The 72,089-nt window shown below is 46.0% G+C and overlaps 1 long non-coding RNA gene and 1 pseudogene across 1 annotated transcript; both read left to right on the forward strand.

Moving 5' to 3' along the window:
- The first annotated feature begins 31,728 nt into the window (after positions 1-31,728).
- LOC149361467 (uncharacterized) lies at positions 31,729-33,137 on the forward strand (annotated as a pseudogene).
- A 2,978-nt stretch (positions 33,138-36,115) lies between these two features.
- Positions 36,116-46,342, forward strand: LOC149361468 (uncharacterized). Its single transcript, XR_016288419.1, has 4 exons — positions 36,116-36,152; positions 37,017-37,110; positions 37,657-37,732; positions 46,037-46,342. It is a non-coding gene; the product is annotated as an uncharacterized LOC149361468 (long non-coding RNA).
- The last annotated feature ends 25,747 nt before the right edge of the window (positions 46,343-72,089 follow it).

A 72,089-nucleotide genomic window follows, 5' to 3' on the forward strand; every position in this document is an offset into this window, starting at 1 on the left:
ACGTGATTGTGATGTATATATGTTTTCGTTTTTCAAAAAAAAATTCTGTTTCGAGTCGGCGCTCGTCTTTGTGTCCTGTTGCTTTGTCTGTCGTTTTGTTTCGCGCTGTTCCCTCCCACTATGTATCAGTACAAACTCGCCCAGTTATCCAGCCTTCTTAAAATGGGCACCATTACGATAAATATGAATGCGTTATTGCAGCACAGCTAATAAAAACTTCACCGTGCGATTTCCCCACTCTCTAAGAACAATAAGACGCGCCGCCCGAGTGGAGCACAACGAGTGTGCAGCCAAGATGCAGGTGTGAAAACTCCCGAAACAGAAGCACGCCACCGGCGTCCCCGAGATCTAGCTGTGCGAGCCGGTTAAGCACAGCAGTTAGCATAAAAACAAAGAAATAATGGCTGAACATCTTCAGATATTCGCAGAACTAATCCGGAATATCTTTTCTGTAATAATCTTTCAGCGAGTGGGGTAACTGCGCTGTTACTGTTTTTTTTTCTCAAAGTAACAAGGCAACCTTGGCGCCATCGTAACGCCAATCTTAAAGGAGAAAATGTGGTAAGTATTCGAAGTTGCCACTACTCTCATTATTCCAAAAGACGCCCCAAATTTTACATGTAGCCGCACCCCAGAAAACAACAATTAGAGTGCAATAGGGGGATTTAGTGAATAGATTAAGGTGGATTAGTGAAGATTAGTGGGTAAATTAGGTTGGTTTGGCAGAGATTGTTGGTAAATTAAGGTCGAAGAGTGGGTCGAGTTGGTGTTCTATTGTGTTCTAATATTGTATTCGGAAGAAAGATTCCCGAACAACGTCACGACCCTCTCGATCAGTCAGAAATTTTGTTATGGAGAAACCGGATGTTTTTTACAAACCTACAAGCTAAATTTATTTATTTATTTATTATTATTATTATTATTATTTATTTATTATCAGTACCTCAAATGCCCCAGGAATGGGGTATTACATGAGGGATGGGCTGAATGTGTCACTAATGGGAGATTGGATGGCAGCCTTGAAGTGCAGTGGATCGGAGTGGTGTACGGAGTCGATTGGCAGGCCGTTCCAGTCTCGAGCAGTTCGCACGAAGAATGAGCGAAGATGAGCTGTAGTCTGTGCAGGGGGAGGGTAAACTGCTTTGGGATGGTTGGTACGGCTTGATAAGCGATGAGCTGGCAGGATAGCTGAAACATCAAGTTGGCTGTGATAAAATTTATGAAAGAGGCAGAGCCGAAAGATGCAACGTCTGGACTCGAGATTAGTAAGATTAGCCTCAGATTTAAGTGCAGTGACGCTAGTGTGATACGAGTACTCGGAAAAAATAAATCTAGCTGCGCGATTCTGAACTAATTTCAGGGTGTTCGAAAGGTTAGATTGATGAGGGTCCCAGAATGAGCATGCATACTCCAACTTCAGCCAGAGAAATGTGAGGTATGTTAATGTTTTAATTGAAGCAGAAGCGAGTCGCAAGTTCCTACGGAGGAATCAAGAGTGCGATTGGCTTCGTTTGTTATGTTTGTTATGTGCGCTGACCAATTAAGTGTGTTAGAAAATGTGATGTCGAGATATTTATACGATCGAACAGATGCTATTTCAGATGCACTTATTTCATACTTGAAGCGTTGATAGTTTTGGCGCCGATGGAAAGAAAGCAATGACGTTTTATTAGTGTTTAAGGACGTTAACCAAGGTTGCACCAGGCTTCAACACGTTTAATGTCGTCTTCAAGTAAGCGAGAGTCAGAGGTGTTATGGATGGGGCGGTAGATTACACACTCGTCTGCAAATAGGCGGATATGAGAAGTGATATTATTAGGCAGGTCGTTAACATAGATTAGAAAAAGCAAAGGCCCAAGCACAGTGCCTTCGGGGACACCGGAAAGGACCGGGGAGCAAGATGACGAAAGTTTATTAGCATGCACAAATTGTTTCCGGTTAGTGAGAAAATTGCGTATCTAATCTAATACAAGGGGGTTAATGTGTAAGCTTGAAAGTTTAAGTAGAAGTCTTTGATAGGGAACCTTGTCGAATGCCTTTTCAAAATCCAAAAAGAGAGCGCCGACCGGAATGTTTAAATCGAGATTAGAGCTTATGTCGTTAATGAATAAAGCTAGTTGAGTATCACATGATAGCCCTTTGCGAAACCCATGGTGATTAGGATGAAAAAAGTGATAGATATCAGGAATTTTAGTATGTGAGAGTAAAGCACATGCTTCATTAGTTTTGAACAAACGCTAGTTAGTGAAATGGGACGATAACTAGAACATAAATATGGAGGACCTTTTTTCGGGACTGGAACAACCTTGCCTACTTTCCAGTCTTCCGGCACCATTCCTGATGACAATGATTGCTGGAAAATATGGCATAAAATCACACTGACAGTGTTTTTTGTATGTTTTACTACCTTGGTGTTAATGCCATCGACACCTGCAGAAGATGAAAGCCTTAATGAGTCAATGATTTTCACAATACCGGGAGGATTAAAAGTGATCTCAGGCATAACAGTGTGATCGTAATGGGGAAAATCTGGTAAATTGTTAGCAGGTTCTTGCGTGAAAACAGAACTGAATGCACGGTTTAGTTCTTCGGCTGTTTGTCTTTCAGGAATCGCGCGATTGCAGTGATCGTGTAATTGAAATGGTTGCGAGCGTTTAGGGTTTACAGCACTCCAAAGTTTTTAGGGTCATTTTTTAACATGGTTGGCAAAACTGATGAATAGAAAATACGCTTTGTTTTGTTAGCAAGTGACTCAAGCTCCTTTTAGGCAGTGTAATACTTTTTCCATGAGCATCCGTTGTTAATTCGTTTAGCAGAGCGAAAGAGTCTTTTCTTTTTGTTGTTGAGACGTGTCAGCGTGCGCTTGAACCATGGCGATGATTGTTTTTCGGTTACAGTGATAGTGGGTATGTACGTCTTTATCAGCTCATGCATTTTATCCTTGAAAAGTAACCAGTTAGTCTCAGTGGAACATTTAGAAAAGTCCCAAGAAGCCAGGCGGAAAATTCCTGAAGTGCAGTGTTGATTGCGGAATAGTTTCCTTTGTCATATAATGTTATCGTTTTCATTATTGTTGGTGTACCCGGTAGATGGCAATGAAAGGAACAGCGAACGATGGAATGGTCACTAAGACCTGGTAAATATGTGAGCGAAGAGAGCTTATCGGAGTCCGAGGTAAGGATCAGATCGAGTGTATTAGACGAATTGCTGCTATGACGTGTTGGTTGGGCGACTACTTGCGTTAGTCCAAAGGTTAGACAAGTGTTTACGAAGTCACTTTCAGTGTTATTCTTTGATAGTGTTTTGAAGAGATTAGACCAGGTAATAGCAGGAAAGTTAAAGTCTCCGAACAGTAGAATAGGTGACTGACGGTGCGTTGCAGTTACGCATTGAAGAACTGCGTGGAATTCGGCGACAAAGGAAGCGTTGGCGTCGGGGGGGGGGGGGGGGGGGGGGGGATAACAGGCGCCGATTATTATAGGCGGGTAAGAGGCATTGGAAATAAATATAATTTCTAGGGGCGATGATATTTTTAATTCGATGCATTGGAGTTTTCGGTGGGCTGCTATCAGTACGCCACCCCCGCGCTTGTCGATTCGATCCCGCCGGAAAATATTTAAATCGGAAGAAAGCGAGGAGAGTCGGTGATTGATGATGTGAGCCATGTCTCGGTAAGAACAACACGGTTAGACTCTGTTGTGTGAATTATATTGCTGAGGGGATCATGTTTAGGCAAAAGGCTTCTGATATTAGTATATATAAAGGATACGTAAGAACGGCTAGGTTTAAGACAAGTGTTTCCTACGTGCGTAAAGGGTGGGGGACGGCCATCTGATTACTGCGGTCAAAAGTATAAGTTTTCTTTCCGATGGTTAGTTTGTCGTGTCTGAGTTTGAATTTAGTTTCTTCCTGTGCCTTTGCGAATTCCACAAGGCGCTTTCTAGCGGCAAGAGTACTTGGGCAGTAGTCCTGAGATATACTGTAACTTGTACCTTTGAGTTTTTTGAAACAGGAAAGAACTTTTTCTTTTACCTTAAAATGCGCAAATTTAACAATTATTGGTCGGTTTCGGTCCGCCCCAAACTTTCGGAGCCTGTGAGCTCTTTCGATATCTAGGGGAGCAAGAGTGGTGTCTAACTGCTCGCTTCAGTGTTGGATAATAAGGGCCTCTCTCTGACTGCGCCTGTGTTTCCCGTTCGTCATCTTTATGCCCCCCCCCCCCAAAAAAAAAACAGGTTTGATCTGCGCGACCTGTCGTCCGAATCATCAAGTCTGCTTTTAATAGCAGCAATCTGCTCAGAGTTCTCTTCGGAGAGCGCCTGTACATCGTTCACTTGTTTCTTTACAGCTGTTATCGATGAATAGTCGGCTTCAATTTTTGCCAGTCGATTTTTAATTTCTTCAAATGCTTCGTCACTTTGGGAAAGCTTGAGGCGGATAGCCTTCATTTCTGTGAGAAGTGAGGCTTGGCCGGCTCGGATTTCGTCGAGTGCTTCGAAAATGCCACTTTCACCGGAACGAAGGGTGGGGGGAGCGGGGTTTAGCTCAATATCGCCTGACAAGATTAGTAACTGCTTTATGACATGGTAACAATCAGAGGCAATATGAATGCAACACATTGGGCTTGGCAGCACCAGTAAACCAGCATACCGCGTGCGTCGCGCAATAAAGCAGTATTCAGAATTTACCTGCAGCAAGAACAAGCGTCGCAGGTGAGAAGCGGTCGTCATGGTTGGGGTGCTGCCAAGCCCATAGAGCGCGGCGGTGGCTGGTGTCGCGTTTATACATCGGTCAGGTGGGGAGGAGGTTGATCGCTGGTGAATCATCATCGGAAGTAGCGGTGATAGCCTCGGGGCGTTTCCATCCGACGGTGGTGCCGGGCACTGGCGCAACGCTGTCGCTGACGTGGGGGTGGCGGGCGTGATGAAGTGCTGCCGCACATGTTGGGCACCGCGCCGTTCCGGCGTCCAGGCCGGCATCCATGAGGGCCTTCCGGCATCTTTCCAGTCGTTGCAGTGGGCGTCGCACCTGAAAAGGCAGATGGACAGCTGCAGCAAGAACAAGCGTCGCAGGCGAGAAGCGGTCGTCGTGGTTGGGGTGCTGCCAAGCCCATCATACTATCGTTACAAGCTAAATACTATCAGATACGGTGTTTCGTTTTTTGTTTTTATTCGAGATGTTTGTCCTTAGGCATAATGAGCGAGGGAGAAAAAGCTAGAAGGACAGTAAACAAGCGTGGTTTAAAAAGTTACAAAAGTTCTCGAAAAAGCGAATATCATGTATCAACTTTCGGTATACGCGTGCAACGGCCCATTGCAGGCCTATCTTCCTTAGGTATCGTCGCCTGACGGAGGCTGTAGGGAGGTCAGCCCACACCAACAGTTTTCGTCACACTGGTCGGGAGCAGCACCACAATGGGAACACTTGTTAGTCACTTCTAAACGTTTGTCACGCTACCGATGACGCACAGGAAGAGACATAATCGCCCCTGTCCGATTCCGGCGCACATATACGTCCTCCTCCCGAGTGAGACTAAAGGGGAGAGGGTACGAACACGGAGCAATTAGAGTGCGTCTTCTCAGGAGCAAAGCCTGTTTTTCGGAAACATGGGACACGAACATATCTGGTGGAAGAGGGGAAGGCAGCACGATGTCTGAGGTGTCAAGGTGTGCAATTTTATCCCCATGATTATACTGCGGATCATGAGCATGGTCTCGAACCCAGTTGATACGCACAGGACAGGGGTAATTTGTGCAAAATTGGTGAATGAATTGTGTAATATGTGATGTGTGTCAGACAACCTTAAGCTACCTAAGGGCAGCAAGGTAGTCAGTGTGGGTGTGAACAATATCGAAATTCGGTACGAGTGGAAGGGAAACATCTCCACTGTGTATCGCTTGAAGCTCCAAGGCAAGGGAGAGAAAGTATCCGCGCTATATGTAGCGCGGGAGTTAACATGAGGATGGGAGGGATTCCAAACTGCGGTAACTCCCTGCAAAGGTGTGTGTGATGCATTGGAGTATAGTACGAACCACGAAGGTAGATGCGAGGTTGATATACGCGGCGAAGCAGAGGAGCGATTGTCTTTGTGTTGACACCATGACCATGAAGGAAGAGTTTGTAAACGATTTAGTTTAAGCGGCACCTTGTGTAGTCTGGTTGCCTCACGCTGGTAGACAATTTCACTTAACGTATTAAATTGAGCGTTCTCTTGCAGAATGGGTATTGGCGGGATGCGAGGAAGATATGTTATGGCGCGCATATCCTCACGATTGATTGATTCAAGGGAGTCCCACTGTCGACGGGTGAGGGAGAGGCAATGAAATTGAGCCTGGTACGGTATCTGCGACTTGAGGATGGAGCGCACGAGCTGAGGGGCAGTATCAAAACGCGCTCGGCCAGAGCGCATAGCTACGCGTCGAATCAGAACGAGAGCAGCGTGAGCCGATTTACTGGTCACGTTTATACACGGAGTTCCAGTCCCAGAAGTATGAAGTAGGAAACTTAGAACACGCACAATTTCTACTTGAGGAATTTGAGAATTATCTACCGTGAATGTAAGAGGGGTTGCTTACCGTAAGCGACATCTGTTTAAAATGCTAATAAAACGTGGTTTATTACACGAAAGGGTCAGATTCAAAGGGGGCAGCCGGGATGTTAAGGCATCCAGCGCTTGATGGAGCGCCCGCTGCTCCGACGGATCTGTATGACAGGACCTCGAGGTTACGTCGTCGGCATACGCAAGAGCGCGTTAATAAGTCATTTACTCTAGGGCTCGGGCAAGAGATATTAAAGTTATTAAAGTTACGTTAAATAATAAGGGGGTGAGGACGGAGCGCTGGGGTACGCCGCGGTTGGAGGTAAAGTGACCAAAACGCTCCCCACGGACTTGTACACTGAACGTTCTGTTTCTTAACAATAAGTCGAATTGTGAGGAGAAACCGATGCGGGAGACCGAGATCTTGAAGGGTGCCAAGAATTGCAGAGCGAAGGACGTTGTCATATGCCTTTGTGATGCCAGCAGCGATCACCGTGCGAACAAGATGACTATGGGAGATTAGTGATGTACGTCCGATAAATCGATAATATGGGAGATGGGGTAGGAACGCTGCACTGATGTGAGAAAAAGTGACCGGCTGCCTGTTGTGCAAATGAAACTTCGATCATATGCAGAGCCGAGTGAATCCTATCGGTATATTCAGCAACTTGAGAATTTCGTTCTATGGCTTGAAATACCCGCCAAAGCGGTCGATTACCATGTGTAGAGGAGAGGCGGGCACACCATGCAGCCCAGCGCTGTCTGCTAAGCAGCTTTGAATAGCGCCGGGCACGTGCAGTAACGCGTTGAAGAGCTGAAAGGGCTGAAGGGTGATCAGGATTACGGGAAGCCTAGTGATTCGCCCGGCGACGATGAGCCCAGAGATGAAGAAGGTGCGTGTCCGGGGTTCAAATCATCTTCATTTACAGTAGTGGAGAATGTGTGAGTCGACAAAAGAGCCAAGAGTGCAGACAGAATAGTAGATGGGTTGAAAGTGGACAACCGATTATCTGCGCGTACGGAAACACATGATGTAAAGGGCACGCTGCGCTGTATTTGCCGGAGACGCGAAGGTGTGATAGAGATTAAAATACCACTGTGATCAATGCACCAAGTGTCTGGTTAAACCGTCTAACGAGGGTTGCCGGGGCCTAAACAGCAGGACAAATCAGGGGAATACGGACGACACTGTGGGCGCGTTCAATTTTGCTGTTGATTTAGCAGTTTAAATGAATTATCTCGAAAGGTGCCATTAATGTGTGCACCCCGGCAGGAATTCAAACGGTAGCTCCACGAAGTGTGAGCGCGTTGAAGTCTCCGCCAGCCAAAATAGTGGTGGCCTAGTAGTTATTCCGTGGGAAACGAAACCAACCCAGGTTGGGAGATGCTGTTCCCGGACGGTCATAGAAAGATGGAGTATCCGCGGTGTATGTGCAGGTTTTACGAGAAGGCTAAGGAACTCTTGGCGAGTATTACACCACCGTGAAAGACATACCGGTGTACGGGGAACAGAACGATGAACATGAATTGCAGATTTGCCGGGTTGGACGGTGAAAGTGATAGAGCGGCGATGAAGGATGGAAGGAAAATGGTACGCGCCGAAACCAGAGAGTCGAGGAGGGGATGTGTGCTTTTGAAAAAGCAAGGTCCAGGTCTTGAGTTTCCGCCGCAGAGGCGGTTGTTCACTTCAGATGAATTATTAGCAAATCCTCAGCACTTGCACTTCACTACCAGAGGTGAGGTCGAAGAGCTTCAATGATCAGGGCGGTCAACTGCTTCATGCGCGCCAATATTTTATCCACTGCCGGGGTGTGCTCATTTAAAAGGACGTCGCGGCCTGTATGTGGCTCAGTGCTGTTTGGAGACGCTTTATGAGGAGGTAGCTCGTTTGTTGTGTTTCTCCGAGATGACTGCGGCCTCGGCTGTTCTCGGAGCTTTTTGAGTTCCTCTAAACGGCTACGAGCCTCTGCGATGGCATTCTCGAGAGTAGTGTCATCATCTGTGATGATGTCCGTGGCCTTATGTGTTCATGCAGGCTTGCTTTCTCGACGGTGTACAGCTTGTATGTAAGAAAGTTGTTGAGCAGGCAGGTTGAGAGTTGGGGGGTCAGGTGTAGGAAGCACGGTGAAGTCGCCTTCAACACACGCTAGAGCAGCGAAGCGATTGCTTGTGCTGATACCAATGCTCCCAGATGCCTTATTCAACTTCTTTGCCTTCTTCTTCGGACAAGCAGGAGAACGAATGTCGACACCTGGCAGTTTGCAAAGGGCGTAAAGGCCTGCTGTCTCGTCCATATCGGCCACTGCTGCACGATTGGGAGAGGTGTTTTGCATATACCCTTCTTTATGACAATGAGAACAGAAGATAGGGCGTGGACGAAAGTACCGCGGCTTGACAATCGCGGCGTAGTAGGTCATGTAGTCTGGTAGAGTATATGGGCCTTGAAGGGTGAGGAAGTACGCGCCCCTGCACCCTATAGGCCGGACTTGGAGTACTGAGCGTGTTCAACAGCTGATAATTGTTGTCACTTCCTCAGGAGGGGTACAGCTGTCCACGTGGTAGGCGACGCATCAGAGGGTGTTAAGCGCGGATGCGTAATTTATTTGTACGGGGACATGTTTACTGAGTCCACGGGATCTGCGTAACAGTGCATACTTTCTTAGCGGCCTCTGAGGATGGTAGGTTCACCGCGATAGTGTTGGAAGGGCAATGAACGACAAATTCACAGCAGTTAGACGAGCCCAGAACGTGATCAATAGCGGCTTGAACATAACGGGGCGGGATGGCAGTTATGTCAAAGTGCAATGTAGGGTTGATGGAGTCGGTAGAAGTGCACCTGAGGCGCTACTCACAAGGGGTTTCTGTTGACGTGGCCGGGGCACAGTCAGTTCAGTCAGTACCGGTATCCTTGGTAAAGAAACCACGGCTGGTTCCACAGGCGCAGTTTCTTGAGGCATCTGACGATGTGTCAAGGGCTCAGCCGGCACAGTTGACTTTAGACGGGGAGACGCAACTGCAGCCACGCGCACAGTTCATTGAGGCAGTTCGAGAGGCACGGAGGAGATTGAGCAGTCCATGTCACAAGCCGTGGAGCGCGAGGACGGGCAAGTGCGTAGCCGCGAAAGCTTGCTTTGACGTGGAAGCAGCAGAAGGCTGTGTGCCTGCCACTGATGAAGGCGAATCCATGCAGAAGGCGCGTAGCGCGGCCTCGCTGAGCAACGGCGAACTTAGGTTAGTTTGCGCCTAGTGTTGGCAGTTATGTTTTGTTACTTGAGATTTCGGCCACTTTGCTGGAAATCTGTCCAGAGGGGTGTCCTTGTACCCTGTTTGCCCAGAAGGCATTTTGTAGCTCGCGCATAATGACCGTCAACAGGAGAAACAAGAATAAAACACAGAGTTTAGAACCAACACGCGTCAGCTCAAAGGCTTATTCCTTTCCCCCTTCAGTGTTTCTGGTGCCCTGAATTCTTGCTGATACATGTCCAACGTTCTGGGCCAAAAATTTTGAAAATCGGAGATAATATACTCTAAAGGAAATCTTGGACGTTATGTTCCATTAATCTGATATCTACAGAATCTTTGTTTTAAAGTGCTTCCATCGATCACATCGAACAATTAAGACCGCCTTAGAAAACCAAATGGGAACGATTTTGTCGAAACCAAAAACGTTATTGGAGAATAAAATGTAAGAGTGCCATCGTGTAATCTGCGGATATTAATTTTTATTGTGAAATCTTACATTACATGAAAAAAATTGCGTTCATAAGCTGTTTCCCGCTTAAGAATGCTTTTGTCCAGAATGGCTCGGTATGAGGAATAAACCAGCGCAAACTAGACTGAGGACAAGGCATAGAAGAGCCACGCTCGCCACTGCTAATCCTAATTCTATAGTCGGCTCCGTGGTAGTTCAGTTGTTATAGCACTCGGCGACTGACCCGAACGACGTGGGTTCGATGCTGAGCTGAGCTACCGCATTTCGATGCAGGCCGAATGCAAGAAATCCATGTACTGTGCGATGTCAGTGCACGTTAAAGAAACCCAAGTGGTGTTGATTATCCGGATCTCTCCACAAGGCGTCCCTCATGACAAAATTCGTGGTTCGACGTTAAGCCGCATCAAACCAGAAATATTCTAACGATTCTGCGGTGTCCTTATGTCTACTTTGCGCTCGTTCTTTCAACTACAGCCTTGCACTAGCGTGCATGGCATTTCGCATTGCATAGAAGCTTTATTAATTAACAGAGGCTGAATATGATCAGTTCTACCCTTATCAACCATTTTTCATGCGACGACTCATAGCAGGCTTTGGCTATTTCTTTCTCGTTCTTAATCTGCTACGGAATTTATCGCTGCGTACACTTCACATACATCGGCTTCGTAGTGTGCCTACTTCGTATATTTACGTTCTAAGCCTGCAACATTAGCGGAGGTGCCGCATACTTTCGTATCCCATAGTGATCCTCTGCAAAATATGCGAGGCAAATAGCAGACAGAGCGGCAAAATGTTTAGAGGCGTCTAGTACGCATATATTATGAACAGCGGTGAACATTTTCTCAAACAGTTCAGCCAATGAAAGCAGTATTCAAAGCTCAGCTGTAAAGGCTCTAAAGGCTCTAAAACGTGTCGAAACAGTGAAACTTCAAGGTAAAGCATGCGAAATCTTTTTCGCGATGCTCTGTTTGGAGGCGCATGATAACTTCATCGCATGTATGTGTACATTTCCAACGCATGGGCGCATGTTTTGAAGGAGCTAAAAACCAACGCCACCAAAGGCAAAGAACACCGGGTTTTCTTTCGCAGCATCTAACAATGCACATCAATGCTTGATCGACGGCAGCGGAAATACAAACTGTATCCTGTATGAGATCACACTGACCTTCTTTGGACTTGTCTGGTGGAGCGAGACGAAGCTGCAAAATTAATCGTCCATTACGTCACAGTCTAGGATGTCAGCGCAAAAAAATTTGCGCGTTTAGCCTACAGCTCACATAGTATTCAATCGTTAAAAATTTCCGAATGATCAAACCGTGGTGCAGCTTCCCTTTAAAGGTCTCTTGCCAGAAAGCACTGAGCGAAAAACTAAGAACTGGGACAATATATATATATATATATATATATATATATATATATATATAGCGCTAAAAACTGCTACTTAACTCCGTTTTTTGGCGATTTATGTTAAGACGTGAAGCTTATATATGTGTGTTCATCCCAATAAAACTTCAGTTGAGAGTTTGCGCACGAGAGTTTTTGTCGTCCCAGTTTTTTCCCGTCTTTTCAAAAGCGCTATTATGTTTGACCATGTTAACTACTAACTAGCCCATTTTGAAACCCTCTTAATGTTTATTTCGGACAGAGCCTGTCTTTTTTCAAGACTGATGTTACTTGGTTCTTAATTCTCTTCATAAAGGGTCTTCATCTGCACAGGTGTTCGACACATGAGCCAAAACAAGCAGACGATGCAGGAGGAAGAACGGCCCAAGGAAGAGAAAATATTAACAAAAAACACAAAAGCAACAGGAGAGGGAAGGGTAATGTCGTCGCCCGCCACCGACATATGCGGGCGCTAACACAGCGGGCAGCTAGTAAAGTGTATGGCGACGAACAGTGGCCGAAGGAAAGCATACACTTGAGATGTACTGAAATGTTGTCCACGTAAACGAGTAAACAAAATACAACGAAGCAAAAGGAGGGGGGCAGGGGGACTTCCGCCATGTGCAACTCCTTTGGCAGGATGAGTCAAGGCGGGCAGAGTGGAATTCAACTAGACGCACGTCAGGTCTAGATGCGCTCACATGCACACTCTCCCGCAGAAGCAACAAACAAAAAAGCAAAAGAAAAGGCCGGAAGCGCAGGCGACTTTGGGGTAGAATCGTCGCGCGGGGCCACTATGAATGGCGGGCGTGCTTACGGTTCTTTGATTGCGCCGCTCTCGTCAAGATGGCTGAACGGGGTCAGGTAAGAGCGCGGTGTCCGATGTAGACATCGGTGTACGCGTATGGGAGAAAGCTTGCGAAGGAGGAGGAACGGCCCAGGCTTGTCAAGCCGGCACTCGAAGGTCAGTTCTGGAATGGAAAGGGGCGTATATAAAACAAAGCGCCTAAGTTCTCATTAATGTCTTGGCAACTGTTCCAAAATTATAAATAAAGTACGACTCGCGTTGCTCCCGTTCCAGGGTGTTGTTGAACCCACCCTGTAAGACTGTTAATTTAAATGCTTCAAGTGGGTGTTTTTTGTCATTAATGTGCTTTGACAAGGGGAGGTTAGGTAGAGACAGGGCATGAGCGCGGTAGTAATTAAAGTGAATTCGTAGAGGGTTCACCGTCTGCCTAATGTACTGCATACTGCACACACCGCATTCTAGGAGGTAGATAACGTTGTAGGAGTCCAAATTAAAGACGCCATTGATTTTCGATTTAAAGGCTGATGCTGTGCTTATTGCACAGCTTGTTGTTTGCATATGTTTGCAGACCTGGCATCTAGTTTTGGTGCAGGGTCGGCAACCCAACCCCAGGTGGTTAATGTGTTGTTGAGTGTACGAGAATGTTTTGAATGTTTTTCGGTCGTCTGTAGAATACGTGAGGGGGAGTAGTGAACATTTTGGCGAGGCGCTCGCTTTGTTCGAGAATGCTGAAATGTTTTTTTAAGGATTTTGTTTACGTTGGGGGGATTACTTGTGAAGGTGCGTACAAAGTTTGCGTGGTGATCTGTTTCTTCACTGCGTCGACGTCCATCTAGTATGTACTCTCGTTTGAATTTAGATACCCTTTTAATTGCATCGTGGACAATGGCGGGGGGATATCTTTGCTCGGTGAGGGCTTCTCGCATGCGATTGCAATTCCTCACGAAATCTTGGTATTGTGAACAGATTCTTTTAAATCGATGTGCCGAGAGTACGGGATGCTTGTTTTGGAATGACGAGGATGAAAACATTGAAAGTATAAGTATTGACAGTCGTTCGGTTTTCTATATACGCTGGTGTTAAGTGAGCCTTCCTTTACCGAAAATCTCGACATCTAGGAAGTTAATTGTGGTGTGGGAGTACGCATGAGTGAACGACATGCTGGCGTAGACAAGGTTGAACTTTTCAATAAAATCTAGGAGTTCCTGCTCTGTGTCAGTTCAAATTTAAAAAAAAAATGTCATCCAAATAGCGTTTGTTTAGGATGGGCTTCATGAGAGAATCTAGCAAAACTTGATTCAATACTATGCATGAAGATGAGGGCGCAGGTGGGGGCCATCCTTGTACCCATGGCTGTGCCATTAATTTTTAAGTAGTGTTGATCGTTGAATTCAAAGTTGTTGTGCTCGAGTACGATTTTTGCAAGTATTTCTAGGGGCTGGGGACTCCTTTTTCTATCTTGCTTCTACGCTTCGGTCAGAGATCTGATGCCATCGAAAAGAGGAATGTTAGTGTAGAGTGAGATTAGATCTAATGCTACCAGAAAGGCTCCTTCCGGAAGTTTAAGGTCTGCTATTTCGCGAAGGGAATGGTTTGTGTCTGGTATGTAGGATGAGTGTGTTGTTGGAAAATGCTGATTAATGGATCAATGTAACTGTAAATTGGTTCCGTAATCGTGCCAATGCCAGATACTATAGGGCGGCCAGGATTATCATTTTTGTTGATTTTCGGTAGTAAGTAGAATCGCCCTGGCGACGGGTTTGGTGCAGTGAGGGCTTTGGATAACCTTACGGCTATGTTCCCCTTTTGCGCAAGCTGATCCAGAGTCTCTGCTATACATTGTTGGTATTGTGTAGTTGGGTGTTTTTCAAGAAGTTGATAAAAGCAAGTGCTAGAGAGCTGTTTCAAGCCTTCCTCAATGTATGCTTCACTATCGATGACTACTACACCACCTCCTTTATCTGCTGGCTGTATAGTTAAATCTGTCCGTCTGCTGAGAACCTTCAATGCATCCCGTTGTTTTTTGGACAGGTTCGGTGTCCCTGGAGTGTGGCTTTTGTAAGCGCGAATTATGTCGTTCTGTACCGAATTAATACAGATGTCAAAGTGTTTGTCTCTTCCCGTGTAAGGAGTCCAGTGTTGGTTTGTAACGCAGAGTTCTCTGCTGTCCGCACTAAGTTGGGGCCTATCACAAAATTATTCTTTTAGTCGCAAAATTCGTGCGAAATTGTCAAAATCTTTTAAAACTGAGAATACATTGTATTTACTTGGGGTGGGGCAGAACGTAAGGCCTCGAGAAAGAACTGATCTCTCGTCAGTCGTTAGGGTGCTGGATGATAGGTTAATAATGCTATCCTGGAAACAAGATCCAGAGCTTGTCGCAGCGGGTTTATAATTAGTGGCTGCTCCCGTTCCAGAGCGTTCTGCTTCTGTAGTCGGTATTAATGTCGTTTGTGTCGTTGCGTTAAATTTGTTTCTGTGGCTTGCCGTAACAATGGGGTGATTATTAGTAGCTACCTCGGTTTCGGATTCTTCGCGTTCAGCTGGGTTTGTCCACGCGAGGTGTGGAATCCTGTTACTAAAGAATTTTTTGCGTTTTATCTCGCGTACCTCGCTTGTTCTCCTTTGCTCACAGAGCGTAAGTTCGGTGGTCTCAGGCGCGGTTAGGGGAATGTTTTGACGAGCAGGACTCTGTCCTTTTCGCAGAGCCCCCAAAACCCTCTCTTCGAGTGCCGGCTTGACAAGCCTGGGCGGTTCCTCCTCCTTCGCAAGCTTTCTACCAAACGCTTACACCGATGTCTGCATCGCACACCACGCTCTTACCTTCCCCCGTTCGACCATCTTGACGAGAGCGGTGCAATCAAAGAACCTTAAGCACTCCCGCTATTCATAGTGGCCCCACGCGAGAATTCTTCCCCAAAGCCGCCTCTGTTTCCGGCCTTTTCTTTTCCTTTTTATTGTTGCTGCTGCGGGTGTGTGCATGCGAGCGCATCAACACCCCGCGTTTGTCTAGTTAAATTCCACTCTGCCCGCCTTGACTCATCCTGCTAAAGGAGTTGCATATGGCGGAAGTCCCCCCCCCCCCCCCCCCCCCCGCAACTCCTTTTGCTTCGTTGCATTTTGTTTACTCGTTTAAGCGGACAACATTTTAGTGCATCTCATATCTAAGCTTTGTTTCGGCTACTGTCTGTCGCCCTACACTTTACTTGCTGCCAGCTGGGTTAGCACTCATGTTCGCCGTCCATTCTCCTATCCTGTTTTTTTTCTCTTGTCTCTTTTCATCGTCTTATCTCCTCGCGACCGCATATGTGGGTGGCGGGCGAGGACATTCACCTTCTTGCTCCTGTTCCGTTTGTGTGTTCTTGTTAATTTTTTTTTCTCTTCCTTGAGCAGTTCTTCCTCCTGCATCGTCTGCTTGTTTTGGCTCATGTGTCGAACACCTGTACAGATGAAGACCCTTTTTTAAGAAGAGAAGCACGAAATATGTAACTTCAGTCTTGAAAAAGTACAGGCTCTGTCCGAAACGTTGACTCCCAAGAAATGTTTACTTAAATTAAGCGTTTCTCAATTTCGGATATATATGTGTGTTTGTGTGTGTGTGTGTGTGTGTGTGCGTGCGTGCGTGTGTATCTGTGTGTGCGTGCGTGTGTGTGTGCGCGTGCGCGTGGGCGCGCGTGCGCGCATGTGTGCGTGCGCGCGCGTGTGTGTGCGTGCGTGTGTGCGCGTGCGGCGCGTGTGCGGCGCGTGTGCGTGCGCGTGTGTGAAGCCAACAGCCACAGAAACCAACTGACACAAGGGATTTTTAATTAATTTATTTATTTGGTGCTGTTCTATTTACAATATTCCTGAATATGTTATCGCTTAAGGCTAATTGATTAGAAAAGCAGAAGAAAAACAACCACTTGCCGCCGGTGGGATCCGAACCCACGACCTATGAATTATGCTTCTGGTGCTCTACCGCTGAGCTACGGCGACGGCTGTCAAACCTTCTGCTTTCGGTGATATTTATGTTCACAAATAGCCTAACCTTGAGAGTGTTCATCAGCGCCACCCACGTTCTTAAGCAGCCGACGTAGCATGCCCTGAGTTACCGCTGATGTGACGTAGAACGTCATCGAACGGCGACGTGGAAGCTGTGTGAGAACCCTCTTATGCTTCCTATGGCGTCAAGGCTGCCAGAACCGAGGCCCTCGCTAAGCAATTAAGCAAACAAGGGAAGGGGAATGAGGGGCTAGTTATAAATATGACAGAAGCCAACAGCCACAGAAACCAAAGGAGAGAGGGGATTATTTTTGTTCGGGCTTTAAAATAAGCCAGAACATCCAGCGTGTTCATGCGAAAACCGAAGAACACTCATTGAAAGACGGCTATTATACCATACCTCTTTTTGCATAGTATGAAAACGATCGAGTTACAGGCAAGTATTCGCATTTCCGAAAAAAAAAGATGACCACAGGAGGAAGACACCACATGGTGGAATCTCTGAAAATATATCCATAATTTATTCAATATACAACTCGCATCCCATTCACTGCTGTCAGCAAACCATTCGCAGTAAATGTATCATTCATGTTTTCTTCTTTATCTACATGGTGTGTCTTAACGAAAACAGGAAGAGGAAAGTATAGAGGGACTTCGTTAATGAGGGAGGTGGTTCCTGTGACCGGAAGCCTCTTGTGAAATAAAAAGTGTTCTGAACATCCGGCATCTGTTACGAGGACATTGTCTCGTGTCGACTTCGTTTGACTTTTTGCGCAACTTTTCTAATTCCCTGCGCGGGGCTGCTCTGGAATTTGTACAGTCCCCGTCAAAATATATATATAGCCCAGGGGGTTTGCTTGTAAACTTTTTAGTGCGGCTCCTTAGCACAGCTAGCAGTACAAAGCTTGGCAGGATTGGGGACTCGAGGCCATTTATGGTTCGAGAGATGACGGTCACTTAGGATGCATAGCTAGGCACGCTGAAGGCCCCGCAAGCAAACCCGTTGGCCTGTATACATTATTCATTATTTCTTGGTGCAGTTTCTTTTTACATAGTTCATTGCCTACATCGGAAGTTAACGCTAATCAGTAGAAAACGCATTTGTCTTTGATATTCACAGAGGTCATATAAAAGTCTTTAGGGAGAATCGAGGCTTTGTCTAGCTAATTAGGATTCAGGATTTTTCACCAGCGAACTTTTGTTCTGGTATCAAAGAAATAAACATTTGTATTGTAATCCTCGGTGATTATGAATAACGAAATGAAAAAAATGGCCTGGCTTAGCTTATGGTTATGCCTAGGATGCGAAGCATAGTAGCCAAAAAAATTAAACGTTGCTTCTTCCGGTAAGTACGCTCCTTTACAAGGCGCTGTTCCCGTTGTTCAGGAGTTTCTTCAGCACGCATTTTCCGTTTGGTAGCATTTCGCCGCTCGAACCGAGTAGACGTACTCGAAGCTTCATCCTTCACCTCGGCATCGGTTGTCGAACGCTGCCGTCTAGCTGCATACTGTGCACGTCTCTTTGCAAGCCGTACTTCTCGTTCTTCTCCCGTTCCCGTGGATCTTTGTAACTTGCGCTTTGCGGTCTGACGAGCCGCCCTCTCCCTGGCCGACATCTCGCTGCTCAACTGGCTGTTGTTGTTGTTGTGACTGAGAGAAGGATGAAAAGGAAATTGCACGGGCCTGCTACTGGCTCTAGCCAAGCCACCACCGCTGCCAACGTGCAGATAGAGGAGAGGTAAGAGATCAGAGGAAAGAGAAAAAGGCAAGAAAAGACGCGCGTCGCAGCAACAACTGCGTCCGCCGGAGCGGACGCTGCTGAAAAAATCAGATAAGCGGCCGAAGCCCCGCTCGCCGAAGCGAGATCAGATCTCTCAACTGGCTCAACGAGTGCGTCGCCTTTTATACAATTGCGTGACGTCAGTATCTCCTAGCGGTAGGAGCGGGAGTTAGGCCGCCGGCGGAGGCTGCGCGTCCGCAAGCGAGCGCACGAGGCCCCAGCTTTCACAGCTGTTTTGACGTCATATCACGTGGTGCGCCGATGAAGGTCAAGTGGTAGCTACGCGGCCGTGCGCGACGCAGCAAGGAAGAGCTCGGTTGTGCGGCTAGTATGCTTCGCATAAAAGTGTCTTTCCATGAACTGCAGCTCACATTCCAGGCAACCTGGTTGACAGGAAGTTCCCGCTGGTGACGTATTTTCATCCTCTCCCACACGGGGTCCACCGAGTCATTTTGTGCTTGCACGTCACAAATCTGATTGGGCGGCGGAAAAAGTTTAAATAACTCGGTTTCAGTAATACCTGTGTCTTTTCCTGACTGGAAAACATAAACATAAGCAGAATGAATAAGACAACAGGCTCTTACCAGGGACAGAAGTTTTCCACAGTTTCCCTTCGAGTTCGGGCACGGATGAAACTTCAACCGTACGTGTATGGCCGGCACTTGGAAGTGGTGAGTGACTGCCACTCGCTATGCTACAATACCAACTTGCGGGATCCCTCTGGTTGCCTTGCAAGTTGGAGCTTACGGAGCTTGGTATGACCATCGTGTACAGATCAGGCCGCCAGCAAAACGATGCCGACTGCTTTTGCAGGTCTCTAGTCAAGGGGACATGCCGCTCATTGCAGTAATAGACGCAGCAACTCTTTCCCAGCAGCAGCAGTATGTCCCGGCGCTGAAAACTGTCATCGATACCTAAAAGCGTGCCATAGATGTTCTCCAGCGCTTCGCATGGACGCAGGCTTTTTGTACGCGCCACGACGTGCTGTACAAAGCTAACTTTGCACTATTTATTTATTTACAGAATACTGCAGGCCCTTCTACGCCCTAGCAGGAGGGGCAATACAGTGCAAAATGAATATACAAAAATAAAACACTGAAAGAAAATTCGAAACACAAAGCAAATAATTTAGTAGGCGTCAATTTTCTATTTCTTCAATGGAGTCAATGTCACATAGTGCTGTTAAAGGTAAACCATTCCATTCAGTTACGGTGCGGGGGAAGAATGAGTATTTAAATAGGTTAGTTCTGGCGGTGAATGGAGTTAGTGAATCATAGTGGCGATGTCTTGTTGGTCGTGGAGCGGAAAATAGCTTGACGTAGGGATCCGGGCACATTGACAACTTATGTTTGAGAAGGAAAAGAAATTTTAATCTGAGAATTTTACGTCTTACCTGCAATGTTTGAATTCGGTTTGCTCGCATTATGGCAGTAGGTGAGTCGGTTCAAAGGTATTTTGAAAAGATGAATTGAATGGCCTTGCGCTGGATCATTTCAAGCGCTTGAATGTTAGTTTTAGTAAATGGGTCCCAGACAATGCAAGCGTATTCTAACTTGGGTCTGATTAATGATGAATAGGCTAGAAATTTGAAGTCCGCAGGAGCATTCTTCAGTTTGTGCTTGAGGGTACAAAGTTTACGAAACCCTGATGCACATACGTTACTTATGTGTTTGTTCCAGCTTAGATTATTAGTTATCGTCACGCCAAGATATTTATATTCAGTATCCTGCGAAAGTGGAAATGATGGAAGAGCGTAAGGGTATAAAAGGCTGTTTTTTTTTCTTGGTTAATCTCATAAATACGGTTTTCTGAGCATTAAGTTTCATGTCCCACTGGTTGCACCAATCCAGAATATTGTTTAGGTTTAAATTGAGTAATAGTTGGTCTTCACGACATGTAATTACATTAAACAAAACACAGTCATCTGCAAACAGCCGGATTTGAACGGGATGAGTAACTACTTTTACAATCTCATTCACATATATTAAAAATAACAGGGGCCCGAGGACACTTCCTTTGGGAACACCAGAAGAGACAGGCAGGCTGTGTCAATAATGGTCGTCAATACTAACAAACTGCTGTCGGTTAGATAAGTAAGCTGACACCCAGTTAACTATAAAGTTAGGAAGACCAACTTGTTTAAGCTTGTCAATTAATTTAGAATGGGAGACGAGGTCAAATGCTTTACTAAAATCCATGAAAATAATATCAGCCTGGCCGGCTTTATCAAGTACAGATGCGAAACTATAAACAACCGATGTTAGTTGAGTTACAGTAGAATAGCCCTTCCTAAACCCGTGTTGAACGTTAGAAAGGATATTGTTACTGTCAAGAAAACCGATGATGAACTTGGCTATTATGTGTTCTAGTAATTTGCAACATGTTGAAGTGAGAGAGATGGGACGATAATTTGATATCAGTGATGCGTCCCCTTTCTTTAGAACAGGAACAGTTTTCCACTCTGAAGGAATCACAGCTGATGACAAAGATGCGCGAAAAATAACAACCAGAAACTCGGAAAGCTTTTCGGCATACCGACGCAAGAAAGCGTTCGAAATTTTATCAGGGCCTGGCGACTCGTTAGTTTTCAGGTTTAGGAGCAATGCAACAATGCCAGGTCTTGATATCATAACAGAAGGCATAGTACAGGGCGTTTCAAAAGGACCGTGTTCACCACTTGCATTAGCAAAGAAACTGTGGAAGTAGCGGTTAAATTGCGTAACAATATCGTTTTTATCTGTGAGAGGCTTCCCGTCGTGCATTATTCGGTCAATAGGTTTTTCTTTTGACATAAGTGGTTCCAAAATTTATCAGGTGAAGTTCGAATGAAATTAGGCCGTCTGTATTCAAAGTAATGGCGTTTAGCGGTCCTCACAGCTGAATTAAGGGATAGTTGAAAAGACTGAATAATGGAACGACTGGCACCTCCACGTTTCAAACGTTTCACTTTTCTTTTCAATTGCAGGACTTCACATGTGATCCAGGGAGAGCCTTTGCGTGATTTTATTAGTTTGTTAGGGACAACGTTTTCAAGGCAGTGAGTGCATAGTGTTTTGAACTTATTCCATAGCTCATCAGCATTACTGCCTCGGAAACTGCTGAGGCAAAAATCTAAATAATCCAACACGCTCTCATCTTTCGCACGCGAGAAGTCCTTTACATAGCAGACTTTGGCCACAGGCTTTTTACAAACAATATGAACTGGGAAAGAACAATGGACCAAATCATGATCGGAAATTCCCTGCTCAATTGAAACATGGTAGTCACTAATAGATCGGCTTACACAGATAAGGTCAAGTACAGAAGAAGTACAACCATGTACACGTGTTGGCTGCCTCACTACTTGCTGCAAGTCATGTCTCAACATAATATTAAATATGTGCTCTTGATGAGCAGCATGATCGGGATCAAGAAAGGGCTTGTCCCAGTTAATTGATGGAAGGTTTAAATCACCAATTAATAAGATTCTGTCATGATGAAAATCATTCATGAAATCAGACAGTTCACGTAGAAACTGCGGGGGGGAATTGGGAGCTCTGTAAACTGAAATTACTAGAAAGGACCGTCCCCAACAAGAAAGTTTTAACGCGAGGCTTTCATGGTTTTCAATTTGAGTTAGGAAAGAAGTGTCGATGCCATGTTTTACGAGTACGGCAACACCACCTCCTCTGGTAGATCTGGTCCGACGGAACACCCGGTAAAGGGGAGGGAAAACATCTTCATCATCAATTCCTTCATGTAACCAAGTCTCTGTGATTACAACAATGTGTGGCTGATACCCTAGAATTATGGATTCAAGATGATCGCGTTCATTTGCCACGCTGCGCGCATTTATGTTTAGAAGCTTAAGTTCCTTGACAAGCGGTGATGCGAGTCACTCTTTACTCTACTCATTTGGTAACTTCATTCTGCAATTGTTGGCCTCATCCCACGGGAAAATCTGCCCGTCCATTTTTAGTTTATCATGCACCAGAATAGGCTTCTTGCCTTGATCCCTATCAATTTTTGTACTATCCCATAAAAGTTTTCTTATTCTAAGCGTGTCACGTGAATAGTCATTCTGTACCGAATATTTGGTTCCTTTAAGCTTACGGGCATTCCGCATTACTTCTTGTTTTTCATTAAAGTCCTGGAAGAACAATATGACGGGTCGCTTTTTCCCAGCTTTGCCAATACGGTGGATTCTGGCGACTGAGTTGCATGTCACACCAAGCTTCTCTTGAAAAACCTCAGAAATAACTTTCTCCCTGAGGACAGATTCTGTTTCATCGCTGTCTTCTTCTACCCCAAACACAACTAAGTTGGAACGCCTACTTCTGTCCCCCAAGTCAATAATTTTTTCGCGTAGGAAGGTGACTGTTCTTTCCAGGTTATCTACACGGGCTGATTGGTCTTTTAATAGATCGAGCTGTTGAGTGAATTCGCACAATATCTTTCCATCTTTGCGTTATGCGTCCTTAATGCTGCCATTTCGTCTGTCAATTTTTGCTGTCCCAGAATCAGTTGCTTCAACATCTCTTGCGTGCTCATACTGTCCGAGTCGGTCTCGGGGCCAGGATTAAGTTCGACGTCGCCACACAACATCAACTCGCACATTAGGTATACATCACATGCGAGACGAATGCAGTGCTCGGGGCAAGGCAGAACCAGAATACCACGGCAATCACTTGTAAATGTACAATAATAGGCACCAACCTGGGTTAGACAGAAGAAGGGTGCGTAAGGCCACATGCCGCTGCCTGGTCTGCCGAGCCCACTGAAGTGATATTCTTGCGGTCGGGTATTTAAAGGGATGTCCGGTGAGGTCACATGCTGATGCGGCGGCGCTGTAGGCGTGACGCACGTAGCCAGATTCGTGATGTCATCAGGCTCTTGATGGAAGTTGTGCTGATAGTCCGCTCCGGCATGACCAAGCAAGAAAACCTGGGTTAGACAGAAGAAGGGTGCGTAAGGCCACATGCCGCTGCCTGGTCTGCCGAGCCCACTGAAGTGAAATTCTTGCGGTCCGATATTTAAAGGGATGTCCGGTGAGGTCACATGCTGATGCGGCGGCGCTGTAGGCGTGACGCACGTAGCCAGATTCGTGATGTCATCAGGCTCTTGATGAAAGTTGTGCTGATAGTCCGCTCCGGCATGACCAAGCAGAAAAACCTAGGTTAGACAGAAGAAGGGTGCGTAAGGCCACATGCCGCTGTCTGGTCTGCCGAGTAATTCATAGGTTGTGGGTTCGGATCCCCGCGGCGGCAAGTGGTTGTTTTTTCTTCTGCTTTTCTAATCAGTTAGCTTTAACCGGTAATATATTCAGTAATATTCTAAATCGAACAACACCACAAAATAAATAAATTATTTAAAAACCCCCTATGTTCCCTGGTTTCTGTGGCTGTTGGCTTCACACACACACACACACACACACACACACACACACACACACACACACACACACACACACACACACACACACACACACACACACACACACACACACACACACACACACGCACGCACGCACGCACGCACGCACGCACACACACACACACACACACACACACACACATATATCCGAAATTAAGAAACGCTTCATTGAAGTGAACATTTCTTGCGAGTCAATGTTTCGGACAGAGCCTATCCTTTTTCAAGACTGAAGTTACATGTTTCTTGCTTCTCTTCTTAAAGGGTCTTCATCTGCAGAGGTGTTCGACACATGAGCCAAAACAAGCAGACGATGGCTCAAGGACGAGAAAAAAATACACAAATGGAACAAGAGGGGGGAGGGTCATGTCGTCACGCGCCACCCACATATGCGGTCGCGAAGAGAGAGGGCGAAAAAAAGAGACAAGAGAAAAAAAACGGGATAGGAGAATGGACGGCGAACATGAGTGCTAACACAGCTGGCAGCTAGTAAAGTGTATGGCGACAAACAGTAGCCGAAACAAAGCTTAGATTTGAGATGCACTCAGATGTTGTCCGCTTAAACGAGTAAACAAAATGCAACGAAGCAAGAGGAGGTGGGGGGGGGGGGGGACTTCCGCCACATACAACTCCTTTGGCAGGATGAGTCAAGGCGGGCAGAGTGTAATTTAACTAGACACACGTGGGGTGTTGACGCCCTCACATGCACACAGCCACAGAAGCAACAAAAAAAGGAAAAAAAACGCCGGGAACCGAGGCGACTTTGGGGAAGAATTGTCGCGTGGGGCCATTATGAATGGCGGGAGTGCTTAAGGTTCTTTGATTGCGCTGCTCTCGTCAAGATGGTCGAACGAGGGAAGGTAACAGCACGGTGTGCGATGAAGACATCGGTGTAAGCGTTTGGGAGAAAGCTTGCGAAGGAGGAGGACCGCCGAGGTTGGTCAAGCCGGCACTCGAAGAGAGGGTTTTGGGGACTCTGAGAAAAGAACATACTCGTGCTCGTGAACGCATTCCCCTAACCGCGCCTGAGACCACCGAACTTACGCTCTTTGAGCAAAGTAAAACCAGCGAGGTACGCGAGATAAAACGCAAACAAATTCATTAGGGACGGGATTCCACACCTCGCGTGTAAAAATACTGCTGCACGCGAAGAATCAGAAACGGGGGCAGCTGCTAATAATCACCCCATTGTTACGGCAAGCCCAAGCAACAAATTCAACGCAACCACACAAAACACCATTAATACCGACAACAGAAGCAGAACGCTCTGGAACTGGAGCAGCACTAATTATAAATCCGCTGCGACAAGCTCTGGCTCTGGTTTCCAGGATAACATTATTAATCTATCATCCAGCGCCCTAACGACTGACGAGAATCAGATCTTTCCCGAGGCCTTACGTTCTGCCCCACCACAAGTAAATACAATGTATTCTCAGTTTTAAAAGATTTGGACAATTTGGACAAACTGCAGTCTTACTTCCGAACAAATTTGTGAGAAATTAAGACTGCAGGTCGAATTTACGCATTCATGAGTTCAAGGAAAGAAATAAACGAGGCGGCATTAGTAGGAAAGGAAATTTTAATTTCGGTGTTGAAAAAAAAAGAGGAGAGAGACACGAGGAGGAAACAACAAGATGTAAAACAAACGGGAAAACTGAACAAAGCCCTCGCGAAAAGTACAGAGAGTAGTCAAAAAAGGCAAGGCACATTTGTCGCTTACACAAGCGTCGAGCGAGGAGGAGCGGCTGGGCGTCGGGCAGTCTTTAGGCAATCCTTGGGCGTCCCAGTTTCGACCCACCTCTGCCGGCGTTGTCCACGGCGGTCTCAACGCTGCCCTAGAAAATAGTCAGCGTCTCTGTGCTCCGGGCACGGCCCCCAGGTCAGGTAGCCCGGCTATGCAGCGGAGATCTCAGAGGCGGCCCGTGTCGAGAAGCTGTCGGCTGGGCGGGGAGAGTGGCGCCTGGGTCTGATGGCTGAGGCTCCCGACGACGGCTGTCCGGGTCTGGTCACCCGGACGTCTGCGGCTGAGGCCCAAGCCTGGGAACTTGGGGAGCCAGCAGAACACGTCCACCTCCGTCGCCGACCTCCGTCGCTCTCTTCTCCCCCGCACGTTCTATCTGCCACGTATTCCTTTGCTTTTCATCTTCGTTCGCCTCCCGTGCGTCTTCTGTCGCCGCAGTGTGGCGCTGGCTCCTTACAAATGCGTACTAGGCGCCTCAAAACATTTTGCCACTCTGTGTGCTATTTGCCTCGCATGTTTTGGAAAGGTTCACTACGGGATACGAAAGTATGCGGCACCTCCGCTAGTGTTGCAGGCTTAGAACACAAATATACGAAGTGGGCACACTACGAAGGCGATGTATGCGAAGCGTACGCAGCGATAAATTCCGTAGCGGATTTAGAACGATAGAGAAATGCCCAACGCCTGATATGAGTCGTCGCATGGAAAATGGTTGATAAGAGAAAGAACTGATCATATTCAGCCTCTGTTAATTAATAAAGCTTCTATGCAATGCGAAATGCCATGCCCGCTAGTGCAAGGGTGAAATTGAAAGAACGAGCGGAAAGAATACATAAGGACACCACAGAATCTTTAGAAGATTTCTGGTTTGATGCGGCTTGACGTCGAACCACGAATCCTGTCATGAGGGGCGCCTTGTGGAGGGCTCCGGATAATAAACACCATTCGGGGTTTTTTAACGTGCACTGACATCGCACAGTACATGGATTTCCTGCATTCGGCCTGCATCGAAATGCGGTAGCTGCGCTCAGCATTGAACGCGCGTCGTTCGGGTCACACGCCGAGTGCTATAAGGACTGCACTACCGCGGAGCCGACTATAGAATTAGGATTAGCAGTGGCGAGCGTCGCTCTTCTATGCCTTGTCCTCCGTCTTATTTTCTGTTATCATTGTCATAAAGAAGGGTATAAGCAAAATACCTCTCCAAATCTTGCAGCAGTACCCGATATGGACCAGACAGCAGGCCTTCACACCCTTTGCAAACTGCCAGGTGTCGACATTCGTTCTCCTGCTTGTCCGAAGAAGAAGGCAAAGAAGTTGAATAAGGCATCTGGGAGCATTGGTATCAGCACAAGCAATCGCTTCGCTGCTCTAGCGTGTGTTGAAGGCGGCTTCCCCAATATTCCTACACCTGACCCCCAACTCTCAACCTGCCTGCTCAACAACTTTCTTACACACAAGCTGTACACCGTCGAAGAAGCAAGCCCGCATGAACACATAAAGCCACGGACATCACAGATGATGACACTGCTCTCGAGAATGCCATCGCAGAGCCTCGTAGCCGTTTAGAGGAACTCAATAAGCTCCGAGAACAGCCGTGGCCGCAGTCATCTCGGAGAAACACAACAAACGAGCTACCTCCTCATAAAGCGTCTCCAAACAGCACTGAGCCACATACAGGCCGCGACGTCCTTTTAAATGAGCACACCCCGGCAGTGGATAAAATATTGGCGCGCATGAAGCAGTTGACCGCCCTGATCATTGAAGCTCTTCGACCTCGCCATTGATAGTGAATCATCTCTGGTAGTGAAGTGCAAGTGCTGACGATTTGCTAATAATTCATCTGAAGTGAACAACCCCCTCTGCGGCGGTAAACTCAAGACACGGACCTTGCTTCTTCAAGAGGACAAATCCCCTCCTCGTCTCTCTGGTTTCTGCGCTTACCATTTTCCTTCCATCCTTCATCCCCGCTCTGTCGCTTTCACCGTCCAACCCGGTAAATCTGCAATTTATGTTCATCGTTCTGTTCCCCGTACACCGGTAGGTCTCTCACGGTGGTGTAACACTCGCCAAGAGGTCCTTAGCCTTCTCGTAAAACCTGCCCATACACCACGGATCTTTCTATGGCCGTCCGGGAACGGCATCTCCCAACCTAGGTTGGATTCGTTTCCCACGCAATAACTACTAGGGCACCCCTATTTTGGATGGCGGAGACTTCAACGCGCTCACACTTCGTGGGGCTACCGTTGGGATTCCTGCCGGGGTGCACACATTAACGGCACCTTTCGAGATACTTCATTTAAACTTCTAAATAAACAGCAAAATTGAAGGCGCCCACAGTGTCGTCCGTATTCCCCGGATTTGTCCTGCTGTTTAGGCCCCGGCAACCCTCGTTAGACGGTTTAACCAGACATTTGGTGCAGTTATCACAGTGGTAATTTAATCTATATCACACCTTCGCGTCTCCGGCAAATACAGCGCAGAGTGCCCTTTACTTCATATGTTTCCGTACGCGCAGATAATCGGCTTTCTACTTTCAACCCATCTACTATTCTGTCTGCACTGTCGGCTCTTTTGTCGACTCACACATTCTCCACTACTGTAAATGAAGATGATCTGAACCCCGGACATGCAGCTTCCTCATCTCTGGGCTTTTGGTCGCCGGGCGAATATTTACGCTTCTCGTAATCCTGACCACCCTTCAGCCCTTCCAGCTCTTCAGCGGGTTACTGCACGTGCCCCGCGCTATTCAAAGCTGCTTAGCAGACAACGCTGGGGTGCATGGTGTGCCCGCCTCTCCTCTACAGAGGGTAATCGACCGCTTTGGCGGGTATTTCAAGCCATGGAACGAACTTTTCAAGTAGTTGAAAATACCGAAAGGATTCTCTCGGCTCTGCATGTGATTGAAGCTTCATTTGCACAACAGGCAGCCGGTCACTTTTTCTGACATGATGGCAGCGTTCCTACCCCATCTCCCATATTATCGCTTTATGGGACGTACTAATCATTCTGCCACAGTCATCTTGTTCACACGGTGATCGCTGCTGACATCACCAAGCCATATGACAACGTTCTTCGCTCTGCAATTCTTGGCACCCTTCAAGATTTCGGTCTCCCGCACCGGTTTCTCCTCTCAATTCGTCTCATCGTTAACAAACAAAACGTTCCGTGTACAAGTCCGTGGAGAGCGTTTTGGTCACTTTACCTCCAACCGCGGCGTACCACAGGTCTCCGTCCTCGCCCCCTTATTATTTAACGCACCTTAAATATCTCTTGACCCAGCCCTAGAGAAAATGTCTTCTGAACGCGCCCTTGCGTATGCCGACGACGTAACCTCGTGGTCCTGTCATCCAGATCCGTCTGTGCAACAGCCGGCGCTCCATCAAGCTCTGGATGACTTAACATCCCGACTGCCCCCTTTGAATCTGACCGTTTCGTGTAATAAACCACGTTTTATTCCCGTTTTAAACAGATGTCGCTTACGGAAAGTAACCGTCTTACATTCACGGTAGATAATTCTCAAATTCCTAAAGTAGAAAGTGTGCGTGTTCTAGGTATTCTAGTCCATACTTGTGGGACTGGAACTCCGTGCCTAAACGTGACCAGTAAATCGGCTGACGCTGCTCTCGTTCTGATTCGACGCGTAGCTATGCGCTCTGGCCGAGCGCGTTTTGATACTGCCCCTCAGCTCGTGCGCTCCATCCTCAAGTCGCGGATACCGTACCAGGCTCAATTTCATCGCCACACCCTCACCCGTCGACAGTGCGACTGCCTTGAATCAATCAATCGGGAGGATATGCGCGCCATAACTTATCTTCCTCGCATCCCACCAATACCCATTCTGCAAGTGTACGCTCAATTTAATACATTAAGTGAAATCATCTACCAGCGTGAGGCAAGCAGACCACACAAGATGCCGCTTCAACTTCATCGTTTACAGACTCTTCCTTCATGGGCATAGTGTCAACTCAAAGACAATCGCTCCTCTGCTTCGCCGCGTATATGAACCTCGCATCTACCTTCGCGGTTCATACTATACGCCGATGCGTCACACGCACATTTGCAGGGTGTTACCGCGGTTTAGTATCCCTCCCATCCTCATGTTCACTCCCGCGCTACATATAGCGCGGATACTTTCTCTCCCCTTGCCTTGGAGCCTCAAGCGATACACAGTGCAAATGTTTCCCTTCCACTCGTGCTCAATTTCGATATTGTTCACATCCACACTTACTACATCGCCGCCCTTAGGTAGTTTAAGGCTGTCTGACACACATCCCACATTACACAATTCATTCACCAATTTTGCCCAGATTACCCCCGTCCTGTGCGTATCAACTGGGTTCGCGCCCATGCTCACGATCCGCAGAATACTCATGGGGATAAATTTCCACACCTTGACACCTCAGACATCCTGCTGTCTTCCCCTCTTCCACCAGATATGTTCATGTCCCATGTTTCCGAAAAGCATGCTTTGCGTCTGCGAAGACGTACTCTAATTGCTCCGTGTTCGTACCCTCTCCCCTTTAGTCTCACTCGGAAGGAGGACGTAATGTGCGCCGGAATCGGACAGGAGCGGCTATGTCTCTTCCTGTGCGTCATCGGTGGCGTGACAAACGTTTAGAAGTGACTAAGAAGTATTCCCTTTGTGGTGCCGCGCCCGACCATTGTGACGAAAACTGTTAGTGTGAGCTGACCTCCCTACAGCCTCCGTCAGGCGACGATTCCGAAGGAAGATAGGCCTGCAATGGGACGTTGCACGCGAATACCGCAAGTTGACACATGATATTCGCTTTTTCGAGAACTTTTGTAATTTTTAAACGAGACTCGTTAACTCGCCTTCTAACTTTCTCTCCCTCGCTCATTATGCCTAAGGACCAACATCTTGAATAAAAACCAAAAAAAGAAACACTGTAGCTGATCGTTTTCTTTTTCTCTTTTAAAACGATAGTATTTAGCTTGTAGGTTTGTAAAAAAACATCCAGTTTCTCCATAACAAAATTTCTGACTGATCGAGACGGTCGTGACCTTGTTCGGGAACCTTTCTTCAGGATACAATATTAGAACACAGTAGAACACTAACTCGCCCACTCCTCGACCTTAATTTACCAACAATCTCTGTAAACCAACATAATTTACCCAGTAATCTTCACCAATCCAGCTTAATCTATTCACTAAATTCCACTATTGCACTCTAATTGTTTTTTCTGGGGTGCGGCTACATCCAAAATTTGGGGTGTCCTTTGTAATAATGAGAGTAGTGGCAACTTCGAAATCTCATCACATTTTCTCCTTTAAGATTGTCGTTACGATGGCGCCAAGGTTGCCCTGTTACTTTGAAAAAAAAAAACACTAACAGCGCAGTTACCCCACTCGCTAAAAGATTATTACCGAAAAGATATTCCGGATTATTTGTGCGAATTTCTGAACATGTTCAGCCATTATTTCTTTGTTGATATGCTAACGGCTGTGCTGAACCGGCTCGCACAGCTAGATCTCGGTGACGCCGGCGCCGCGTTTTTTTTTTATTGGGGTTTAACGTCCCGAAGCAACTCAGGCTATGAGGGACGCCGTAGTGAAAGGCTCCGGAAATTTCGACTACCTGCGGTTCTTTAACGTGCACTGACATCGCACAGCACACGGGCCTCTAGAATTTCGCCTTCATCGAAATTCAGCCGCCGCGGCCGGTATCGAACCCGCGTCTTTCGGGTCAGCAACCGAGCGCCGTCACCACTGAGCCACCGCGGCGGTGCCGCGTTTGTGTTTCGGGAGTTTTCACACCTGCATCTTGGCTGCACCCTCGCTGCGCTCCACTCGGGCGGCGCGTCTTATTGCGCTTAGAAAGTGGGGTAATCGCACGGTGAAGTTTTATTAGCTGTGCTGCAATAACGCATTTTTATTTATTGTAATGGTGTCCATTTTAGCACTGAATTCATCCTTTCGTTCACTACATTCTGCTGTTTTCTTATCAAACGAGCACAGAGCCTCCGAAATATATCTTAAGGCGTCTCAGGACTTCTTGCGATTGCGTGCAGCATCTGCTGATAACGGAGGCTGCATGGTACGCTAGTCACGGCCAGCTCGCACGAATCGGGCATCCAATCGCGAAAAAAGCTGCGCATGGGCAAGTGATCGAGGGTGCGCGTCTCACTCCGAGGCCATCAGTAACATAGCGCTAAAAAAGTGCAGGAAGTGGTGGGTGATCGGTTGGGGCTACACCAAAGGCGAGCCAGGGGTACGATACTGCGGTTAGTTTCGGTTTCAGCTAGACCTGACGTTTCAGGATAATATTAAATCGAGTGCATGCAGGATGCCACATATATCCTGCGACGATGGGAGGAAGAAGAGGAAGAAGCCGTTCTGTGCGGCTGTGCTTCAACATGTTTCTTGCTGGAAACAACGCATCGGCCGTTGGCCGAGGTCTACCGACGACTCAGGACACTATGGACTCGTACAAAGTTGTACTTCCCCGCTTTCCTACCGGTAATGTTGTCCTTAATACCGTTTTCCTGCATGCTGACCTTAAGGGTCGCCCGTACCGAGCACCTGACTTCCGTGACGCACTCGCACAGATATTGGATCTCCGGGAAATTTTGTGCTTTGGTCAATACCAAATGAGCCACGTGTGGATGGTTACCTGCGAGAGTAGTTCTTCCAAACAGAAGCTTGTTAACAAAGCGGAGTTTCCTGTCAAAGGACTGCGGTGCATGGTGTTTGACCCGGATACTAAGAACGTCAAGGTTAAGCTCCTTTGGCTTCCCCGCTGTATGGAACACCGGAGGATTGTGGAAGCATTAGAGCCTTATGGCACGATTCAGTCTGTGGAACGTGAACAGTGGCGGTGCCCAGGGATGGAGCATATGGAAACGGCGAACCGTGAAATCTCCCTCACACTCAAGGATGGAGTGTCAGCAAGCACAATCCCGCACACACTTAATGTTTATGGAGTGCAGGCATTAGTCCTTATCCCGGGGAGACCGCCACTGTGCCTCCGATGCAGCCGGGTTGGACATGTACGGCGCCAGTGTCGCACGCCTCGATGCACCCAGTGCCGACGCTTTGGCCATACTGCGGAGAACTGTGTCTTGAGTTACGCTGACAGGCTGCGTCAAGGCCAGTGGTCATGGGACGATGACGTGGCATCAGAACATATCATGGATGTGTCTGAGGTTGTCGACGCGACCGGAGAACTAAGTCGTGAGCATCGAATAGATGGGGAACAGAAGACTTCGACACCTCAAATCAACACGGAATCTAAAGCGACTGGCCATCTAGCATCCGCGCCTCCAGAACGAAAACCGCCGGACCCGGGCACCCCGTGAGTGCTACAGAGACTGCTGTGCTTGCTGCACAGGAACACCTCGTCGCCACAGGTCAACGTCCGGATATGCCTCATGCGGAGTCAGTCGATGCGATACAGCCATTGAATGCTCGCCGATCCTCCTCTGCTGCTGATTCTGCTTCGTCGTTGGAGGGTAACTGTGAGCCGTGTGTGGCGTCGATCTCTGACGTGTCCGGTTCTCTGTTGGCTGTCAGTGTGGCAGCGAGTGATGTGCTCACCTCGGGTTCGTGGGCCGAGGCCTTGGCTGTCTCAGAGGAAGACATGGACAGCACCGCACCTTTGAAACGTCCAGCAGATGCTGACGAGGTGTGTATTGATGGCGCTGACCACAAGGCACAATGTGTAGAGGCCACGGGAAGGGTGGCGTTAAAGAGGAGGGTGATGTCTGCCCGAGAGGCCGCCAATTTGGAGGCGGGCCATCCCATTCCAGGGGATGGCGTTTGTTAAGACTGGCATCAAAAATGGCGATCGTCGCAGCATATCAAGTCGCTACCCTTAACGTTAGGAGTATGCGTAATCGTAGGAGGCAACAGCAGGTACGGCATCTCTTAAAGAAATGGAGTGTGTGTGTAGCCGCTATCCAGGAAACAAAGTTGTCCTCTGATGAAGAGACAGCAGCTGCTCTCGAGCCTTTTTTGTCGGAATACAACATTATTGTTAGCCACGCGAGAGGCTTATCCGGAGGTTGTACGCTATCCCTGGCGAACACGCTAGAGATGACAGCCATGTCTTATTGCATAGATCACGAGGGGCGACTTATATGCTGTGATCTCACAATTTCAGGTGTACAGTGGCGGATTATTTGTGTTTACGCCCCCACAAAGCAGCGCGATAGAAGGCTTTTCTTTCTGTCATTAGTTGAACATTTGTGCACGGACCGCAAAATTATATTGTTGAGAGATTTTAATTGCGTTTGTAGGGATGAGGACCGATCAGTGGTATGTAAGAGATGCGACCCTAGTGCTGCATTACTTACCGACTTGGTTTCTGAATATAGTCTTGTGGATGTGGGACAGGAAAAAGGCGACAGTATGCATTTCACTCATTTTAAGTTTTCCTCTAATGCTCGCGTTGACAGAATTTACGTTTCTGTAGACGCGTTAGCAAGTGTGTTTGGTTACTGGGTGCGGCCCATCTTCTTCAGTGACCACTGTATGGTGTCTCTTCAGATAGGGAGGTGCACTCGGCATGTACTTCACCCTCGATGGGAGTTGTGGAAGATGAATAACTGTCTGCTCTCAGACGAAATCTTTCAGCGTGCTCTACCTACACTCTAAGAACTGCTACTCCTCCATTAAGAGTAAAAGAGCCTCGCTACTCCTGCAGGTCTCAATCTACTCTCTCTACAAACGAGAAAGAGTGAAAGGTCCTGTTCACTCCTCTTGACAAAAGAGTAAAATGGCATTTCCACTCCTGCGTACTTCAAGGGAGTTCAGTGCTTGTTTTACTCCTCCGCCCTTACGGCCATACATTCGTAAGGGCGCGCTAGCTTCTCGGGGCCGGCCTGCCAGCCTGGATGCCGGCGTCAGAAAAATGCACTATTGTTTGTTCACGACCAAAGCTCTGGGATAGAGTATCATTAGCCAATGTCGAGTTGTTGGTAGAAGCGATAACAGCCATACAAATTTCCTCCCATAGCCGCTTTGCTGCTGCTCTGGAGTTCGCCTGGCCTCTGCTATAGCTCCGCTCCTGAAGGGGTCGCGGAAACCGAGCATATATTTATTTCCCTATGACGCCGGGTTCAGAGTAAAACGGTGCCGAGGGTAGCACCTAAGTGCTGGCCAGTTTCGAAGCGCATTCAGCTACAGCATCTATGTGAAATCGGCTAGGTTTAGCGACGACAAGGGCAGCCAGCGAGCAGCGCACAGTTCGTCGCCCGGCGCGACCGCGGGCGGCGTCGTTGCCGAAAGCTCGGCTCGCTCAATGATTCGCTCCGTAGCTTGCGAATCGCGCACGCAAGGCTGGAAAATCGAGCAGCGACTGGCCTGCGATTGAGCGAGCCTTTATGCCCACGTTTGCAGCACAGGTGAACAAATTTAGCACACATGTATGCATGGAATATCGGCTGCGTTGCGGCGATTCTTAAGCTCGTCCTCGACGCCATCATCACCGTTCGGGTCGACCCGAGCATATCTTTATTTCACTACGAGACATAGTTCACAATAAAACGTACTTACAATGCAAAGAGTAGCACCTCAGCGCTAGCCAGTTTCGAAGCGCTCTCAGCTCTGGCATCGAAGTGAAACCTCCTAGGCTTAGCTACGAATACGGCAGCCAGGGAGCAGGCCGAAGCTCGTCGCGCGGCGCGCTCGCGAGCAGCGTCATTGCTGAAAGCTCGGCTCGCTCACAGATTGCCTCAGAAACTTGCGAATTGTACTCGCAAGGCTGGTAAATCGAGCAGCTAGCGGCTGGCCTGCGACTGAGCGCACGTTCGCAGTACAGGTGAACAACAATTAGCGCACGAATGCTTGGGATACCGGCTGCGTTGCGGCCACGTTAAGGCGATTCTTAAGCTCGTCCTCGACGCCATCGTCACTGTACGTGACACACAGGCTGAGAACTTGAATTCGAGTACGTGCTAAAGTAAGCTGCTCGTATTTCTCGGAACAATCTGAACTCGAAAAGACAGTTGCTTCTGTCGGCTTCCATGCATGTGGGCTCTTGCTAGTGAAAGTACACTCGAACAGGATGCGGCGAGTGCGGGCCGCTGTTGCATATAAGCTAAAGTGTGAAGCAAGTATCGTCGTAGTTCCGTAACGCAGTTGATATCACAGTAATCCGCTTGTACGGGTCACATTTAAGCTCTGTTTCATGTAGATCTCCGTCGAGCATGCCAGTGTCGCGTTGAGTAATGCATCGCAGCAGCTCTTTGTCCTACCGCTCGCGTCGAACATATCCTTGATATGGACCAGTTTGCGATACGGTGCGTTTCTTTGCGTTTTTTGTCGCATTTAAGGGATTTTCGCTGCCGTCAATCGAAATTGCATTCCGTCAACAGCGTCGTCTGCGCCGTCGTCTGCTAGGATACCCGGGGATGGGATCACAGGATCGCAGCTTCTACAAACGACATGTCAGCAAAAGTATCTAAAAGCGCTTTGGTATTCGCATTTAATAAAGAAATAAAATGAAAAAATATAATTTGTTTTTGTTGCGAACACAATTCAAATATTAGTAATAAAAAAAGCGCATTTGTAGGTTTTTTCAACGAAGCAAAACTGCAGCCGTCGTCACGTTTTGTGTTATTTGGGTTTTCGTAGCATTGTTTGAGTGCTCGTGCGGTGGACGTGTATGAAGAACACAAGTGTGTTTTGGAAACCAACGACGAGAATTACGCCCTGTCAACACTGGTGATTTTGAACGGGTAAAGCCGTGAAGAAAGGTAGCGCTACGACTTCTTGTCATCTGGAGCGGCAACGAAGAAGAATGTGCGGTTTTGCTAAGCCTTGATGAGCCGTCTGAACGGTGAGTCCCGTGTACGTTTCTTTACTTCTGATCTCTATTCGCACGCGTTATTAGTGTGCGCCTATATAGGGATGGCAGTGCAGGCAGTCTGCGTGCGGTTGCCTCAGCTATAATGCGTTTCCGTTCGCCCGCGGCCCGCGCACTACGTATTCAGGCGCGCTGTCGGCCGCGGCCACCAGTTATCACAACAGAGTTATGCGGTCGCTTGCTAGCGCTGCGAAAAACAACAGACAATGTTTACTACTCCAATAGCATAGATTTGTGCTACGTAGGAGAGGATGATGAGCGTGCAGTGCCACGTTAGAGAGCGCTCTTGCTAGGCCAGCTGCGGACAGACAAGGGAACTGACAACGGTCGAGTTGCCTCGCGGCTGGTGACCGTCGGATTGATTTGTGCTACTTAGAAGATGACGATGAGCGGCAGTGCCGCGCGACAGAGCACTCGCGCTAGGCCAGCTGCCAACAGACAGTGCTCAGTGTGTGTACTCGTCGGATTAGTGCTTACGCCTTAATATTTGTCATACAATGTTTTCGGGGACAATGATCGCGTGTAAAAGGCTGGGGCATATCCCTTGCCTAGTCATTTGTAAATTTTTATCTGTGCTTCCCCATGGAACAGAATTTGACACAGTATTATGTCAAAGTTAGATCGTTCTTGCGTCTGCCCTGAGGTGTAGGTGTCGATGCTTCCTCGCCTTCAGATTTTGAGAACTGTTTGGGATGCAACTGCGCACTTATTTAGGATTTCAAGCTTCTTGCTATATCCCTCGTTTGTGCGGCCCGCTTTCAAGTCGTTCGCTATATCGGTGATGGTTTGTTATTGATTTTCACTTTCTCTTATTTATTCTTGGTTGACTGCCACCAGCTGTGCTGCCGGCGATTCTCCGCGCTCGGAACTATTCCCAGGCACGAGACCCTACCCACAGACCTCCCTGCACCACACTCACCAGTTTTCTTCGGTATTTTTTTCCCTTGCTCTTACTTGCATTGCCACTAGGCAGTTTTTATTTCTGTGCAGATTTGTTAAATGCAATACCAATTTTCGTTTCATGCTGTGATGTGAGATATCGTGCTTCTTGCTAATGAATGCATGCCTTTTCCATCCTCTCGTCATTTGTGCAAAGCAGACGGGTCTACTGGTCGCTACGTTCAATTTAAAAATACCTTCGGCGCTGCTCCAAAGCACCCTAGTACTAATAATTAAATCCTGTGCATGCTATATTCGAATAGTTACGCTCTTTTCATCATGCATAAAAATAGTGGTATTCCAGCCTGCTCATCTTTCTATGCGGTTGTGACAGTCATGTAAATCTACTGAAAAAATGTATATCGGTGCATCACATACAATCTGTTCATTTCTTTTGTCATGGGCCATCTCATTGCTTTTTGTGTTCCTATGTGAATACCTTATTCTAATTTATGAAGCAGTAGACAATTTCTTCTCTTGTCATTCATGACATTGTTAAGGCCACTGACAACAGTTGCTCTGACATATTTATTTGCAGTTGCCAGCTGCCAGTATCTACTGGGCCATTCGTGCTTCCAGCTTTTGGCTGTGCTATCTCTCCTCAGCTGTTTGTGGTAGGTATTGTTTTCCAGTGATGCATACCTTACCTGCCTATTTAGAAAAATTTCGTAGACATAGACTCACAGCCGGGTTTAGAAATGCATGCAGAGCTCTACGTGCACTTAGCAGCAGTACCTCCCTGTATAATCACATGAATCTGATCCTGAATTACATGAATGTAATTACATGATCTGTATGAAATAGTTGCTCATGAAGCTTTTGACTGCTGCTGTTAACATAATGGAATTTACACTGCTTCAGGTGGAGTGACTATTTCACACATGTTGCCTCTTATGCATATGTGCCCTCTGAAAGGGCGAACATATTCCTTTATCCCTTTAAAAAACATTGTGTTCTATCATGATGCTTTACCGGTATTTCTGGTGTATAGACCAAAATGTCACTCAGTATTGTAACATGAAGCGGGAACTCAGTTTGTCCAATGTTTTAGAGGTAACATGAAGCGGGAACTGAGTTTGTCCAGTGTTTTAGGGGTCCTAAAACATTGGACCAACACAGTTCCCACTCGAGTTATTGATCACTTCGCTCTCGCCCTACCATAAGCTTGCCGTCCAGGTTGGACAAATTGATAGAGCGACTGCTCCAGTGAAGTGGTGGTTCTGAGTTCGAACACCGGACCAGGACGAATCTTTCTTTAACTACGAAGTTTCTGTGAAAGCTGTATAGCTTTCCTTTGTAGCCGTTTGGCTGTGCTCGAGTGGATGTCAATGAGTAATTACTCCTTATTACAGATCTTTTGTCAACGCCAAACTGATTCAGTAGCAACAAATAGTAGAAGGGTAAAAGCATGCTGCTCCCAAAAATTCGTTAAGCATGTTATAAAATGTATGCTGTATTGTTTTAACTGCTGCAAAGAAATAACGGTGATGTCAGATGCCCAGCCCCTATTAGGTAAACATAGCTCGCAACTAACACAGTGGATAGAAAAGAAATATGGACTTCAGCCCTCACGACGACCCTCACCCCAGTAAAACAAAAAGTGCCGGTGTTGCCATACTTGAGAGCTTTGCTCTTTAAAATTGCAGTAGACTGCTACTCAAAGTTGACAAAAAAATGCGTCTCGTTTTCTGCATGTGCATTCCACAGTGCTGGTGCCATTTTCACTGGCCATTGACATTCAGTCGCATGATGTGCACCCCGCTCCTCGAGTTGATTTTGTTTGTCTTGTGAACCTGCCGTCAAAATCAGTGCAGGATAATGCTTCCCCAGTTGATCTGCAGTTAACCTTGTCCTTTGCCAGCTGCTGTCACCCTTTCTCCACAGAGAAGGGCGGTGGGAGTCCAAGCCAGGTGGAGTTGAAATATTTGACTAGTAGTGGACAGGGATCCTGCGGTTTGTTGAGGACACAGGCAAATTGGAGACTTATGGAAGAATTTTTTTACCAGCCAAAAAAGACGCATGCACAAGAGAGAACCGCACAGGACAAGGGCTGGTAAAAGCCGTAGTCCTCTGTGGTTCTCTCTTGTGTATGCGTGTTCCTTGGCGGGTAAAAAAATTCCTCCGTAAGTCTCCAATTTGCCGGTGTCCTCCACAGATTGGAGGATCCCTGTCTGTTACTAGTCAAATTTCACTACTCCACCTGGATTGGACTCCCACTGCCCTTCTCAAACTTTTGAAATCCTGTTGCCCTAGCAGATCATCAGCTGTCGGTTGTATTACTTTCGCTTCAGTGAAATTTGACGTGTAGCGGACAGGGATCCTAGAATTTGTGGAGTACACAGGCAAACTGGAGACTTATAGAATTTTTTTACCAGCCAAGGAAGACACATACACAAGATTCGTTGTCTGTGTTTCACAACTGAAAGTTCTAAATACGTGCAAAAGTGTATCGTGCATTCGCACGTATTTTGAAAACTCAATTTTTGCAGCGTTAGGTTTTCGGAATTGGAGCTGTAGCATTGCCGCCAAAGAATCCCGCTCGTTAACAAAGCGCACACTTATTTGCCAGGTACATATTCCGTATACCGCAACCAGTACACGTCACTGTTAGGAAGGTTCTGTCGCGAAATTTCTGATTGTGCAAGGTAGCTTTTCTTTTAAATTCAAGCGCTCTCTATTTGCTTTTTCCTGTGCATATTCATCGGTCGTTTCAATTCGGAAGCATTGGTGCTGCAAGACGTGCATACGGAAGCTACATTTGTGCACAAAGCTCCTGAATTTTTGAAAGCGCAGCTCTGACAGTTCTCGTTGTCATAAATAAGTACAAAGCAGCCTAATCTTTTTGGACACACCATTTCATGCTCTTAGCTGTTTCTGAGAAACAGGCTGCCTTTTTTTCTGTTTTTGGTGTGAAACATTCCTGACAACTTCTTTCTTTCTCCATGTACAGATAGTCTATGCATACACGGGCAGCTTGATTGCAATATTTAGGGCAATATTTATAACAGGTGCAGTGAGCCTTGGTGCATGTGGACAGAAATTAAGCTAGGGTGGGGTGGGGTATTTTCGCACAGGGTAATGTTATGCGGAGGGTCTGGCGTATTGAAACCGAGTCTTTCTGAGCTCTTATTAGACGTCCCAGCACCAGGACAGTAGTTGAGGCTTTTCTTCTTTGTTGTCTAGTCAATGGTTTCCATCACATAAAATAGCCTTAATTCTAGCTATCCCGTGGCCGTCTACAGAACGATGCAGATATACTGAAGTGATCAGTGTTGCATAAAAGTAGTGAGAACATTGCAAATGCAAGACAACTTCATTGGTTTGCAGTGCACTAACGTGGCAGTCAGAGAATTACACATTACATTTGCAAATCTAAATTGTGCATAATAGTATGGACTGGCACGTAATGTGCGAAGTAATCACAGTTATCTCGTTCATGCCAAATGCTAGTGTCAAACATTGTCAGTATTGCATATTTATAAAGAGCAGACATGCTGCGCCTAACTTGTCGTTGGATAGATTTTATTACTATGAAAGCAAAAAGTTTACACATGGCTGTCGTGTTCTTGCGTGGGAAGTAGTATTACCTTAAATGAGTATAAACACCAAATTTTTGGTTATGTGTGTTCTTTGCAGCGACGTGCTGGGCATTCGTATACATAGAATTGTTGCATAGTATTCGTCTCCAATCGCTAAATAATTACAACCAGATTTCTTTTCTTCCCTGTTTCAATAGCATAGCAATTGCTATGACATCAATGTTCAGTATAGGTTATGGAAGGCACAAAAAAGCTACGATATCGCTACTTCATCGTTTTAATTAGTTACAATGCTAAAGCCAGCCTGCCTCAAGAGTCTGAATCACAATGAATGACGAAGCCGCAATTATATTGCAGTTTTCCTCATGCCTCCCCTGGCTTATACTGACCTTTGATGCCATTGCCACTGCTCAGTTTTTAAAAGTGAAGCAGGAGAGAGAAGATATTTAATTACAAATTATTTAGCAGTCATAGGCGAATACTGTGTGGTTATCCGTGCATAGTAATGCCTTATGCATCATTAAAAACAAAAAAAAATGTGCAACTGAAATTTGCTCGGCTGCTGACCCAAAAGACGCGGGTTTGATCCCGGCCGCGGCGGCTGGAATTTCTTTGGAGGAGAAATTCTAGAGGCCCGTGTACTGTGCGATGTCAGTGCACGTTAAAGAACCCCAGGTGGTCGAAATTTCCAGAGCCCTTCACTACGGCGTCTCTCATAGCCTGGGTCGCTTTGGGATGTTAAACCCCTATAAACCAACCCAAACCAAACTGAAATTTGTTGTCTGCCTCTTTGAGATGAAAAATTTTGAATTTTTCCTTCACTCTTTTAGAGCATGAAATTCAGTTAATGGTATCTGAGAAACAGGAATTGCAACAGCCATTTCTCTTCAGCAAGAAAACTGTAATTGGTTTAAGTGTTTTCCCGATTCAAGGTTACCCTGAATAACACCATCTGTCGGGCTAGTTGGTTGCGATCCATATGTATCAGCAGCGCGAACACAACACAGGAAGAAGTAGTAGAAGAAGGTAAAGAGCGCTGAACTTCCAACTTTTATTTGAGCAAAAATTGAACCCGCACTTTTATACACATACCAGGTAAAATCCCACCAGGGGGGTAATCAAGGCGTGCTATCGAATTGGGACCAACAGGATGTCCAGGGCATCAAAATGATAACTACTATCACACTATACAAAGACTTCCATGAAAAGCACGAATGACATGCGGAAAAAAAAACAAGACAATGTAAAAAACAGGGTTGAGTGTGCGCAAATGGAAAAAATGGAAAAACAGGGTTGAGGGCGCGAATTTTGCTAAAAGAAGAAAAAAAAAAACATGAGAAGGCGAGACACGGTAACAACGTAAGCGATGCGAAGGGATGAGCGCCAACAATTAACACGGCTAGAACTAAAATGCAGTGTGCCCCTAAAAGCCAGGTAAAATCAGGTAAAACCAGAGGGAAAGGTGATTTCTTTTTCAGATAATGAGATGGAAGGGGTGCTTACGCAACCTTCTTTGAGCCCTGAGATGTAGGTAGCTTCAATGATTTCGCATGTTAGTTGGTTTTTATGTTTCTTTAAGATGGTTGCTTTCTTAATGAGGAATGCACTTCTTTTGGCTGTCACATACGCTGCAATGGGCGGGCAGGTTCCTCAACGGCGCCCCAGTTAGATCGTTCCTATGTTCCATTAACCTTTCGTTTAAGCATCTTCCTGTTTGGCCTATGTACGCCTTACCGCAAGCTAAAGGTATAGAGTATACAACACCCTCCGCACAAGGCACAAAAGGATCTCGGTGCCTGGTTGTACAGCTACTATTCTTTTTCTTTTTATTAACTTTGTTGCACAGGCTTGACAGGCGCAGAGGGGCTGAAAAGACTACGTCTACGCCTGCTTTTCTGCCAATTTTCTTCAGATTATGCGAGATTTGGTGCAGGTATGGCAGAACGGCGACCTTTTTGTTCCGCTGTCACGTATCATCCGGGGCTTCACATTCATGCTTCATACTTATCAGGACTTTTTTTGCAACAGACGAAAGGAGAGATTGCGGGTATCCTGATTGCGTCAGCCTCAGCACTTGGCTCGAAAAACTGTCCTGCAACCTGTGTTCACAAGATTTTGTGAGTGCGTTCTTAAAAGTTGACTTCACGATGTTCCTTTTTACCAGTTTTGAATGGGCTGAATCGTAGGGTAGGATGGGCTTATTGGCTCTTGGTTCAAATAACCAGCACACATGGTCCTCTCCGAAAAACAACTTTAACTCTAAAAACCGCATGGCGTTTTGTTCTGGGAATTCATGAGTAACTTCAAGAGGTGATATAGTATTAGAAAAAGTGTGGAGGACTTGAGTTGCTTCTGTTTTAACGGCTTCAGTGTCGCAATCTAAGAGGACCAGGAAGTCATCGACGTACCGGAAAATTTTTAGAACGCTTGAAGACTCAAGCTTGTCCTTCAAGGATCTGTCATGCATAGCGAGGAAAAGGTCGCTCAAAATGGGGGCGATGCATGACCCTATACATATGCCTTGCTTTTGTATGAATCTCGAACCGTTCCACTCTGCCACTGTTGATTTTAGGTAAGCGCATAGCAATTCAATGAAGCCATCCGCAGAAACGCCACACTCATTTTGGAAGGCCGCAGTGTGGCGTTTCTGCGGATGGCTTCATTGAATTGCTATGCGCTTACCTAAAATCAACAGTGGCAGAGTGGAGTGTCCTTCAAGGAACATCCTTGAAGGACAAGCTTGGGTCTTCAAGCGTTCTAAAAATTTTCCGGTACGTCGATGACTTCCTGGTCCTCTTAGATTGCGACACTGAAGCCTTTAAAACACAAGCAACTCAAGTCCTCCACACTTTTTCTAATACTATATCACCTCTTGAAGTTACTCATGAATTCACAGAACAAAACGCCATGCGGTTTTTAGAGTTAAAGTTGTTTTTCGGAGAGGACCATGTGTGCTGGTTATTTGAACCAAGAGCCAATAAGCCCATCCTACCCTACGATTCAGCCCATTCAAAACTTGTAAAAAGGAACATCGTGAAGTCAACTTTTAAGAACGCACTCACAAAATCTTGTGAACACAGGTTGCAGGACAGTTTTTCGAGCCAAGTGCTGAGGCTGACGCAATCAGGATACCCGCAATCTCTCCTTTCGTCTGTTGCAAAAAAAGTCCTGATAAGTATGAAGCATGAATGTGAAGCCCCGGATGATACGCGACAACGGAACAAAAAGGTCGCCGTTCTGCCATACCTGCACCAAATCTCGCATAATCTGAAGAAAATTGGCAGAAAAGCAGGCGTAGACGTAGTCTTTTCAGCCCCTCTGCGCCTGTCAAGCCTGTGCAACAAAGTTAATAAAAAGAAAACGAATAGTAGCTGTACAACCGGGCACCGAGATCCTTTTGTGCCTTGTGCGGAGGGTGTTGTATACTCTATACCTTTAGCTTGCGGTAAGGCGTACATAGGCCAAACAGGAAGATGCTTAAACGAAAGGTTAATGGAACATAGGAACGATCTAACTGGGGCGCCGTTGAGGAACCTGCCCGCCCATTGCAGCGTATGTGACAGCCAAAAGAAGTGCATTCCTCATTTTAAGAAAGCAACCGTCTTAAAGAAACAAAAACCAACTAACACGCGAAATCATTGAAGCTACCTACATCTCAGGGCTCAAAGAAGGTTGCGTAAGCACCCCTTCCATCTCATTATCTGAAAAAAGAAATCACCTTTCCCTCTGGTTTTACCTGATTTTACCTGGCTTTTAGGGGCACACTGCATTTTAGTTCTAGCCGTGTTAATTGTTGGCGCTCATCCCTTCGCATCGCTTACGTTGTTACCGTGTCTCGCCTTCTCATGTTTTTTTTTCTTCTTTTAGCAATATTCGCGCCCTCAACCCTGTTTTTCCATTTTTTCCATTTGCGCACACTCAACCCTGTTTTTACTTTTTTACCGTGTTCTTGCCTTCTCATGGTTTTAGCAAAATTCGCGCCCTCAACCCTGTTTTTCCATTTGCGCACACTCAACCCTGTTTTTACTTTTTTACCGTGTTCTTGCCTTCTCATGGTTTTAGCAAAATTCGCGCCCTCAACCCTGTTTTTCCATTTTTCCATTTGCGCGCACTCAACCCTGTTCTTTACATTGTCTTGTTTTTTTTTCCGCATGTCATTCGTGCTTTTCATGGAAGTCTTTGTATAGTGCGATAGTAGTTATCTTTTTGATGCCCTGGACATCGTGTTGGTCCGAATTCGATAGCACGCCTTGGTTACCCCCCTGGTGGGATTTTACCTGGTATGTGTATAAAAGTGCGGGTTCAATTTTTTGCTCAAATAAAAGTTGGAAGTTCAGCGCTCTTTACCTTCTTCTCCTTCTTCCTGTGTGGTGTTCGCGCTGCTGATACATAAGGTTACCCTATATTTTAAACTGCACAATGTATTACGTGACAAGAAACCGTCAAGCACAATAGGTGTGGTTTTAGAAATGACTGGAAGTGATAAGGGAATACATTTACTTAGAGCAGGCAGTGACCGCTGATCCGGATCATGAAGGGTAATAACTAGAGGAATATGGATGGGGCGGAGTGCATATAGGCAGGTTCTCTCAGATCATGAATGGCAGTTTTCAATACCCCTCAAGAGAAAAGTATACAACAGCTGTATCCTACCGGTATTCACCTATGGGGCAGAAACGTGGAGGCTAACGAAGAGGGTTCAGCTTAAGTTAAGGATAACGCAACGAGCTATGGAAATAAAAATGATAGGTGTAACGTTAAGAGATCGGAAGCGGGCGGAGTGGGTGAGGGAACAAACGCGGGTTGAAGACATCCTAGTCGAAATCAGGAGAAAAAAGGGTGCTTGGGCAGGGCATGTAAGACGAAGGCAAGATAATCGCTGGTCCTTAAGGGTAACGGAGTGGATTCCAAGAGAAGGCAAACGTAGCAGGAAGCAGCAAAAAGTTCCATGGGCGGAGGTTTGCAGGAACATGGTGGACATAGCTGGCGAAGGACAGGGTTAATTGGAGAACATGGGAGAGGCCTTTGCCCTGCAGTGGGCGTAGTCAGGCTGATCATGATACTTGCAGAAGAGGTTGCTCATGTTAAAATTTTCATTTGGTAAATATGTGCTTGTTTTACATGCACACAGCTTTTGAAAGGACTAGCATAGTGATAATTGTATTGGGCTTCATAAAATTGTAGCTCTGAATGAAGGTTTGCAATGAAAGGTGTCTGCACTTGGTAACAATATAGGTACACACTAGTGGCGACATGACACACACGATCAGTACATTCTAGTTGTATTCTTTCTTTTTTTTCATGGGGTTATATGCAGGATAGTATGAAAAGGGCATTGGAATTGACTCTTACTTGCATTATTTTCATTTATGTTTGCAGGCACCCGGAGAAATGCACGCATAGCCAAAGCTCCTTCACTCAGCCGAGCAAGCTACGGCATCATCCAGCATCTTAGTTTCTTTTGAGCGCTTACAGCTCACTGCGGTGGATTTGGTAGATGGGTTTACTTTGCTTTTGGCAGTGTTCTTGGCATTTAATGTCAAGTACACCCCAAAAACAAAGCGGGCTTGTCTGCTGCTTGAGACACTAATGGGGCTTGATCCTAGCGAGTGCCTCCCGAGCGTGTTTTGGGCAGCCACAGCAATCACAGCAATGACTTGAGAAATAAAAGTTATCAGTGTTGTACATTTGTGTCATTATTTCTTGAACCATTGTTCCCAACGCAGACAGAGCACCATACTAATGTGCAAACTGTAGTGTAGCCATAAAGTAGTTGTATGAGCAAAAATTATAATCCCTTTTGCTCATTACTCTTTTGTAGATGTAGCGCAGGTGGATCCTGCAAAACATATGACCAACTTGCTCTGAAGAATATGTGAAATAAGAAAATTAGTAGGATACACTGAAAACACGTGAAACTCCTTTTGAAGGAGTAAAATAAGATCTGGGCTGATACTCCTTGAAGGAGTATAGTCACTCTAACAAACGGAGTCCTGGAACTCTACCTGAAATAGTAGTAGGATGCTGTTTCAATGTGGTAGCTTTACTCCCTCGGAGGAGTGCCTGTACTCTATTGCAGGAGTAGTACAGTACTCCTTGAGTAGGTGTTGGATCACTCTTTGTCCAGAGGGAGTAATTTTATTCTGGAAAAAGGAGTGGAATATGGGACAAGCTAATACTCCTTCAAAGTGTGTTCTGGGCACTCCTCTGCACTCCTTTAGTTCTAAGAGTGTACTTGTTTGAAGGACGTATGGTCACGCCGTGATCTGTCCGTTTTTTAAAAGTGGGAGTTGTTTAAACAGGATATCAAAAACTTGGCAATTGAGGCCTCAGCAAGAATCGCTTTCCTGAAGAGACACCACCTTCGTGAGCTTGGGCGCACCCTAAAGGAGCTACATGAGCTAGAGAGGGTAAGCCCGGGTGCCTATCTCGAAGAGATTAATAAAGTAAAAGCAGAGCTTCAATTTGCGACAGAAAGATATAAGGGGGCCTTGATACGATCTAGGTCCCGAGGGTTTCTTGATGAGCAACCTTCTCGTCGGGCCCTGAGTGATGAAAGAGAGAATGCTCTTGCGAAGGAAATATTGGAAATTCAGTATGGTGATTGCACATACAGCGATGCGCGTGGTATTCTTGCTGCTTTCTTCGACTATTATCGGAAGCTGTTTGGCAGTTGCGAAGATCCAAATCAGGGTTTCGATTATAGTTCCTTACTCGGAAACTTCCCTCGACTTAACAATGAGAAGGGTGCTATAGTGAAGGGACCTATCACTTTGGATGAAATTCAATCAGCCATTTCTGCCCTGCAGAGCCAGAAATCTCCTGGGCCAGATGGTATTACTAGCGAATTCTATAAAACATTTTCGCCTTGCCTAGTGCCTGTTTTGATGGAAGTTTTCCAAGCATCTTATGATGTGGGTGTCCTGCCTCCCACTTTCTATTCTGGGCACACAATATTAATTCACAAAAGCAAAGATACTAATTGGTAGAAAACTGTTGAGGGATATCGTCCAATTTCCCTCTGCAATGTTGATTACAAAATTTTTGTCAAGGTTCTTAGCAGTCGTCTGCAGCTCGTCATTATGGACTTGGTAGGGTCGCATCAGGTCTGGGGTATTAGAGGCCGCAGTATTCAAACACATATCCATATTGCACGTTCAGTATTAGAGACAGTATCAGATGAGACAGGCCAAGTAGCTCTGATTCAAATTGACTTGGCGAAGGCGTTTGATAAAGTTCGGCACGAATTCTTGTTCGCGGTCTTGGAGTATGCAAATGTTGGTGACGTCTTGCTCAAAGGCAAAAGGCTGTGCTATAAGAACTCCTTACAAGGGTTATTGTTAATCAGGAGCTAACGAAACCAATACCACTAGAAGCATCTGTTCGTCAAGGATGTCCACTGTCTCCATTATTGTTTTCCCTATATCTGGAACCCCTCTGTCTCAGTATAATTAACAGCGCAGCTATCCGCGGTTTCTCTCTGGCTCAATGTGAAGTTCAAGTTTTAGCCTACGCTGATGATGTCGCCCTCTTTTGTTCTGACAAAAAAGAGTGTGCTTGAGGCTCTAAACTTGACTAAACAGTTCTGCGATGTATCAGTCGCGCCTCTTAATTTAGAGAAATCCAAAGGCTTTTGGTTGGGTTATTGGGGAACTAGGCCAAGCCAGTTCGGTGGCATATGCTGGGACTGTAGCCCTCTTGAGTACCTAGGCGTTCCGCTGCACCAAGTTCCAACAGTACAGCCTACTGGGATTCACAAATTGTAACTCTACGGCGGCAAACACAGGCTTGGATGGGTAGGGAACTCTCAGTGTTTGCGAGGGCACAGGTCTGTAACTTATTTTTGTTTGCAAAGCACGCATATGTCCTTCAAGTCCTGCATTGTGCGAGGAGGAAGGTGCAAGCAATACACAGAATATTTGCAACATTCGTTTGGCGCTCTCAATGGGAGCCCATGAGGCGTGACAACTTGTTCCTTCCCTTAGAGGGTGGTGGAGTGGGCCTTGTTCACCTGTTCGTGCATCAACTTGTTTCCCGTTTTTTCTTTTTCAAATCGGCAAACCACCCGTTTCTGGTAGCTGTGCTCATTAGGCGGCTTAGTTTTCATTTGCCTTACTTATTCGCACCGACTGTGCAGGCTCGTGAGGGGACTTTATGGGGATTCCTTAAGGAGGTTGCTGACACTTTTAATTTCCTCACTGTGCGCTTCTCTTTAGATTACCTGTATAGCCTCTCGAGAAAACAGATGACCCAGGCTCTCACTGAGTCTTTGTTCCCTACACCATTGTATCAGCACCCTTATCTGGGCTCTTTGGACATCAGTGTTCTAAAGCGTGTTAGGCGGATGTGCATTCAGGCAGCCGCTAAACCGTTTTTTCAAACTACACACAGCGACGCTGCCTGTCAAGACATTTCTTAATGACAAGGGGATGTTTGTACCCTGGAATGTGAATTGCCGTCTGTGTAACGTGCCTGAGACAACTGATCATTGCTTCATCCTGTGCCGTGATGCCATGTTCTTTTGGGACATACTACAACGAACTCTTAAGAAGGACATTGAAATTACTGCATACACTATTAGATTTCTGCCTGTTGACAAAAACTCTGTTGTGCCTTATGATCTGTTTATGTTGATGGGACTATTTAGTCTTTGGAAATGCCGTATGATGGACAGACATGCCGAGCCACCAAGATCATTCAAATCTGTGTTTCGTGAACAGTGTGCTTTGGTGAGGAGTGTATATGCTGCACGCGAACAACCTCCCAGCTGGCTGCCGTGTCTAGGTGCATGTGTGTGCCTCCCTGAATTTTGATGTTTTGATGGGGATGCAGTGTTGAGGTAGGGCTATGGCGGGCTCCTATTAAGCAGCCCGGTAACTTGAGACGCGAACCAGTCTGATTCCAGTTTTCCTCCTTTCTACGGTAGTTCTTCCATGCAATAAAGAAAAAAAATCCTGCGACGATGGCTAAATTGCCCGAAGCACGGGGAAACTACGCTGCTGTGTTGTCGCCGGCGGTGGTTCGAAAACTTCTCAGGGATTATATTTTTCAGCTGGATAACGTTGCCGTGACAACGATAGGACACTGCATTTGGCTTTTCTTTTAACGCTTCGGAATGAATAAGCTCTGTCGTCTGGAGTTGGTGGACAATGGAACGTACTGAAGTTTCCTACCTCCAGCGGAACCTAAACACGAGGCAGCAAGAGCTGCCCAGCAAAATTCGTTTCGCTCCAGCGAAAACAGCCACAATCTTGAAAGAATCATCGATTGTTTCCTGAATTACGCTGCATACACTGCGCCCGTGTCGTGCCTTCTCGCTCTGTGTCTACGTTTTTTGCGTAGTTTTCGGTATGCATTGCCGTTTGGAAGCGGCTACGTGGACAATCTGAACATTCCGTTATGTGTTGGAAGGGGGTTAGAGAATAATATCTTTTTTAGAATACGCATAAGAGTTGTTTTTTTTTGTTGCAGCTGGCTTAACGTGGGAACGAACATGCGTCATAAAACTGGTCTTCTATTTGCACATTGGACTTTTTTCTTAAAAGTAACAGCGCGCTGAGATAAAATTTTGGTTTTTTTTCGTAAACGTGGCTGTCCTTTCCTGCAGACGGCAACATCGTGCAACTGAAAAATCGCTATCAAGCTGTTTGCTCACATTGATGAAATATAGCCCTAAAAGATTTTACTGAGGAATGAATTGCTAATTTCCCTGGTTTTATAAACGCGATGATAAACTGAAAGTGCAAAAGTTTTGTTCTGCTGAAGGCCATGGAAATGCCCCAGTTCTACATTAAATAAATCGTGCTTTGTAGAATAATCTTCGTCACATACTGAGTGGCACTATCTTTCGATAAACTACAAGGCTGCAGAAGGTCCGTAACCTTTACAAAAATTGATTTGATGACCTTCTTGCCTTCAGAAGCTTCATAATCCCACTGCCAAAGAAATTGTTGCACCGAGATATACTTAGCAACAGTTGTAAAGCACGCATGAAAAGAGTTTAAAAAAGTCATTTGTAGTATTTCAATCGCAACACAACGTCGGTATCGTCGTGCTGCAAAGCGCCATATCCGTGCCTCATTCCGTATTCTCCGCAAATTCTTGACGCCATCGCCGCTTGTCCCCCTTCATTGGCGGCGCGACAGTTTTAAAATTTATTTGCAATTAAAATCGACTTTATGTGCGATGTAAGAGCCTATAAACAGTAGCGTCTCAGTATGTTGAAAACAGGTGTACGGCCCCATATTGAGATCCCACGTAGCAATAGCCGCCTGAGAATCATAATGTCGACCAGGAATATAGAAATTTTTCTTTTAGCATATCTTAGTTTAACGAAACAATCGTTTTGGCGAAGTCAATGAATATACGTGATTCTTGGGAACCAGAAAATGTAAAATTCCTAGCTACGCGTGTAATGTTCGCAACAGGAGTGTTTTAGAATACCCTTTGTTCAATACAGTTTGGTAGGGTGAGAGAATACTATGCATTTCCAAGTAGCTGTGAAGTCTTACATCTAGCTGTTTTTCGGGGACGTTTTTTTAGAACGATGATATCGTCAGCGACCTGTACTTAAGAATGTTTTTTTTTTTGTCTTTCGGCTCATATAGGAAAACAACTTTTGATACCTTCATTTCTGCCTGAAAAACGCCAGTAGAGAAAACAGAACTGTCAGTGTGAGCACGTGCACTAAATGTTCTTTATATGGCTATTTTTGCGCTCTGAGATCAAAATGTTGTCAAATTCCTCTAGAACCATTACACATGGCAATTATTGTTGAAATTACCTGATCTGCCGCTGTAGGACAAACCGAAAATGGCCTAATTACCAGTCTCTGGATGGTTTCACCGTCTACAAAGAAACAATTTGGCGTCTTCAAACAAACTCGGCCACCAACGCATCTTGCTACGCTCTAGTTGCCAAGGAAATAGAGCCCAATTTTCGCAGTTGCGCAGGCGAGCGATCAATAGGTTTTCATGAGGCGCTATTAGAAATTCAAGCAAGCTTCCTGAATAGAACATGCAGGTCTTCGAGTCAATACTTTTGTATTTATGGGCCCTAAATGCCCAGGACTCGGCAATCGACTATTGATAATTCATGAGGGAGCAAGAAAACAAACCTAGAACACGCAGCATAGAATGAGCAGTGCTCGGGTAGCATTGGCGCAGAAAACAAAAATTGAAAAACTCCCCAGCATTTTGGTAAAGAAATCTTGTTTTGAAGACATCAGAATGAGTCCCTCAGTGCACGTTTTAAAAAGCGAGGTGCAGCTCGTTGAATTCCAACGTGTCGGGCAAAGTACCCTGAGCAAAGTAACAGTAGTTAGTCTGGCTGTCCCTCTCCAGTCGGTGTGAAGAGAACGCAGTCGAACCAAACGGGTGCGCTCGCTTCCTCTTATTGCTGCCAGTGCGGTCAGTGGGAGCAGCGGTGACAGCTGGCTCTCAGGAACACACTCTTCCTTTTCCTTTTGCTTTATTGTGCTTTATTGACAGCTGCTTAGCTCGCCTAGGATGGTGGATGCACTGGGCTGCCTCGTGAGGCTTGCTTTGGCAGGGGGTTCTGTGAGGTACAGCTAGGATGGGCAGTTTGCCTTTCCAGCGACCTGTGCGAGAGAATTCTGTCGGCAAGAGGAAAAAAAAATTCTTGCGACTTCTGTTCACGTGTTCAGGGAGGCGCACTACTCAGCAATGGCTGTCTTCTACCGCCGAATAAAACTTGCTTTGGGAACGCTGCGGTTTATTTTCTTTACTACTTTCAAACGCTGCGGGGAACTGTTTCGTTTTTCTGCACTGTGCTGTGCAAAGCCTTTGAACCTAATATCCAATATATCGGAAGAGATGGAATAACAGTCACCAAGACATGTTTTCGTTGCCTACTTAGTACGTCTCGGAGGTGAGGAAATGGACATGACAACTAAGTATTTAAGTAAATATAATGCAGCACACAGTACGCTTTAGCTCTAAACTAGAATACACATACATGCAGATTGATACACGTTCGGTGATTGAAATCGTAATGCATAGTATAAGGCTGTCACTTTACGGTGCAGACGGATTCTTAAAAATTCAAGGAAAAGAGCCTCCTGTGCAAGAACATAACTCTAACAACCTACTTCTCAGCTTGCGATTCCGTACGACAACGCAGAGTCAATTCTTCATCATGCTTCCGAGCTGACTCCTGCAAGAAGCAGAGTTTTATTTTCAGATGGAATAGGAACTGCCGACTATTTGGGCACGTAGCACTTTGCGTTCGAAACTCGAGGCCTAGACGGCAGTGGAACGCCAGCAAAGAGATGCACTGAGAAGCAAAAACAGCACCGAGAAGTTGCGGCACAGGACTTTCTTCTTCACCACAGCCACCAGCATGCCGCACCAGGTTCGTGCCGAGCAGATATTGTTGCAGACGCGGCATTGCTCTCCTCGCAGAAAAAGCATCGACCCGATGTTTTTTGACCAAAATCATCATCATCATCATCATCAACCTGTCTACACCCACTGCAGGGCAAATGCCTCTCCCATGTATCTCCAATTCACCCTGTCCATTGCCAGTTGCAGCCACTGTATCTCCGCTAACTTCTTAATCTCATCCGCCACCTAACTTTCTGCCGTCCCCTGCTACGCTTGCCTTCTCTTGGAATCCACTCCGTTACCCTTAAGGACCAGCGGTTACCTTCCCTTCGCCTTACATGCCCTTGCCAAACCCCTTTCTTTCTCTTGATTTCAACTAGGATATCATTAACACGCGTTTTTTCTCTCACCCACTCAGCCCTCTTCAGATCTCTTAACGTTACACTTATCATTTTTTTTTCCTTAGCTCGCTGCGTAGTGTTTAACTTAAGCTGAACTCTCTTTGTTAGCTTCACGTTTTTGCCCCTTAGGTGAGTACTGGTAAGATACAGCTGTTGTATACTTTTCTCTTAAGGGACCCAATCGAAAATTCCACCAGACCGTATGTGGTGTTAACACCAGAGTGGAAATTCAGACACGGTTCTGGTGTTTCCGGGCTGGTGTTTCCGGGCTGGTGTTCCCGGGCTGGTGTTTCCGGGCTGGTGTTTCTGGGCTGGTGTTTTTGGGGCTGAGAAACCCATCAGAAAATACGGTTTGGTGTCTCCGAGCTGGTGTTTCCGGGCTGATGTTTATGGGCATAAAAATCCACCAGGCCGTGACACCAGACGACGTTTCCATGCATGCAGGCATACAGGCTCGTATCACGAGCCTGGCATGTGCCCTGCTGCATTCGGTATGTATGGTGGGACGTAATGGTGCATTATATGGAGAAAGTTGCATAGGAAAAAATCCCATGCCACTTCTCGGATAAAAAACATGCAATTTTCTATGCTTACGCAAGATGTTTATTTTGGGGGCCTCTGTCGCCGCAGCTCACAGGCTTTTTGTGATAACCACGTCCTAATATTCTTCGAGGCCTTGGCGACGTCCTCCTCTGCGCAGCCCTTTTTTGATGCGTAGTGCGCGAAAAACACTGCATAGAAAAGAAAATGCACCATGAGTGTTAGAATGACGCGCATTTGGATCTCCGCACTAGTTAATTTTGCTGCAGTACATTAGAATGCAGCTGTAAACAAACAAAAAAATTTGAGGGGACATTTAAGCTCTGCGGCTCACAGTTTTCTTTATTTAACAGCCACCTCTCACAACCAATCATTAATTTAACTGCTACCTGCCATGATGGGCAGTTTCCTCACAATCCAGTGGGGATGTTGTGTTGACGCCACAACATATGGTCCTTTCTTCCAATAGCTGTCAAATTATCTGCTCTCAAAATTCCTCAATTGCTTTCCCACTGTGAACAATAAACCTTTCAGGCATTATTTTCTTTTAAAAACACTTAAATATTTAATTTCATGGCTGAAGGTGGAAACACAATATCAATCACACAGAATGTGTAACACCAACAGCAATCAATTTTTGCGGACACAGAGCACATTGAGTGAAAACTTTAGTCTGCTTACTAATAAATTTCAGAGTTAAACTGCAGTTAAATCACAGAACAGAGAGTAAGATGACCGCATTCACCCTTCAGTGCATCAACTTTGTGGGGGGTGAGGGGCTGTTGAGGCGGCTTCTCTCCGCCTTGGGCGACGAACCGGTTTGACAGTGTGCCCGTCACACTCCGCTTAGCGAGCACTTCCGTCGACCAAATGGCAGTCGCGGCTCGCTTCACGAAGTGTGAGTCCTTGGGCACTGTCAACAATTGGTCGTACACCCCTTTGGCCAAATAGACCCCATTGGCCAGGTGAACCTGCATGAAATCAAACCAAACTACTTTCAACACCACTTCATAATGTGAAAAAACACACACAGCCATACAGCCCATAAAAACAGCTGCTTCAAGGCAATGTGTGTTCAGTGTAGGTTGGAATATAGCAGTTAATGCAGCACAAAAAAAAGGTTACGTCACTTTCGTATCTGCCCTCAGCTCATGACAATATTGTGGCCCCTGGCCAAGTAATAAAACAACAAAACAAGAAAAAGGTAGGCACTTCCAAGAAATTAGTTATCAAAATTGGCCATGTTACATCCACTGCAACACAAATGCCTCTCCCACTGATTTCCAATAACAAACATGAGGAATTCACAGCCCCAAATATTTTCAGAACGTGTCCTCTCACTAGCTGTCGAAGCTTTCACACTCGCAGACAACCAGCTATATACCACACATCTTGCCTAAATCAATACCCAGGTCCCATGCAAGTCTATTGTTAAGAATTGTGCTTCATTCCACACTGCTCTCGTCGCACCCGAGTGCACCTGACCACCATCTGGTTGGATTTTTGTTTGACTTCAATGGTTTCCGGCCTGTTTCAAAGAATGCCCTCCCACAAAAATTTTCTGTATTGACCAATTAATATTGGAGATATAGCTATCAGAATCAAGAAATTTCGCTGCCTTCTGTTTTGGTTCCAGCAACTGAAAAGTGCAGTATTATCAAAGCACGCACACATACACTGCAAGCCATGAAAAGATGGAAGTACAGGTGTGTTTTTTGTTGCATTCCTACACTATCATTTAGAGGAACACACAATATAAATTTGAGTTGGCATGCATCCCGTTATATTCTCAGAGACCACTCTCATTCAAAATGTGAGCTTTTATCAGCTAGAAAACACCAAAAAACGATGTACAGATGTTGCCACTAGCGGCCCAATTTACCCAGAGTAATTGTTTGTTTGTAATCTCTGAACATGGTCAGGGGACCTTTAATATTATGGCTGTCACTGAAGGAATGAAGCTGCCTAAATATTAATTGCCCGGCAAATTTGTTGCTTGTGAATGTACTCTGCTTCTGCCTCCTTGCCAGTGCCTGTGGCACAAGAGTATCATTGTCTCGCCTTCGCTATTATGTGAAACAACTAAGTACTAACGTTACTACTAATATTAAATATTATTAAGCTGTATCTTTAAACATACCCTCCCATCCTCTGCTACTGTGCACACTTGTGTGCCTTCCCTGGTGGGGCCTTCCTCCTGGCTACCCAAGCCCTCTGTGAAGTCCACATGAGCCAGGGCGACAGGAATGGGGCTCGGTGGAGGCTCAGAGGGGGCTGCAGGCGGAGAGGAGGGAGCTGATAACACTTCAGCCCAAGGAGCATCTATTCCAGGCGCCCTGGTAGCAGCTGCCGATGTAGCAGCCATCAGTGAAGAAGCTGCTGATGCCGCAGGTGTCAATGCCGCAGGTGCCAATGTCGCAGGTGGAACAGAAGCAGACGCCGCAGGTGCAGATGCAGCAGAGGCAAATGCAGCATTGGCAGGTGCAGCAGAGGCAAAAGCAGCACGGGCAGGTGCAGCACTGGCAGATGCAGCCGCCACGGGCACGGAAGGTGCAGACGCAGCAGGCAGTGCTGCAAAGGGTGGCACAGATGTAGACCAATGAAAATAACTTCACCAACGATCATGGTTTTTTGTAATATGAAATTTGAGCACAGCTTAATTTTTTATATATTGAGGCAGAAAACAGACAATACTCAAGCTACCCTCAAGAGTACAATTTGTAGCACTCCCGCTTTACCCAGTTCAAGGCCTCTAAACTACAACACTGAAAGAACGCTCCTCAGCGGTGCGGAGTGGAGCAGTACAACCCTTGCCCGGCTGCAGCGTCCTCTCCTGTGTTTACTGCTCTTTGCAAGAATGCATTGCAAGTTGGTCGCCTCAGTGCTTCAAAGAGAAATGTTGAAGCCACAGAGGACGAGTCTTGAGTCTTTGTTAGGAGCGGGCCGCGAGGAACATGTCCCGTATATTTATAATATTGTGTGCCTGTTCCCATGGTAAACGCCTCGCACTCCACAAACAGCCCTCTTACACGCTCATGCATTTGCTGGTTGACAATTCGACTGCAGATTCATACCCGACTCAAGTTTAGACGCAGTTTTGTGGTAGATGTTACAGTGATTCCAACATAATCAGCCATGCACCTGTGCGAAAAGTGCCTCCAAAATAAGCTCCACTACAACCTTATCCCCCGTTATTCCTTCCCATAGCTGGGGTTTTTTTGCGGCATGGCTCACTGCTGTGCCAAAAAATCTATCAGTTCGTGTCCCACAAGAAACTGCATGTTTAGATATGGCTTTGTCAGGTATTTATTATTTTTTTTCTAACACCTGAACTAATTAATTTTAAGATCTGACATTAGTGGAAAGCTTGGTCTTATTGAACAAGCCAACATGACTGAGCGAAATACAAGCGTGTTGAATTTGTGAACAAACAAAAAATTTTGTGATTTATGACTTAGCCACTATTTACAATTAATCCATGTCCCGAAGCGACACACAGGCTATGAGGGACACCGCAGTGGAGGGCTTCGGAATAACTTTGACCACATGGGGTTTTTAATATGCAGACGTTGCAGAGTACACGGACCCTTTTTGTGTTCTGCCTCCTTCAAAACGCCGCCACCACGGCCAGGATTGAACACAGGTGTCCTGGCTAAGCAGCCAAGTGCCCTGACCACTCAGCCATTGAAGCAGGTACAGCAATTATTGGTATGGTGTTTTAAAGCAAGGGAAGAGAGTAAAAGAGTAACACAAAAAGATTTGTCGGCAGTCATGGCTAGGTTAAATCCTTCAAAGTGAGAGCAAGTTGCTCTTCAGTCCGCAGATTTCAATATGCGCCGTAAGCTGTTCCCCCCCTCCCACCCCAACACACACACACACTTCCTTCTTAAACCACCCAAAAATTTTTCCCGGGTTATGTGACCTGAAAACATTTATTCAATAAGCTTGCACAGCAGGAAATACAGAAAAAAAACTCATTATAAGGAGTGTACCATCAGCTGAGAGGAAGCGTAAGAGCTGGTGCTGCAGCTTGATGTTCAGCTGGCGCAGCTCCTCGTTTTCTTTTCTCAGCTTCTGCACCTCTTTCTCTACTGCTGTCTCTGTGCCTCTGGCCATAAGGTCGTCCGTTGCGGCCTGCTGTGCGAGCATCCGCAACTTTTTGATGTTTCGAACCTGCAGTAGTTAACACAGTGTCAAAACACATATTCACCCATATTGTCTTTAACATTATAAAAAAATTAAATTTCTTTGGACGCAAACTGCAGAAATGCTTGCATGTGACACAACGTTACTTAAAACCTATTAAACATCACATTTCATTACAAAATTCGGGTTTCAATTCCGCATACATACTTTATCCCGTGCCAGGTCTTTTGGGCGTTTTGCGGGGCGCGCGACTGCTCCACGATGACGTTGACCAGAAATATGTTGGTCCATTTCTTCTTTGGATTCTGGGAAGAAAAGAAATCTATTTTAGGGGTATGTTCGCACAATATTCCATACATTGATTGTAGTGATAAAATGCAAGATAATGTTTCGTGCACCAAGCCTTTTGCAGCAGCTTCTATTCTAAATTATTTAATTGACAGTGCCTATCTGGCCATCAGCCAAAATTCCCCCAACACTCATCAGAGACTGGCTGCTCAATTGAGTAGTCTGTCCTTTTTTTTAGAATGAATCATTTTCGCCACTGTTCAGCAGCAGTAACAAACATTGCTATATGAAACTGCAGCCTCAGGTTTTTTTGTTTATGGGGGTTCAACGTCCCAAAGGAACTCAGGCTATGAGGGATACCGCAGTGAACAGCTTCAGAAATTTCGACCTCCTAGGGTTCTTTAATGTGCACTGACCGCACAGTACACGGGGCCTCTAGAATTTCGCATTCATGTCAAGTTTTCAAGAAACAATGCAGAATCGACACTTCCTACCTAGTGTGGCGTGAGAACCTCTGTCACATTTGGCAGCTTTCTCGGCTACAGAGGCCTTCACAGTTTAATATTCAATACACGCAGCTGGGACATGGTCATCAACTGAGCTGTAACCGAGAGCAGTGAAGAATACATTTTATGCTTCCGAACTAGTCCCAAGTGATACACAACCCCCCCCCCCCCCCAAAAAAAAAAAAAGCAACGGGTTCACCCTGGGAAGACCAGCCACTCATCACTTGTACATAAGACATACGTGCGCAGTTCATTACTACTACTGAAGAATGCCTGGAGGGGCGCCAGTGAGAAAAAAAAAACGTATTCACGAGGCCCAGTTGATGGAGGTGCCGGGGTAATTTCTGCCGGGCGACACTACCATCTACCGGACACTGCCAGATTAATTTCGTTACATCCATCAACATGCAACATGCTGCAAACAGGACGGAATTCGCAAACCTGCAAGTTGAACGTGAGAACTGCACAACAGCGGTGCGCGTTACGAAAGGCAGAAAAGCTCAAGAACACATTCCTATAGCCCTGACAAGCAAATTCGAGTGCTGTACCGCCGTCACCACGCTTAACAGGAACGCTCGCTTGCGCGTCCTGCAGTGATATTACAGCCTCTGAGCGCTGGGCGCAGAGTCCAAGACCATACTGCACGGTATGTTTGCGGACGTTGGAGACAGCTCGTGCCCTGCTTCCACTTTAATTTTGTCTCAGACGCAGCGGCCGACGCCCAGCGGCACTAACGTCAGTGAAAGACAATCGCTCGAGCGTCCGTGCTAAGCGTGCTCACGGCGGTACATACATAGAGGCTGAATGAAGTTTCAATATCAATCAACGCCCTACGTGTACAGCCATGAAATTTATGAGCGTGAACACGGCAGCGCGTGGCAGATAGCCTGGAACCCTACTCGTGGCGATACGCGTCGGCAGCCTTCATAAACAAAGTAGAAAGGGAGACATGTCCTTCTGTTTGCCGGTAGCCGGCAAGGCGGCATAACTCTTTCCACCACATTTCTAAAAGCAGCAGCCGCCGCGTATCGCCACGAGTAGGGTTCGAGGCTATATGCCACGCGCTGCCGTGTTCACGCTCATAAATTTCATGACTGTACGTTAAAGGCGCTGGAAATACACGGGTAGCTACAGCTGCCGCAAAGTAGAAATTACAAAAGTACTCAGACAGTAATAAAGGTGTTCTTACCTGTCATCTGTAGGATTTCTGCGTCGTAGTATCCGCCCTTTGTTTTCTCGTCCCCCTCCCAATAAACCTCATAGATATTCCCCGCCGCAAAATCGTCCGTGCTCTTTGGGTGGAAATTTTCACAAGAACCGATGAAGTGACTTTTTTCACGTTGTCAAGGAGAAACTTTACGTACACGTAAAACACCATTGCACTGATGCACACTCGGGAGCAAGTCACCAACGTCGCGCAGTATAGAACAAAAAGGATGTTGGAACGGTTGGAACAAACTCTCTACATGATGTTTTGACAACATAATGGTGTGTGTGGCGCTGCAGTCTTGTCAAACAAAAAATTGCATGCTGATGAGACTGCACACAGCTTTAGCGCGTTGCTCTGAAACAGATTGAGTTATTATCTGTATTATATGCTGCAAATGTAGTAGTTAACTTTGTAAGCGCCACTTTCTTTTTGGCTAGATTGTAGCGTTTGCCTTGCTGGGAGAGGCGGGAACGCATTGAAGCACGCTATAAAAAAAGAAAAAAGGAAAGGAGAGGCGGGCCCGCGGAATTTCCCGCGCAGTCTGTCGTCGCCTCCTTGGCTGTGCGTTCCATCTGTCTTCAGTGTCGTTCTTGCACCTTATACAAACCAACGCCTCATCTACTTGTACAAGCCTGCTACAAGCGTGCAAAGGAGGTGCTCCAACATGCCTCCCTTGAAACGCTACCGCGCCTATTTGGAGCCAAATGCGCTATCACCGAAAACTCCGCGGCAGACGACATGGAGCCGGCTGCAAAAGGAATCCGCTGCAACGTCTCAAGCACCGCAGGTAATTCACCGACTTGTTTACGCCATATGCTTGGGCCCATTCACTTTCTCCGGCGAAATGTTTTACATTCCATGAACTCATAAAGAATCCGCCTACTTGGCTAGTTGGATGTTTTATACTTTGCCGGTGTTACATTCATGTTTTTAATTATTTTCATTTGTTCTTTACTACTGCTTTGATCTGTGCGGCATGAAGTGAATTTTTATTTTAATGATTTGTTGTGTTTTTGTTGTAGGCACAGTAAAGTACCTGTTTGAAGGCGGTGCCATGGTTGAAGGGTCCCTCGACACTGTGCTGTCAGCCATGTCCCTTGCAGTTACAAGAAAGTGCTCTGTCGATGGAGTGAAGGGGCCATCTCCAGTTACGAAGCTAGGAACACTGGACTTGGTCTGGGGCTTCGCCCCCGATTATATGCATTGTGTCCTGGAGGTTGTGACTGCACAGATGACAGAGCTTTGCCTGTCTGCAACTGGGAAGCCTCGGTATGTAGGAAATAGAATTGCCGAGCTAAATCAGCGTATAATGAAAGCACGGCCACCAATAAGCTTCTCGAGACTACCAAGGCCAATTTCAGAGAGGGCATTCTGGAAAGCCAGAGAATGGAAGTATTGGTTGGTATACTACAGTGTGCAATGCCTTCAAAACATTCTGCCAGATAGATATATTAGGCATTTTTCATTGCTGGTAGAAGGCATTTTTATGCTGCTGAGAGAAAGTGTTGAACGCAGTGACACTTTTATTGCAGAAAGGTTCCTGAAACAGTTTGTGGAGGAAGTGAAAATATTTTATGATGAAAGTGCGCAAACATTCAATGTTCATCAACTTCTACATCTGGCGAAATCTGTTAGGATGACAGGTCCACTGTGGGCCACGTCAACCTTCCCATTTGAAGGGGGCAACGGGGACATCTTGAAGCTTGTGTCTGCTGCGAAAGGGGTTCCTCGACAAATATTAGAAAGATTCATTATGAATGGAGTTCTAAATTCTTTGAAACGTCTGGTACCTCTTCCTCCATTTTTGAAAAAACAGCAGGAGCTAATTTCATGTAAAATTTCTAAACAGCACAAATCTAGTGTCTTAGGTGCAGCTTTGCCACCTTGTGTCTATGAAGAACCCATCCAAATACTGTTGAGGCAAAACATTGGTTCCGAGGCATGTGTAAGTGAGTACCTTAGAGCTCGTGTCAAGGGGTTCACTGTACACAGCGCCCATTATCAACAAGCAGAAAGAACATGTTCATGCTACCTGGAAGCAAATAACGGCAAACTTGTTAAAATTCTCAAGGTGTTTGCTGCTGACAGTAAAATCTTGCTGTTGTGTCAAGAATTGATTACTGAAGTGTTTGAGCTGCCCTTTTTGTTCAGATCGAGCACCCTCCATTTGGCATCGCTCTCTGCATGCTTTGCGAAGAAAGCGTTGTTTCACCTTGTGCGCTTGTGGAACAAGAGAGCACATTCTTAGTTAACATGCCAAATCTTCATGAAAGTGATTAGTCATTTTCAGTACCATGAGGGAACAGCATGAAAATATTCTTGAGTAAGACACTTGTATCCCACTTGCTTCAAATGCTGTCAAATGGGAAAATGCTGCCCCTGTGCACCATATTTTTGCATGCTGGATACTACCGAGCTATGAAACAAACCATTCAGCATATTTTTAACTTTTAGGCCTCCTTGGTGTTATGTTTTTACAAGCACGGGTGTACAGTTCGACACGGCCCACTTTTCCAGGGAAAAAAAAAATTTTAACTTCTTCAGCTTTTGAGCTTTTTCATCGGTGAACTGCATCATAATACTTCTTGAAGCAAGTTTCAGTGTACATGCCAGTCGTCTTATACATCCAAAAGACTCCGGCATGGATATTTACCATATTTGAGGTCTTTTTATGAAGTGATTGCTACAGCTCTGTTCCTCTTTTTTTCTACAAAACCAGTGGTCAAAACTGCTTCAAAGCGATGTCATTCTGAGCACAGTTTTACGATATGTATGCAGCATGTGAGACACGAATACAGCTTTGTGAAAAATGCAAAAATGATGATGCTGATCTTTTCGACAAAGACAAAATACCCTTTGCCCAGTCTGTTGCACATCTTCCTCATAGCAGTTTCACTCATCCACTTTTTCACTCCATTTATGATTGTGGCCAACTTGCTATTGCGTTTTACAAAATTCAAAATGTCATGAAACTTGGCAGCACATTGCAAGGTACCTAGTTAGTGTTGTTTGACGTTGCAACGTGTTGCATTATCATTAACACACTTTCTTGTTTGTTGTGCATGTTCACTGTCACATGGCAGTGGCATCCAGTACACTGTCTTGTGCATGTTCAGCAAGAAAATGTTTCGATAGGCATGTTTTTCTTTGCATTTGCTAACACGTCAACACATACATCTTCAATGGCAGCTTAGTACAAAATTCACATACGTACTTGCCAACTGTCTCCATCAAGAGAACACGTAGCCTTAAATATAGAGCCCGCTGGACAGACCAACCAAAGCATGAATGCTCCTGCAGTGCCGTGTTTCACGTGAGGTTCGGAACTTAGTATTCGGAGAAGCCTTTGCCCCACATTATATGCAGTTTAGTTGATGATTTCTCTACAAGATATATCCCTATATATATGACTTAGCAACCCGAATGAGCCAGCTTTTTTGTAAGTGTTCATTTCTGTTAAATGAACACACTTATCAGGAACTGTTATCTTTGTGTTTTCAATCTGTTCCGCGTTCATGAACAGTTCTTTGAAGCAGTTCTCATGCATTCGTTTATATCCAGTGAAAACTGCACCCATTTATTTTTATTCTTTGCTTACTTCAGCTGGATAACCTGACTGACATTGTATCCTGTGATATGAGCCCTTTTTTATATAATATTGTGCCTTATTAAGTAATGTCAAGTTGCGGTGTACTGTCTTGTGCATTATTTGTTGCTCTGCTGCTGAGCACGAGTTTTTGGTTTCTTGTCCCTCATGCTTCGAAGTAGGCATTGTCGTGAAAAACAGCAACTTATGCTGAAGATGTTGTCTACAGTGTATTTGCACTTCCTTTGCACCTTTCCATAGCCTACAGTGGTAATGTACAGAGGGGAATTTTTTCAGTGCATGTAACTTTGGAAGAGCATTGTTTTCCAATACCCTTTATATAATGATATGTAAAATGTGTTTTGCTCTTTTTTTTACCTACATGTGCTGACCTTGAGACCTTGTTTGGCTGTTAATGAAAAAGTTGTCTGGGGCATCTCTCCTAGCTGGTGTTAAAACAAGTAAACTACAGTAGCAAAATGCTCCTTTTAGCAGCTATGCAATTGGTGGTGTTTGGTCAGTGCACGAAATTTCCTCGGCCATTTAAACTTGATAGTTCACATTCTCTTCTGCATCTCTTAAAAATGTACAGCTCTCATGTCAGTCAGAAAATTAAGCTCTTACAGGCAGAATCTATAGCACAGGGGGAGCTAGGATGTTTTCGGCTATTTTGCCGTGTGGCACTTTTCACTGTTGCCAACTCAGCCATGCCTGTTTCTGTCTTGCTGTTCCTTATGGTTTCTGGCATTGCGTCGATGAGCAAATGCACAGTGCTGTGTGAAGTCTTCAAATGCCCTTGCAAAATTTGTTATCAACTGAGCTGGCATTTCCTGTTGTGCTTAATGCAGCTGGCAACACTTCAGTACTTTCCCACCTGCCCGTCAAGTATTGTGTCTGCACAAAAGCCCACCTTCTTATCACCATTCCGATTCCAGTAATTTCATTGCCTTGATCACTGTGAAAGGCACTGGTAAGCACTGTGGAATCTGCCTGGCTGTATGAAAGGCCCCACATTGCTACAATTCAGGGGAATGAATTGATGGTGTTCTTTTGTGATGCTTTCAGGGGCACTTTCCCAAATGCCCATTTCGCGAAGGCACTACTGCAGCTCTGAAATGAACGTTCTATGCTGAATTTTGTGAATAAACGTATTTAATTTCTATCAAGCTTTTATTCAACCTGCTGTCATGCCTTTATGTTTTCGTAGTCACACCAGATACAATTTTTTTATTATCCTGGCTGATATGAGCATTTAACTATACCTGGAAGCTAAAAAAGTGCGCCTTTTTTGTCCACATAATAAACAGACTGCCATTCATCCTTAGTGTAATAGTAATAAATACTAAATTATATGCTGTATGATATGCAAATGCACCTCACAATTTACCTTGGACTTTTTTACGGTTTGACTGTGGTGTGAAGACATGAACACCCATAGTTGCAACAATGGACTATGCAATTAAGCAGGACAGAAATCTTTCATTAATCTCAGTAAGTACCAAACCAACCTACATGTTGGTCAGTGCATGAAATAATCCTTGGCCACATGTCCGGCATGTGCCTGAGATTGTATCTGGTACATCTTGCATGCAAACTAGAATGAACCGAACAGATCTTTTTGGTGGCGCTCGGCGCCCGCACATGAATACAGCAGCAGGTCTGGTGTGCTTGAGCTGGATCATACACGCCAGATGACTCGAAACCAGTCTAGTGTGCACACCAGACGACATGAAACCAGTCTGGTGTGCACATCAGACAACACCACACCGGTCTGGTGTGCACATCAGACGACACCACACCGGTCTGGTGTGCACATCAGACAACACCACACCGGTCTAGTGTGCACACCAGAGATCACCACACCGGTCTGGTGTGCACACCAGCACCACCAGGCTGGTCTGGTGTGCACACCAGACACCACCAGGCTGGTCTGGTGCCCACACCAGCCACACCAGGAAATCCTGGTGTTAACACCAGAGCACACCAAAACATTCTGGTGGATTTTTCAGCTGGGGATATTGGTAAACTGCCATTCATGATCCGAGAGAACCTGCCATATGCGCTCCACCCCATTCTTATTCTTCTAGTCATTTCCTTCCCATGATCCGAATCTGCGGTCGCTACCTGCCCTGAGTAGACATATTCTCTTACTGCTTCCAGCACCTCGCTCCTAAGTGTGAACTGCTGTTCCCTTGCTAGGCTGTTGAACATTAGTTTGGTTTTCTGCAGGATAATTTTTAGCCCCACCTTTCTGCTCTGCCTGTCTAACTTATTGATCATGCTTTACAGTTCTTGTCCTGAGTGCCTTAGAAAGGCAATCTCATCAGCGAATCGCAAATAACTTAGGTATTCTCTATTAACTCTTATCCATAACTCTTCCATTTCAGCCCCGGGAATACCTCCAGCCAGCAGGTGGAGAATTGCATTGCCGAGATCATGTCTCCCTGCCTGACACCTTCCCGTTTTTAGAATTTTTATTGCTGACTTTATGGAGAGCTATAGTAGCTTTGCAATCGTTATAAATATCTTCCAATATTTTCACATAACACTCTTCCACACCATGACTCCTCAATGCCTGCATGACAGCTGAGGTTTCCACTGAGTCAAATGCTTTCTGGAAATCGATGAAGGCTATATATATGATTTGGCTATATTCAGATGATGGTGTGAATGTGGTCTATTGTCGAGTATCCTTTACGTAAGCCTGCCTGATCATTTGGTTGACTGAAGTCTAAGGTTGTCCTTATTCTATTAGGGATTGCCTTAGTATATACCTTATAGGCAACGGACAGTAAGCTGATCGGTCTGTAATTCTTCAAGTCCCTGACGTCTGCTTTCTTATGAATTAAGATAATATTAGTGTCCTTTAAAGCTTCTGGTACTCTCGAGGTCACACGGCATTGCGTGTACAAGGTGGCTGGTTTTTATAGCACAATCTCTCCTCTGTCCTTGAACAAATCTGATTGTTCTTGATCCTCACCAGCTGCTTTCCCCCTTTGCACTGTTCCTAAGGCTTTCTTTACTTCATCCTTCGTTACTGGCGGGATGTCCCATTTCTCTGCTCGACTTCCTCTCTCAGTAACTGGATGATTACATTCGCTACTATGTAGATTTGTGTGCAACTCTTCGGCTACTTTAACGACCTTATACATATTTCTAATGACATTGCCCTCTTTGTCTTTTAGCGCATACATCTGATTTTTACCTATGCCCAGTTTCCTCTCCACTGAATTTAGGCTACCTCCGTTCCTTAGATCGTGCTCCATTTTCTCCATATTAAATAGTCTTACGTTGGCTTTCTTGAGCTTATTTATTAACTTTGATAGCTCTAGTCTAGTTCTATCCTGTCTATGGAGTTAGATGCGATTATGCTTTGGCGTTTCAAAAAGATCTTTAGTCTCCTGAGATAGCTTGCTGGTATCCTGTCAAACCACCCTACCACCGACTTGGGCGGCGCACTCTGTAACTCGCACTCTGTATTGTTTCAATGCTACAGTCGTCTTCTTCATTTAAAGCGTAAAATCTGTTCTGGAGCAATATTGTAAATTGCTCTACCTTCCCTCATAATGCTAACTCATTAAACCACTTAGCTTCACTAGTTTCCTCCGTTCCCTCTTGAAATCAAAGCTAATACGAGACCTTACCACTCTGTGGTCGCTATAACGGACCTTACCGAGGACCTCCACATTCTCTTCGATGCCAAGGTGAGCGCACAGTATGAAGTGCACTTCATTATTAGTCTCACCAGTGGGGCTCTTCCGCTTCATCTTAATGTTTGCTCGTTTGGGGAAGAAGACATTCATATTCCGTAAAATGTTTCTATCTGCGAACTCTACTAATTACTCTCCCCTAGTATTCCTAGATTCTATGCGTTAATCAGCTACCGCCTGGTCTCCCGCCTGCTTTTTACCTATCTTCGCATTAAACTCGCTCATCAGTACAGCGTACTGTGATTTTTTTTATGTGATACCTCAAAGGCCCCTGGTATGGGGCATTACATGAGGGATGGGCATGACAGTTAAACAACCATGGTCTTGATAGCGATTTTAAAATGGATGGCGTTGATGTGATGCACGGCATCCTGTGGTAGATCATTCCAGTCCCGGGATGACGTGACGAAAAAAGATCGGGAACGAGCGGTAGTTCTTGCGGTGGGGGCGTAGACGGCCTTATGGTGGTTAATACGGCTTGAAAGGCGATAAGCAGGTGATATGACCGATGCTCCTAAAGATGAATGATAAAACATATGAAAGAGGCACAATCGAGAAATTTTTCGTCGCGTTTCAAGGCTGGGTAAGTTAGCTCTAGTTTTTAAGGCAGACACACTAGTGTAGTACGAATAGTCAGAATAAATGAATTGGATAGTTCGATTTTTTTATTTTTTCTAAGGTTAAAGAGAGGTTAGACTGGTGAGGATCCCATATTGCCGAAGCATATTCTAGTTTAGGACAGACAAAAGTTATGTATGCTAATGATTTGATGGATGGGGTGGCAAATCGTAGATTACGCCGTATGAAACCAATTGTACGATTACCTTCGTTAGCGATGTTCGTGATATGAGATGACCATGTTAGGTTTTGCGTTACTGTAATACCCAAGTACTTACAGGAAGAGACGGACGATACTTCTAAACCGAAAAGAGTGTATTTAGAAGGAGTATGCATCTGCCGACGATGGAATGAGATTAAACATGTTTTGGAAATATTGAGAGACATTAACCAACGTTCGCACCAAGTTTGGATTCGGTTAAGATCTTGTTGAAGAATGCCAGCGTCCGTACTGTTAGTGATTGGGCGGTAAATTACACAATCGTCAGCAAATAAACGGATGGTAGAGGAAATACTGGAAGGAAGATCGTTAATACATATGAGGAAAAGCAAAGGTCCTAGGACTGTACCTTGGGGAACACCTGAAATGACCGGGCTACGTGGAGAAGAGTGATTGTTAGCACAGACAAATTGCTCTCTGTTAGTCAAAAAGTTAGAAAGCCATTCTAATACTAACGAATTAAGATTTAGACACGATAACTTTAGTAGCAGTCTTTTATGCGGTACTTTATCGCAAGCTTTTTCGAAATCAAGGAAGAGAGTGTCTGTAGGAACGTTTAGGTCAAGGTTGGAGCTTAGGCCATTAATAAAGAGAGCCAATTGGGAGTCACATGAACGTCCTTTCAAAATGCCATGCTGGTTAGTATGAAAGAATTTTACGGAGACAAGGAATTTGACTATGTGCGAATAAATAATATGTTCCATTAGTTTCGAACAGACGCTTGTGAGAGAAATGGGGCGGTAATTTTTGCATGAAACAGGTGAGCCCTTTTTGGGGACTGGAATGATCTTACCAACTTTCCAATCTTGTGGAAGGACACCTGTTGATATGGACTGCTACACTGCTACAATATTACACTTACAGTGTTTTTAGTATTTTTTAGGATTTTTGAATTTATGCCGTCAACACCAGATGAAGAAGTAAGTTTTGAAGGATTCAATAAGTTTCATGATTCCATTAGCATCAATTGTAATCTGTGGCATAGCTGGGTGGCCGAGAGCAGCGAAATCCGGTAAGTCACCGTCAGGTTCTTTAGTAAAAACTGAAGAGAAAAAGTTATTAAGAGCGTGGCTAGATCCGTGTTCCGGGATAAGATTGTTGTCGTCTTCATGTAATGTTAGAAACTTCGATTGTGATGGGTTTATAGTTTTCCAGAACTTGCGGGGGTTAGTGCACAACATGGAAGGTAGAACAGACGAGAAAAATGTATGTTTAGATTTGCCTGATAAAGATAAGTATGTTTTTTTTTCTGCAGAATAATATCTTTCCCATGCAGATGCGGTGTCAAAGCGTTTTGCGGATCGAAAAAGTCTTTTCGTTTTGTTTCTGAGGCGTTTCATTGCCGATTCCACATCCTCATAGAAGCTTTCAACTATCTGGTGATCTTGGCTTGATGCAGGCGCGTAGGCTGGCACCACCTTCAGCTGGTACCTCTTGTTAAGCGTAATTACGATAGCTGCCTCTCTCTCGTTGATACTATAAAATTCCTGGATGTTACCAGCTATATTCTGATTTATAAGGAATCCTACGGAGGATACCCTGGGCAGCGACCACTGCCTTCTCCACATCACGCTTTTGGCGTAGGCAGCCCGCAAAAAAAATGGGGAAAGGCCAGAATAACCAACTGGCAGCAGTTTCGGACTCATGATATCCCTCCCGTACTATTCTCCGACGGCTATGCGGAGTGGGCAGCACAGGTCACCAACATACAGAAACAACACATGCGAACACTTTACACCACCGACCAAATCCCCGCAGTGGACAATCACCTCCTGTATCTCTGTGAGGCGCGCCGGAGCTTAACAAAACGCTCGAAGAAGCAGAAGACGAATCGCGAGCTTAGAGCTCGTATTGCACAACTTACGGAGAAGGCTGTGGCATATGGCCCACAGCTCACAGACACCAATTGGATAGAACGTTGCAACTCGTCAGCGCGTCAGGTAAGCTCGAAGGGGATTTGGCGTCTCTTACGCAGCCTCATCGACCCTTCTCAAACGAAAAGCGAGACGCAAAAACAGCTCCGACGGGCTGTGCATTGGTACCAAGGTATGACGGCGCAACTTGCGGACACTTTGCGCGACAGGTATCTCTGCCATACAAATGATGCGGTTGGGCCCGAGTGCACGTACTCCGGCAAGCCAAATCAGGATTTAGACGCCCCTTTTGCGTTGCATCACGTTAAGGCGACCCTGGCAAAAATGCGCCGAGGTGGGGCACCGGGTCGGGATCGCATAACAGTGAGACTGTTGGCGAACCTCTCGGACTCTGCATACCTCCATTTGATACAATACATAAATCTGATCTGCGATGGGTGTCCTCTCCCTCATGAATGGAAAAAATCGCTGGTAACATTCATACCCAAAGCAGGTAAACCCTTGGCTACGGACAAGTTGAGACCCACCTCACTGACCTCGTGTGTAGGAAAGATCATGGAGATGATGGTTCGGGATCACCTCTCTTCTTTCAAGGAGGGTAAGGGCCTCTTTGAAGACACTATGTTCGGATTACGCCCGCACATGTCTACACAGGATGTCCTACTCTAACTACACAGGGACATAATACGACCCACAGCCATGCAACAAAACGACAAGGCAATCCTAACCCTCGATCTTACGGGGGCGTTTGACAATTTTAAACATAGTACCATACTGTCTAACTTGAACACCACTAACTTCGGGGCGAAGGTCTTCTCCTATGTCAGAGACTTCCTCTCAGTGCGTCAGGCGCTCCTCCGGATCGAGGACTAGGAATACGGCCCGTATTCTGCGGGTACACGAGGAACACCACAGGGTCGGTGTTATCACCCCTACACTTCAACATCGCCATCATGCACCTGCCCGGCCGACTGGCTCAGGTGGAGGGCATAAAACACGCGCTCTACGCAGACGACATTACAATGTGGACCTCCGAGGGGAGCCTTGTGTTGATGGAGGACCGCCTTCAGCAGGCCGCATCCATAGTCGATGGATGCGGCCACGACACGATGGATGCGGCCACGACCGCGATAGTTGGGCCACGACACTGGTGCTATGCATCCCTGCTCATGAATGCCGCTTGTACAGGTGCTGCTGCTGCTTATCCTGGACCAGCTACCGAGTCGACCCTATTTCATGGAAGGGCCGAAAATGAACGTCTGGGAGAGCGGCGCCGCAGCCTACTTTACAGAGCTGTTTGACACCTTCTGCCTCCCCACGGATTGGGCGCATCACCCTTCACCGCTAGTTCTGGAAGCCACTTCGCAGTTCGTCGAGCAACATGGGGCCACGTCACCTATCCGGCTGCTTGAAAAGGGCGTCATTCCTGCTGTCCCTGTTGGCCACGACACTGCTGCTATGCATCCCTACTCACGAATGCCGCTTGTACAGGTTAGTTATCTTGAAACTAAGTGTTATCGTGACGATAATGTTTGCCTATTTGCGGTGTCGTGGCCACCTGATGTAGTGGGTTATGTGAAGTATGTTCGTGCTGCTGCGTCGTACATTTGGCGCCTTTTGGTTCTTGGCGGTGACGTGGAGGTAAACCCAGGCCCTATGACTAAAGCGCAAGAAGACAAGGTTGACGCTGTAGCTTTAGCCGTCCAACGTCTTCAGGCAAGCAACTCAAGCCTTCTTGAATCGATAAATCAAGTATTGAACCTCCACGTCTCCCTTAGGAACGACTTGGAACAGTTGACTAAAAGAGTTAATGAATTAGAATGCAAAATTGAATCTCTACCCTCCAGTCAATCTGTTTCAAATGCAGATATCTCTAAAAAAAATTCAGGACAAAGTAGATGACTTGGAAAATCGCTCAAGGCGGTCGAACCTGTTGTTTTTTGGCATCGATGATTCTGATCCATCTGAGCCTTCGGAAGACTCGTAGAG

Source organism: Amblyomma mixtum, chromosome 2 (genome assembly GCF_055824585.1).
Source record: "Amblyomma mixtum isolate Tamu chromosome 2, ASM5582458v1, whole genome shotgun sequence".
In the NCBI taxonomy this organism is placed as follows: Eukaryota; Metazoa; Arthropoda; class Arachnida; order Ixodida; family Ixodidae; genus Amblyomma; species Amblyomma mixtum.